Source organism: Xyrauchen texanus, chromosome 35 (genome assembly GCF_025860055.1).
Source record: "Xyrauchen texanus isolate HMW12.3.18 chromosome 35, RBS_HiC_50CHRs, whole genome shotgun sequence".
In the NCBI taxonomy this organism is placed as follows: domain Eukaryota; kingdom Metazoa; phylum Chordata; class Actinopteri; order Cypriniformes; family Catostomidae; genus Xyrauchen; species Xyrauchen texanus.
In genome coordinates this window covers 28,876,045-28,937,490 of record NC_068310.1, presented here as the reverse complement: position 1 = coordinate 28,937,490, position 61,446 = coordinate 28,876,045, and the positions used below count along the sequence as shown (strand labels likewise).

Below are 61,446 nucleotides of genomic sequence, written 5' to 3'. Positions count from 1 at the left end.
TTTTGCTGCATCTACAAATGTTCTCCTGTGTTATAATAACATGAATATAACAACTGCTTCAAGTTACATTGAAGATTAAGAGTTCATGTTTTACAGTACATGAGGTGATATTTATTGAAGTATTTATTGTACTCTTATTTATATCTATTTATTGTACAATACGTGGTTTTGTTTTCATAATGTGTAACATTTTTAATGCAACTTCTAAGAATGCATGTAATTTATAACTAATAAATATGTGAATAAGTATTCCAACATAATACTCAGAAGTTGTTTTCATTCATTATTCCTTGAGGGAACAAAGGAATCAATTGAATAACTAATCTGGAGGCTGAGAGTGCAAATTAATACTATTACAACTAGTACTCTCCTCAACAAGGAAATGACAGTGCTGATGTGGTGAAATTTCCCAGTCTGAACTTTGAAGTCAGCAGCTCTCAATAAAAGGAGAGGGAAGATGTGATTTCCATAAACATTCAGATTACTCTATCAGTATGAAGCTTCCTGCTAAATCTGTCCCAAACACTGAGATGCTGTGACCACTATGGACAAAAGTTTTCTCAGGGACACATGCGTTTAGTCTCATAAATAGTGATGTCATCCATAAAAAAAGGGAACTTGGCTTACCAATAAACACACAAGGCAAGCAAATTTGACAGAGGTCACGTTATTGTTATATTCAATACAGTTTCTTTTTTTCATTAAAAGGAAAGGGGAAAGGCATGGGAGACTTTTGCAAGTGGCAGGAACTTAATTTATATCCAAATAAGTTTTTTTTTTAAACAAATGATAGAGTGCAAGGATATTCATTATGCATTTCTACCATAAAACGTTTTTTTTTTTTTTTTTTTTACCTATTTTTATTATTGTCTTACTGAATATCATGGAGGTGTAAAGTTCTTCTGTGGTAACATACATAGTGAGGAAGTGGGAATATTGCCAATACCAGCGAACCTGGAAAAACTCAGGAGATATTTCCTTTGATAACTCCTCTCACGTGTCTCACACAATAAATAATTTTAAATAAAGCCTACTCATAATGTCAAAAGTTCAAAATAATAGCACTTGGGTGATATTAAAATATGATATCAAACAAGCTCACCATTATAAAGACATAGGATTTATCATATAAAAGAATAATGTGTAAGTCGTATAAAAACAGTGAATTGGAAAAAAAATATTATATTAGCCTTTACATAATAAAAAAGCTTAATTAAACAAGTGCAACAAACGTTTAAATAGTCTAAATATTATAAATAATGATTGATACTAATAAAATAATAAACTATTAAAAATTATATATATATATATATAATTTTAATATTAAAATATTATTATATTATATTAATCTTCGTTCTGTCTAAATGAGACGCAGAGTAGGTCTATGGCTGTGTTTCAACACCTAATGAGCTGCCTACCTAGACAGCCGTTTTGTGCAGATGCAGTATTTTTTAGGCATGGTCGGCTCTTTGTGAGTCAACTTAGTTCAAACTCACACTCTCTTCCTACGATGCCCAAAAACGCTGTATGCGCACTTACAGCGCTGAAAACTGCTGTCTAGGTAGGCAGCCCAATAGGTTTTGAAACGCAGCCATACTCTCTATTTCCTGGTTACTTTGCAAGGTGGGTGGCTGTCATATGACAACATTAGCTCTTTATTTACATGACTTTCTTTCCCTTTAACTTGTATTCTCAGCTGTTTTCACTGCATGCTCCGTTTTTACTCCTAACTCTACTCCTTCCATGTTTTGTTTAGCGTTGCGTTATTTTTACTTTATAGATTGAGCAACTGTCTAGCTAGAAAACTAACAGCATGTCTGTCGTACAGACTACTTATTTATACCATGAAAAGTGCATACTAAACTCGGTCAGTCGTCTTAAATACAAAATAAACAAGTTATCGTCGTGGAAGTTTGTTTGATATGTAATGTCAGCCTGAAACTGCATATTTTCATACCGGATTGTAAAATTGAGTGGGCTAATGACGTGGTCTCTGTTAAAGGGCAACCTTATTTGTTTTTTTAATGGCTACGGGTGTTTGCATGAAGGATATCACGGCCATTGTTTTTGTGCAGGATGAATGTGGGCGTGGCTCACAGCGAGGTGAACCCAAACACGCGGGTGATGAACAGCCGGGGAATCTGGCTGGCCTACCTGCTGCTCACCACTGTCCTGCATGTCGTCTTACTCAGCATCCCTTTCTTCAGTGTTTCTGTGGTGTGGACACTCACCAATGTCATACACAACCTGGTCAGTCTTTGCAAGCAATCATTTGAGGCAGATAAAGAATAGTTGACCCCCAAAATGAAAATTCTCTCATTATTTATTCACCCTCATGATCAAGTGTGTATGACTTACTTTCTTCACCAGAACACATTTGAAGAAAAAGAGAAAAATATCTTAGCTCAGTAGGTCCTTAAAATGCAAGTGGATGACAATTTATCATTTGAAGCTCCAAAAATCACAGACAGTCAGCATAAACGTTATCCATATTACACTAGCTGTTGAATTCATGTCTTCTAAAGCGACACGGTCACTTTTGGTGCGTAAAAGTTAAATATTTAAGTAATTTTTTTAACTCTAAATCATGCTTCAGGTCAGGAGCAGTACACGCATGTGACGTAATCGCATTGGCATTTGATACGCACGAGAACTGACGCATGTGTGTCACAGCCGTAAGAGCAGAGCTGTTTACAAGTGAGAAGGAGGAACGCTGTATTGATCTTTTTCTTTACTCACAATGGTGCGTTTTATCCTGGATGTCTCAACCGAGTGGAGAATGTGAGATTACGTCAGTATCATCGCAATGTGAATACGTCACACAAGAGACTGCTTGGACTCAACCCTCTCGTGAAGCATTGGATTATAGTTAAAAAGTACATAAATATGTATCTATTTTTGCACCAAAAGTGATCATTTTGCTTTAGAAGACATTAATTTAACCGCTGGAGTCATATAGATGATGTTTATGCTGACTGTCTGTAATTTTTGGAGCTTCAAAAGAGAAATCTCCATTCACTTGCATTTTAAGGACATACTGAGCTAAAATATTTTACTTCAAATGTGTTCTGGTGAAGAAAGAAAGTCATACACACCTGGGACATTATGATTTTTGGGTGAACTATCCCTTTAAAGGTCTTTCTTCATGTGAAATAAGGGCTTGTGGGTTTAATTGGAGAGCGTCAAAGTAAAGTGTGAAAGTGAAGAATTATGTACAGAGATATTATATAAATTACTTTATAAAAGGTTTATTAAGCACACATACAAAAGTATGACAATGTGTATGCCTTGATTCAATTAATCATTATCACGAAAGCCCCAAAACAGACAATTAATCATAACAAATAGAAATTATTACTTTGACAATTAATCTTTATCAGCCAAATGCCATAATCAAGACAGCCCTAGTTATGAGATATGCCAGAACCAATTGCGTTTGGCATCGCTGACATCAAACCAGATGTGACATCAAGACTGAGTATGTGCAAATGAGATTTCTAGTGAGTAATAGATTCAGTGAGAGATTTGTGAACTTTTAGCAAAAGGTATTTTGTGTTAAACGGAAGGAAGAATAAGTAATATCAGTTTGGAACAACATTGAGCATATTATGACATTATTGTTCCTTAAGGGAATGTTCAGGGTTCAATACAAGTTCATTGCTTGATTGACAGCATGTGTGTCATAATGTTGACTTATATTAAAAAATTTTTGACAACCCTCATTTAAAAAAGAATATCTCATGGTACATTAAGGCACTTGCAATGGAGGTGAATGGGGGCAGTCAATAAACTTTGAAATACACACTGTTTCAAAAGTCCTAAACAATATATGCTTTAACATGATTTTAGTGTGATTAAACCTTTTATGTGCAAAGTTATATCTAATATTACAATTTAGTTGTCATGATGACGAATCGCCGGTAAGCACTGTTATTCTGGTAAATCCATAATTTCTTTGCACCTAAATCATGTTAACATGTATAATGTTCACGTCTTGTGGTTATACATTTGAAATGGTGTATATTTTAATATTTGTGGAAGTAAACTATTCACTTCATTGTAAGTGCCTTCCTGAAATTGCAAGTGGTGATACATGAACTATATCCATTTAGAGCTTGAGCATGGCACTTTAAATGATAAATCAGAATAGGCAAGTCAAGCTTCAGTAGCTGTAATCTTTTAAAGTAATTAAGGAGAAAACATGCTGGAGCTGAATTCTCGGTTCACTGTTGACTCTTCTCTGCTGTCTAGGCCATGTATTTGTTTTTGCACACGTTGAAAGGCACTCCGTTCGAGACGCCAGACCAGGGCAAGGCACGCTTGCTCACTCACTGGGAACAGATGGACTACGGCATCCAGTTCACAGCATCGAGAAAGTTCCTCACCATCTCACCCATTGTATTGTAAGCCATATATTTATATGAGACATTTCCCAAGGAACTTGCAGACACAGAATGATGACCACAATGTGCTCATTGCTGTAGTAATGGAGGTTATGGCTTGTAATTTGGTTAATTTATAACTTATTTTTTCCTTATTTGTATAATCTTAAATTATAATGACTTGCAGTATAATTTATGTATTAAATCTATATACAACCCCAATTCAGAAAAAGTTGGGACAGTATGGAAAATGCTAAAAAAACAAACAAAAAGGAGTGATTTGTAAATTCTATTCACCCTGTGCTATATTGAAAGCACTACAACAACACATTATTGGATGTATGCCTTGTGGTTTTTTTTGAATAACCACTCATTTCAAATCAGGTGATTGCAACATACTCCAAAAATTTGAAACTTTTAACATCACAATTTCATCTTATAACAATTAAGCATTTAGACACTGAAATCACAAGTTTAAGTTTAGCAAGCCACATTTTCTCCTATTCATCCTTTATGCAGGTCTCCAGCTGCACAATTGTATGGGGTCTTCATTGCTGTATTTTGGGCTTCATAATGCACCACACATTCTCAATTGGAGACAGTCAGGACTGCAGGCAGTCTTGGCTTCATCCTCGACCTTGGAACAGAGAGCAATCTTTTGTCCGCAGATCTAAGAGAGCTAGAGGGATTGTGCAAACATAAAACTTCCGATAGGTATGGGGTAAACGAATAGTACAATTTTAAAATCAACTCTGTAACGAACCGGCAGTCAGTGAAGTGAAGCCAAGACGGGAGTAATGTTTTCATATTTATGTATACCCTTCAAAAGACGTGTGGCAGCATTTTAGACCATTTCTAATAAAAATAAGGATGATTGGCTTATTCCAATAGGAAGAGGAAGTTACAATAATCCAACCATGATGAGATAAAAGCATGAATAACTTTTTCAAAATATCTAAAGGAGAAAAAAGGCTTTAACTAGGAATCACAGGTGGTAGTAGCATGATTTTAACACAGCATTAATATGTTTGTCGAATTCAAGGCTGCTATCCAATAGAAAGCCTAGATTCTTCATGCAGGATGTAGTGAAGGAGGCAAGGTCACCTAACTCCAAATAATGGCTAGGATTGCTGTCATAAGGTCAGAAAATAATCAGTTCTGTTTTGCCTGTTCAAATTCTAAAAATTTAACGAGAGCCACAAGCTTATGTCCTTGAGACAGGCCAGTGGAAGATCAATTTGCATATTATCGTTTTAATAAGAATTTTCCATTCTGTCCCAACATTTTCAGAATTGGGGTTGTAAAAGCCTAATAATTACATTTAATTATAATCTTTAATTGTCTCATTAAAGTCCCTTATCTTTTCTCATAGGTACATTCTGGCCAGCTTCTACACCAAATATGATACCACCCACTTCCTAGTCAACACAGGCTCATTACTAAGTGTACTTCTTCCCAAGTTGCCACAATTTCATGGAGTCCGTCTGTTTGGCATAAACAAATACTGATATTACACTTCAACCCCACAAATGGAGAGGAATATAACATCATTGACAGATGTTCCATCACACTCCACAAGATGCTTCCTTGATCCGTAGCCTTAAGGCCTTAAGGAAACAAAACTGAACTGAACTGGTCTCAAGTAAACTATTTAAAAACAAGGCCTTTCATGCTCAGGATTATTCAATCTGTGGCATCTTCTGTCTGTAATTTCTTTACATCGTCATCATTTCTAAATTCATCACATTCTCTCAGGGATGCATTCTGCGTAACAGACAAATGCCATTCCATCGTCTGCTGAAATTCATTTTATTATGATCATATATACATAAGCCATTTTTCCTATAGTGCCTCATTACAACTTTGGTAATAATAGGAGATATGCAAGATGTTACATGTCTCATCAGACTTATCCCCAAACTACTTACATGAAGGCTTGTATCGAATGCTGTTTTGATTATGAATTGTTTTGTGTCGCAATTTAATTTGCTCGAAAGGTGCAGGATAAGCATCTGCAATAATGTGTGAATGTGATGGTAAACAATCTTCTAATTTCTGTTGAAGTGATCTTTCAAAGTTCACTGTTCAGATGTTTGCTTAGATTAGACTCCTTAGAACTTTATTTATTTTGTTGGTTTTAACATCATGACAAAAATTCCAACTTGAAGTAATTGCCATAATCCTTCTCTAAACTGTGTCAGAACATTCCACATATGTACATGTCAATGTGGATCATGTTTGTTCACATAAAGATGTTGTTGATGCCGTGTATGTTAACATAAAAGCAATTTAATCATAAGTCTAAATTTTCAATTTTTTAGTATGTTTGAAATCTGTTTGATTCAACTTTCAATTTCAAGTTTCATTGCAGAAGATATGATAAATTGTCTAAGTCTCCACAGAAAATGTTTTGCCCATGTGATTTGATATGCAGATGAGTCTGCAAACATACATATAAACTCAGCAAAAAAAGAAACATCCCTTTTTCAGGACACTGTATTTTAAAGATAATTTTGTAAAAATCCAAATAACTTTACAGATCTTTATTGTAAAGGGTTTAAACAATGTTTTCCATGCTTGTTCAATGAACCAGAAACAATTAATGAACCTGCAATTGTAGAATGGTCGTTAAGACACTAACAGCTTACAGATGGTAGGCAATTAAGGTTACAGTTATAAAAACGTAGGACGCTAAAGAAACCTTTCTATGGACTCTGAAAAACACCAAAAGAAAGATGCTCAGGGTCCCTGATCATCTGTGTTAACGAGCCATAGGCATGCTAAATGGAGACATGAGGACTGCAGATGTGGCCAGGGCAATAAATTGCAATGTCCGTACTGTGAGACACCTAAGACAGCGCTACAGGGAGACAGGAAGGACAGCTGATCATGCTTGCAGTGGCAGACCACGTGTAAAAACACCTGCACAGGATCGGTACATCTGAATATCACACCTGTGGGACAGTTACAGGATGGCAAGAACAACAGCCCGAGTTACTTCAGGAACGCACAATCCCTCCATCAGTGCTCAGACTGTCCGTAATAGGCTGAGAGAGGCTGGACTGAGAGATTGTAGGCCTGTTGTAAGGCAGGTCCTTACCAGACATCACCGGCAACAACGTTGCCTATGAGCACAAACCCACCTTCACTGGACCACACACAACTGGTAAAAAGTGCTCTTCACTGACGAGTCGCGGTTTGATCTCACCAGGGGTGATGGTCAGACTCGTTTATCGTTGAATGAATGAGCGTTACACTGAGGCCTGTACTCTGGAGTGGGATCGATTTAGAGGTGGAGGGTCCGTCATGGTCTGGTGAGGTGTGTCACTGCATCATCGGACTGAGCTCGTTGACTGGAGCAGTCCATGAGGAGGAGATGCACTGAAGTACTTAATGCTGACAGTTACCCCCTGTTCAGGGACACATTATTCCATTTTTGTTAGTCACATGTCTGTGAAACTTGTCCAGTTTATGTCTTAGTTGTTGAATCTTTTTGTGTTCATACAAATATATACACGTTAAGTTTGCTGAAAATAAAAGCAGTTGAAAGTGAGAGGACGTTTCTTTTTTTGCTGAGTTTAGATCTATTCTAAAGGAAATTACATTTACAATTTCATGTGTGGTATATAGCCCCCACTGCTTAGTCACCAATGTATTGAAAGTATAATGCTCAGATAACAAATTGAGAGCTTTCTCTGAGTAGAAGTATTGTAAAGTAGTTGCATCATATTACTGTAAATCTTGTGAAGGAGTAGCAGAAGATTAATCTAACCACATGGTGATTGATAGATAACACGGGAATCCTCGCTTTTTACCTATTGAATAACAAGAGAGGAAACAACACAAGCAAACATGGAAGATAAGTGAAAGAGCCAGGAGGAAGCGTAACAAACCTGTACCATACACACAAATCCAAAGGGTAATATGGATGTGCATATGGATAAGTTGTGAAGGTGTCGGGGAAATCCACAAGTTTTACATTCTCCACCTACACACACAGGGGCAAGCCCAGTGACAACGATAAGTTGATAGGTGCACGGGAATACCCACATACTGGCCCAGGTGTCTCCCAAATGTTAACAAGCTTCTGCCTTTCAGGGAAGAGGTGAAGAGTGTCCTCCCACTGATGCCACCAATTTGCCTACCGAATGTAACACGTTCTGTCTGTTTGCCACGGAAGCACATGCAAATGGTCTTCGGGCTCAGCACACTAGAATACTGTAGAATCCTGTGCAAGCGTAAAAGGGGACCACCGCTGATGTCACTGCTGGAATGCAAACAAAATTTGCATAACCTGCAGAGCAGAGGAAGAATAAAAAGGAAGGGAGTAATATCTCTAGCCCGCAGCTGTGGATGCCTTTCAAAATCAGTCAGATCAAGAACCAAAAAGTGAGATGAGATTCCTTTTTGAGATGCTGTGACAGCTCAAGAAAATAGGCAATGTTTCCCCAATAATTTTTTCTTTTTGTTCCTGTTCAGGCCAGTCATCAGAAAGGCCGACACTGAGCAATGAAGGTCAGTCCAACCACAGCATTTGTATAAAGAGCAAGAGGTGATCAGCTGTAAAACAGTGCTTAAAGAGGAACTAAATCTTATTTAGCTAACTGCTGGGGAAGGACTTTGTATCTGACAGGTTCATTTACCCGGAAAAAGTATTGAGTCAGTTTTCGGTTTTACCCAGACACAGGTCTCTAATAGCAATTTGATAAATCAAACAAAAAGGTGAAAATTATTAAATTGACATTTTCTGTAGAGAGACGATTTGCTTCTTTTTAGAGAGCAAATTGTTCAATTCATATATAAATTGTCCAAACCAGATATGGTTCTTTGGTGAAAAAGGGCACTCATTTTCCTCGGACAGTCATGAAAATTAAGCCATTCAGAGGTGGACTTACTCCTATGATTTGAATCACTGTCTTGCTACATAATCCAGTTGCACTTGAGCTTCAACTCATGGACTGATGACCAGGCGTTCTCCTTTAGGATTTTCTGGTAGAGAGCAGAATTCATGTTTCCCTCAATTACTGCAAGTCACCCTGGCTCTGAAGCAGCAAAGCATCCCCACACCAATCACACTACCACCACCATGCTTGACCGTAGGTATGATGTTCTTTTTGTGGAATTCTGTGTTTGATTTATGCCAGATGTAACGGGACCCGTCTTCCAAACATTTCCACTTTCAAATCATCAGTCCACAGAACATTCTCTGTCACGGCAGGCTCATAAGCTGCAACAATAAGGGAGACTACATATTTGATATCTTGCTCAAAGTAAAATTTGTTAAAAAGAAAAAAATAATAACAGAATAACTGGTAACAAAAGATAATTACACAATTCTGCATCAGGAAGAGAGACACTTGCAGACTGGCAGAGAGCCAGTCAATGGAATCCTCAGCACAGGTGAGTCCTGTCAGGACCAATCATTGGGTAAATCAACTTCTCAACTCAGCCACTACCAATCAGCAAAACAAAATACAAACACAAAAGAAAAACCAATGCAGCCCAAAAGGGGCCGTAACACCCTCCCTCATAAAAAGAAGGGATTCAAAGGAGACAAAATAAATATAGCTGCAATCAGCAATGCGATTCCTCCTCAAAATGGCAAATCATTTAAAACTGATCAGTAGAGGGTTGGGGTTAAACCCTCCCAATGGAGGAATCCAAAAAACTTTTGTCTGACTCTTAAATGAAAAAATTTTCAGTGTACAGGAAAATCCATAATGCCGGTCTTTATGGATCCTTGATGCTTTTTTTTTTCCCAGTGAGAAATGAGGTATGTACATTAAGTTTCAGAAGAATTGAATAAATGGGGTGGAAATGACATCACTTTGAAAATAGGACATTTGGGCATGGTCCCCCCTAAGGACAAATGTTGGTCATTATTGGTTTAGGGGTTACCGTTCGCCTGTAGTATCAATAAAGAAAATTAGAACATTTTTGACCCAAAAATTGAACATTTGGGCATGGCCTGTAGCGCCCCCTAAAGGCAAATGTGGGCCATTCTTTGCATAGTACTTCAAAGTGATGTCATCTTGAAGAATGTTAGGTTTGAAAAACCATCTGCCAAAATGATATTTGATTTATTGACACATATATATTGAGGGAATGTGGACATTTACATAAATACACCCCTTTCAGCCATTTTGTGTTTTATTTATTTAGCTAAGTACCATATTGAAAGACATCAGTTATACACATGGGTACCAAATTTCAAGTCAATTGGAGCTACAGTTTAGGAGAAGAAGATTTTGTAGGTTTTTCCAGATTTTCACTGTACAGGAAAATCTATCATGGTGGAAACTATGGGTCCTTGAGGCTTTTTGTTCCCCATGAGAAATGAGGCATGTACACCAAATTTCAGAAGAATTGGACAAATGGGGTGGAAATGACATCACTTTAAAAATGGGACATTTGGGCGTGGTTATGCCCCCTAAGGGTGAATGTGGGCCATTCTTGTTTTGTGGGTTCCTGTTGGCCTGTAGTATCAATGTACCAAATTACCTTTTTTTTTTTTACCAGAAAGAATGTTCGGCATGGCCTGTAGCCATTCTTTGCACAGTACTTCAGAGTGATGTCATCTTGAAGTATGTTAGGTTTTTTTGTATTTTTTGTATTGTTTCATTTTTGCTAAGTAACTTTTTCAAAGGCACCAATTCTACACACGTGTACCAAATTTCAAGTCAATTGGAGCTACGGTTCAGGAGAAGAGTTTTGTAGGTTTCCCAAATAATAATAATAAAACCGTCAATAACAATAGATTTCCTCCTACCGGAGGAAATAATAATAATAATAAATATAGCTTCAATCAGCAATGCGATTCCTCCTCAAAATGCCAAATCATTTAAAATTGATCAGTAGAGGGTTAGAGTTAAACCCTCCCAATGGAGGAACCCAAAAAACATGTCTTTCTGTCTGAATCCTAAACTATACATTTTCAGTGTACAGGAAAATCCATCATGCCGGACCTTATGGATCCTTGAGGCTTTTTTTTCTCAATGAGAATTGAGGTATGTACGTTAAGTTTCAGAAGAATTGAATAAATGGTGTGGAAATGCCATCACTTTGAAAATAGGACATTTGGGCATGGCTTGTAGCACCCCCTAAGAGCAAATGTGGGCCATTCTTGGTGTGGGGTTTCCTGTTGGCCTGTAGTATCAATGTACACAATTAGAACATTTCTTACCTGAAAATGGCTCTTTTCGTTATGGCCTGTAGCGTCCCCTAAGGGCAAATTTTGGCCATTATTGGTTTAGGGGTTACCGTTGGCCTGTAGTATCAATGTACAAAATTAGAAAATTTTTGACCCAAAAATGGGACATTTGGGCATGGCCTGTAGCGCCCCCTAAAGGCAAATGTGGACCATTCTTTGCGCAGTACTTCAGAGTGATGTCATCTTGAAGAATGTTAGGTTTGAAAAACCATCAGTCAAAATTACATTTGATTTATTGACACATACTGTAGCGTTTTCCACTGAGGAAAGGACGGAAACAACGACCGATTTCAGGTAAGGTTTCTTTTTAATTATAAATCAAAGAGGTTACACACAATCTTAACACAGCAGCTTCTTGGCCTTCGTGTCGGGTTCTCTCTCTTCAATGTTCTGTGGCTGCTGTTTTTATCCGCTGTCCTCACATTACTGCAATTAAACACAGGTGTTAGGCTTAATTTAGCTCAGGTGTAAGCGCTCTTACCGCTTTTCTCTCCCGGACGGGCGCTTGACCACGCCCCCGCTGCCACACATACATATGATAAAATGTGGCCATTTACATATATATGCCCCTTTCAGCCATTTTGTATCGTATTTATTTTTGCTAAGTAATATTCTACACATGTGTACCAAATTTCAAGTCAATTGGAGCTATGGTTCAGGAGAAGAAGAGATTTGTAGGTTTTCCCAAATTTTCACTGTACAGGAAAATCCATCATGGTGGAAGTTATGGGTCCTTAAGGCTTTTTTGTGCCCCATGAGAAATGAGCTTTAAAAAAAAACAATTGGGGCGTTGCCTGTAGCGCCACCTATGGGCGAATGTGGGCCATTCTTGGTGTGGGGGTACCCGTTGGCGTGGAGTATCAATGTGCAAATTCAGAAAAATTTTGACCATTGACTTTTTGAGATATTGGGGCTCAAGGAGAATAATAATACAAATAAAACCATCAATAACAATAGATTTCCTCCTACCGGACGAATCTAATAATAAAACCGTCAATAACAATAGATTTCTTCCTACCGGAGGAATCTAACAATCATGTAGGGGCCTGGGTAGCTCAGCGAGTATTGACGTTGACTATCACTGCTGCAGTCGCGAGTTCGAATCCAGGACATGCTGAGTGACTCCAGCCAGGTCTCCTAAGCAGTCAAATTGGCCCGGTTGCTAGAGAGGGTAGAGTCACATGGGATAACCTCCTTGTGGTTGCTATAATGTGAGGTTCTCTCTTGCGTGTGGGGCGCGTGGTGAGTTATGCGTGTATGCCGTGGAGAATAGCATAAAGGCTCCAAACACGCTACGTCTGCGGTAATGCGCTCAACATGCCATGTGATAAGATGCGCGGATTGACGGTCTTAGACACGGAGGCAGCTGAGATTCATCCTCCGCCACCCGGATTGAGGCGAGTCACTACGCCACCGCGAGGACTTAGTACGCATTGGAAATTGGGCATTCCAAATTGGGGAGAAAGGGGGAAGGGAAAATAAAGAATAAAGAAAAAAAAGAAATGCCTTTGGATAGCCTCAACACATACACCATGCCATCTCTGGTCTTCAGCAACTTAAGCAAATTAAGAAGACAAGACAAGCATGGTAGACAGTAGGGCAACCAAAAAAGGGCGATTACAAAGACTTAGGGTGAGGAGGCTCTAGATAAGGCGTCCAGATGAACGCAGCTTTAGCCTTGAGCAAATCAGTAAGAGGGGCCACTACGGTGGACAATTTCTTACAAAAACTACGATAGTAGCATAACAGTCCTACAAAATGCATCAACTCTTTCTTAGTGGTAGGAGACTGGTCAAACACACCCCTGTCCAACTACCTTTCCAAGGTACGTCACTGTTGCCACTTACTGTGGCAGCAGGGGCGTGGTCAAGCGCCCGTCTGGGGGAGAAAGCGGTAAGGGCGCTTGCACCTGAGCTAAATTAAGCCTAACACCTGTGTTTAATTGCAGTGAGCACGGGAAGAGCGGCATTAAAGCAGCCACAGAGCCTCCAGTCGCGAGAGAGAGTTTTGATAAAGCCATCTAAAAGAACTTATAATTGTTGTGTTGTATTTGTAAACTGGTGAGAGAACGATAAATAAAGCCTTACCTGTGAATTTGAAACCCTGTTCCCTGTGTCCTCCTTCCCTCCTTGGAGACGAGTCGTACACTTACACTTGGTCAGGTTGACAGGATACGCGCCTCCTTTAGGCAACAGAACAGGGCTGCGAAGCGACACAAGTGCTGCTCCCAGAAATCACTAACAATTAAAACATCGCCCAAATAAATGGCCATAGTGTAATAAAAGCAGAAATATCTCGAGCATATTGTGTCAAAGGGACTTGCCAATAGCCCTTCAGTAGAAAAAATGTACTCATTTAGCAGCCTTGGGAGGGACATGTCCTCCACCACCCGGAATGAGGTGAGTAACCGCGCCACCACGAGGACCTACCAAGTAGTGGGAATTGGCCATTCCAAATTGGGAGAAATAAATCCTTCAGATCAGAAATCTGCTTCACTACAGTAAAAGGGCCAGCATACTGGGCTTGAAAAGGAGAACTGTCTATTGGAAAAAGTGCCAAAACCTGATCGCCAGGGAAAAACTGATGGTGTTCAGCTCGCAGATCAAAAAGAGACTTAATTTTCTATTTCTTTTGCTAACTTACCTGCTTCATAAAGTCTGAGCCTAAAATCATTCACATAATTTATCAAATTCTGAGGAGGTTCAGTGGTGTCCCAAGCACTAGATAATTCGGACTGAAACATATATTCGCCTGACCAGCCTCTTGGAGTGGTGGTGGCGTAGTGGGCTAAAGCACATAACTGTTCATCAGAAGGTTGCTGGTTCGATCCCCACAGCCACCACCATTGTGTCCTGGAGCAAGGCACTTAACTCCAGGTTGCTCCAGGGGGATTGTCCCTGTAATAAGTGCACTGTAAGTCGCTTTGGGTAAAAGTGTTTGCCAAATGCATAAATGTAAATGTCTTGGGCTGCCAACATCAGCCATGGCAATCCGTCTTCCCAATCCCCATCCATCTCTGCACAGTAAGCATGCAATAAAGACTTAAGTGTCTGATAAAAACTTTACAAAGCACCTTGGCTTGATAGATGCTCGCTTTATTGTGCTTAACCAGCAACTGCTGTAACACCTGTGAAAACAAGTGAGAAGAGAATTTAGATCCCTGATCACTCTGTATGATCTTGGGAATGCCAAAAAATGACAAACTGGGTTAAAGCCTTTACTATGGACTTTACCGTAATAGTATGTAGAGGATACGGTGTAGGGTACCATGTCAAAGCACACATAATGGTGAGCAAATAAATACTGCCAGACTTTGATCTAGGCAGTAGACCTACAGAGTCAATAATCAAGTGTTCAAATGGCTGACAAATCACAGGAATAGGAAAAATAGAAGTTTTTGATTTGGCTTCCCAGTTATTTAATACCAGCCATTTAATAAGTATGACTAGTTCTAATGTATTTTGGCCAAAATAAATTATGTAGAATGCGGTCACGTCTTTTTAACACCAAAAACTCCCTAGAAAAACATTACATTGACAGAATGTTAAAATGAGTCGAGTCTATTTTTGAATGTTCGTGATTTCAAATTTAAGCTGTTAAAATTTACACAAAAGCCCTTTAATCTGCTTAAAGATGCTCTCTTCTTTCTTTCTTTAAAACCTGTAAATATTTCTAACTTGAAGCATTTAAAACTATTTTAAACTTTCAGACAAGGTTTTGTCAGACCAACATTATAAATAATAATAAAGCTTAACCAAATAAATAAATAAATAAATAAATATATTTATTTATTTATCAATCAATCAGTAATTACCAGATTAACAAAAATAAGTGGTATACATTAAGGAGCTATTAATTGAAAAGAAGCCCGAAATAAACATGGGACTCTTATTTTCAAATGTCTGCACTCCCAGATGTGAGGACACTGATGGCTGATTCAATGAGAAAGTGAATCTGATTCAAACTGCTAACCTGAGTTCGAGTTCAAACCCTCAGTTCTTTTTGGGTGATTCATGAAAAAGACCCGGTTCAAAAGAGTCATTTGTTCACGACTCCCTTGAACTGGGTTTGTTGTTGCTCGCGGTTCAGCGAGCTCGGCAGAGACAGAACGGATGAAAAGCGGCGTGGGACTCGCTGGCGCTCTTAAGATGTATTCAAGAAATCACAAGATGATATCTGACGAAACCGCATATAAACACACACAACCCGACTGTCGCCAATGGCTACTAGGTTTTAAATTGTTGTCACAATCAATTATTTTTAGTCGCAGTCTAGAGCCCTTAAAGGAAGCAAATACTTTTCCATACAGGCCTAATTGGAATTGGATAACCTTTTTGCTTCAATAAATAACATTATAATTTAAAAACTGTATTTTGTGTTTACTCAGATTGCCTTTGTTTTATGTTAGATTTAGTTTTATTTTTTTTTAAACTATTTAGTATGATATAACCCAAAACAGAAGAAATCAGGATAGGGACAAATACTTAAAAACAATTTTTTTTTTAGCACAAATAAGACTATAATAATAATTATGTAACAAGTAAATGTTTATACAGGGGGTTTCTGTAATTAAAAAAATTAGATACATACAGGTTATTCACCCATTTAATCATTGCTATAGGATATTCAAACTTACAGCAAATAATTTAGAATTTCACTTTGATGCGTCCAGTGTAGACAGAAGGTCTCAAGCCATTGCTTTAATTTCTCAAAAAAAAAATCGAAGGATGCAAATATTTTGGGCCGTGATTGCAAATCACAGTGCTCACTCTCCTCTCTCTGTCTTAAAGTTACCAAGATGCACAATAAAGAATTCCATGCACCTGCTGCTTGCAGCAATGCAAGACCTAAATAGTTTTATGCTGCCTCCAAGTAGCAACAATTAGTTCTCTGTCAAGTGAGATGACAGCAATTGGGGTATGATCATTTGCTACTAACCACATAATATTTATAAAACTATATTATCTAATGTCTAATATTATCAGAAGAAATACAACCACAAATAAATGCCACTTGATCTATATGTATAAGATATAAGATATATCATTACCCTGCTTAATCATTTAGCCAGAATTATAAATATATAGCTATTATATTATTATAATAAAGCTATTTCAAAGGCTCTTGGACTCCAAAGAACCACAGTGAGAGCCATAATCTCCAAATGGAGAAACCTTGGCACAGTAGTGAACCTTCCCAGAAGTGGTCAACCTTCCAAAATTCCTCCAAGAACACAGCAACGACTCATCCAGGAAGTGAAAGTCACTTTCACGCCAGAATTTGAAAGTGAAAGTGTAGGTCTACAGAAAGAAAATTCTTAAATATTCATCTGTTTATCACTCACCTCTATCATATTGCATCAGAAGATAGATTTAACCACTGGAGCCAAATGATTACTTTTATGCTGCCTTCACGTCCTTTTTGGACCATCTGTTCATCACTCGCTTGCATTTTTAGGACCAACAGAGTGGAGATATTCTTCTAAAAATCTTAATTTCTGTTCAGGAGACAAAGTCGTACACATTTGGGAAGGCATGAGGGTGAGTGAAGGATTAATTTTATTTTTGGGTGAGCTAACCCTTTAATATTAGTTCATACAATATGATTCATTTTATAAATGTTTCATAAATTCTTTATACTTTTAAATTTAGAGTTGCATGCGGTTTCCATATCTACCATTTAATAATAAAAGTCAATCCGTTTTGTTTTCTTAGTTTCAAACTTTTACCCAGTTATTAAGTATCTTAAGTTGCATACTGTTCACATAAACCTTATATTATGAAAAACAATAATGATTGTACATTGATTTATAAATGTATATAAAGTTATTTTGTATGGGCATAATTATATCATAATGGTCATGAAGCAAATAATACAAATGTAAAAAATATATATATATATATATTTATGCAAAAAATTATTTTAGACATATTTTATAGTAAAATAATATATAGTAAAAAAATAAATAAAGCGTCATCAACCGATACAGCTTCTTCCTTCCTAAATTTTATTTTCACAAAATTAGCATCACATGTGCAGTTTGTACTTCAATTATATCATTTTCTTAAGATGAGAATCAAGAGCTAAATATTTACAACAAATCAGGTGGAAACACAGAAAAAAAACTTGACAACACAGAAACAGACAGGAACGTTTCTGATCCCTGAGAGGGAGGAAAGTCTAGTTTTTCTGAACAAATAGAAAAAGTACAACATGAGTTCAACATGAACAGCTTTCATACAGTTGTAATGCAGCTGGGATCTCTTGCATATTTTGCATGACAGGTTATTATCAATTGAACTAAATGACCCCTTCAGTGGCTTGTAAATGCACATATTTGTCAAGTGCATTGAACTTGGAGCTTTAAGCTCTGATAGTGATCAAAGTTCCTCTTTTAGGACAATCTACATTGTTGAACATTGCTTTGAGGACCAGGCAGGAAGGTCCTGCCGCCATCATTTTGAAAAAACCAAGCTTTACCAGTAGAAGGTTTTAGTGAGGAAACTGGCTGCTGTGTTCAGCCAGCTTCCACTGGTGTCCTGTTTTGCACCAGTACGGGACACGGCACGGTCCAGCTCTGTCTCAGGACTCTCTTCCTCTGGCAGGTAATCTGGTAGTTGGGAATTCTCTTCTACCTTTGTACTAGAGGTGCAAAGTGGGATGAGAACCTGTAATGATGGTACAGATAAAACATTTTAATAATGGATGACAACTTGTTTTATTGACCTAAATGGTTTTTTTTTTTAAATAGTCTGATGAACAACTGTGATAATCTCTGATTCTACGTTTATATTCTCACAGTCATATTCACATGCTTAAAACCAAGAGAAACAGCCAAACCCACCTCCTCTCCACTTTCATTTTTCACTACCTGTTGGACTGAAAGCACTTTTGTGGCAGCAATGGCAGTGGCCAGACTCTGTATAAGAGATAGAATTGTTTAGTAATTTTTACTCCATGCGTTAAGAAATACGTTTCTGTCCTTTTATTAAATTGGACTCACTCCTTACAGAAAGAAAAATAATAGGAGGCTGTATGTACCTCAGTGGGCAGGTCTGCACGGATGCGAACAGTGCATCTCTTCATAGCCATCTGAAATGTGAAGCTGATCACACCTTTCACCTTCAAAAGTGCCTCTTCACACACACCTCTCTGATCCTGTCAACATAACAACAAATGTGATTTATCTGCTTATGAGAAAAATGTGCACTTACAGTAAAAAGGTTGATAGAGCCTGGTAGGAACAAAATGTGAAAGTTACAAATGGTACATACTGCCCCATTTAAGCCTTGTATATGCAGAGTAACTGATTTAGCTTTCTTGTTGGTGCTGTTGATGAAGAACTGAGGTTTGTTCTTCCTCTGTTGCTCAGGAGTCTGACAAGCCTGTCTCTGAGTTCGTGCACTCAACACATCATACACCTCTTTTGCAAGGTCTGTAATATCTGTTGTCATACCAGTCCTTCAAGGGATTTAAAAAAATGAAAGTGCAAAGGTTAGATCTAGGATCACCTTAATTTGGTCCAATTAAACGACTTTCAAAAACTCATCTTCATAAATATAAACAAAACTTTCAATGAGAAGTCGGTCAATTTAGCAACATCACAATATAGAAACGCACCTCTCCAAGAGCGTCTCCAGGCTCACAATCATTCCAAGCTCATTTTTCATAGTGTTGATATTTCGGGGCAATTCAGCCAGGTAGCGCAGAGTCTGAAAAAACACTACATTTGAAGGAATAGTTCACCCATAAGGCCCCGGCACACTAATGATGAAGTGCTTCCTAGATCTTTGCTCAGAGCCAAAAAGGAGTTTGAAACAGGCGAGCAACATCATACTGTTTGCAAACATTACCAGCCTACTGCGTTCAGAGGTACATTTAAATATGAGGACCCTCAAGACTACATGTAATATATCAACTAACATGACAGTAGAATTCAGGAAAGATCAGTAGGAGGAACGGTTTTAATTACTTGATGATTTAAGTAGCCACTGGTAAACAGACATGGAAAGGAAGTCCCGCCTTACAATTAAAAGAGCCAATCACCTTTTAGATACAGACATCACCGGTCAATCAACTTTGGAATGCACATGCGCATAAACTATACAAGCCGTGAAAACTGCATTTTTTAAGCATAATGAGGTAAAAAAAAATTATGATTCCAGTATTGTCAGATTTTATTGTTGCTTTTAAATATCTTCTTTGATTGTAATTTGACAAACTGTTGAGATTTTGGTCTCTCCATTCAAGTAGACAGGAGCTTCACTGGCATGACTGGAAATAGCCTTTCGAGAGCGTTCCAAAGATGGCCACCAGTGGACTGACTTGGTAGAATGACTTTGTATATATGCAGTAGATAATGCGTAATTTGTCATGTTTGCATACTACATTCATGGCACTAAATGTGCTAACGTACGCACAAATTATGGTCTGTTATTGTCATTTATGATGACACTGGTACTACTGCAAAAATGGCTGTATAAAAGAGTGTAAATGTGTAGAATACAGACAAAAGCCTGATGATAGGCATATCTTATGAGTATTTAAGTAGATTTGATCCTTTTGTAGACAAATAGACATAACATATACGTTCTTGGAAAATGTCTATTCGTTTTGTGTGGATTTTGTTCTAAATGATGCCACACAAGTTCATTCTTTGATTTCATATGAAGTGTGCAGGGATCTTTATAACTCATCAAAACTTTCCGCACACATAATAATTTTTTTTGATGGAGATACAATATGATATGTTTATATCCATACAATGCAAGTCAGTGTGGTCCAACCATTTCAAGCTCTAAATCTTAGGGCATAAAGGTTTTCTATACACAGGCACTCCATACATGCACATGTGTTCTGCATGAGAAAGTGTAATCAAGCTTCAAATTATGATTGTGCCAAGGAGACGGCAGATGTCAAGATTAATAGCAAAAAAGGAGTTACATTTTGGATTGTTTCTCATCCAAAATCATATTGCTTCAGAAGACATGATTAAACCACTCATCATATGGTTTACCTTTATGGAGATTCAACGTATGGGATCCCACTGAATTGCATTACATGGAAAAAAACATCTTGTATCTCAATCAAAATATCTTTGATCAGCAGAAGAAAGTAATGCGAGTTTGAGACTACATAAATGAAAGTAAATGAGGAGAGAATTATAATTTTTGGGTGAACTATTCCTTTAAGGCTATAAGGGAGTATACTTCTTGAAATGTAGGTTGAACATTTTAGATACACACTGGTGGCCAAAAGTTTGGAATAATGTACAGATTTTGCACTTATGGAAAGAAATTGGTACCTTTCACCATCACAGTGGCATTCAACTGATCACAATGTATAGTCAGGACATTAATGTGAAAAATTACAATTAGAAAAAAATATTCAGAACTTATTACAATACTTCAAAGAATTATCATCAAAAAATCCTCCACTTGCAGCAATAACAGTTTTGCAGATCTTTGGCATTCTAGCGGTCAGTTTGTCCAGACGCTCATGTGACATTTCACCCCACACTTCCTGTAGCAATTGCCATAGATGTGGCTGTCTTGTCGGGCACTTCTGATGCACCTTACAGTCTAGCTGATTCCACAAAAACTCAATGGGGTTAAGATCCATAACACTCTTTTCCAATTATCTGTTGTCCAATGTCTGTAATTCTTTGCCCACTGTAACCTTTGCTTTTTTGTTTTTCTGTTTCAAACGTAGCTTTTTGTGTGTGCAATTCTTCTCACAAGACCTGCACCCAGAGTCTTCTCTTTACTGTTGTACATAAAATTGGTGTTGATTGGGTAGAATTCAATGAAGCTGTCAGCGGAGGACATGCGAGGCATCTATTTAGCAAAAAGAGACTCTGGTGTACTTATCCTCTTGTTTAGTTGTACATCTGGCCTTCCAAATCTCTTTCTGTCCTTCTTAAAGCCAGTCGTCCTTTGTCTTTGAAGACTGTAGTGTACACTTTTGTATGAAATCTTCAGTTTTTTGGCAATTTCAAGCATTGTATAACCTTCATTCCTCAAAACAATGATTGACTGATGAGTTTCTAGAGAAAGCTTGAATGTCAGTATATTGCATACTGTGGCAACTCGAAAACAAACATGAAGACAATGTTAAACTTCTTTTAACGAACCAAATGTTTTGTGTTTGATATAGTGGCAAGTGATTTTCTAGCCCCAAACTAGCAATTTAGCATGATTACTCAAGGATAATGTGTTGAGTAATGGCTGCTGGAAATGGGGTCTGTCTAGATTTGATTTAAAAAAAAAATGTTTGTGGGCCTGTGTATCTCAGCGAGTAAAGATGCTGACTACCACCCCTGGAGTCACAAGTTTGAATCCAGGGCGTGCGGAGTGACTCCAACCAGGTCTCCTAAGCAACCAAATTGGCCCAGCTGCTAGGGAGGCTAGTCACATGAGCTAATCGTGGTCACATGGTCGCTATAATGTGGTTCTCACTCTTGGTGGGGTGTGTGGGGAGTTGTGCGTGGACGCTGCAGAGAACAGTTTGAAGCCTCCAAGCGTGCGGTCATGCGATAGGATGCGCGGATCGACGGTCTCAGATGCGAAGGCAACTGAGATTCGTCCTCTGACACCTTGATTGAGGAGAGTCACTACGCCACCACAAGAACTTAGGGTATTCCAAAAAGTTTTTTTTTTTTAGGGTTTTTTTTTTTTTATATCAGTAATGTCCTGACTATACTTTGTGATCAGATGAATGCCACTTTGGTGAATTATAGTACCAATTTCCTTCTGAAGCAGCAAAATTTGCACATTATTCCAAACTTATGGCCGCCAGTGTATAACTATTTTTTTAAGAGATGTGTGCATTGACGAGGCAGTTGTAGAATCTGGAGTGTACCTGGAGAGTGGCAAAAAGCACTTTTGGGTCTTTGTGGTCTAGAAACAACACTAGTCCTGGAAGGCAGCCCTGGTCTTGAACAATCGCCTCCCGGTTCTGTGGTTCTGATGCCAAGTCCCGCAGCTGTGTGACTACTGATAATGCGTCCATCATTTTTGTGGAGATCTAAAAACCAAGAATAAAAGTACTAAAAACAAATCCGATTACATAAGTCCATATTCAAAAACACGTCCTCCTATTATCGGGTAGCACCTTTTAATGTAGGTCTATAAATAACACACACACATGCTTATAATCATGACTACAAAAAAAAAAAAAACACTTTAAAAAAGACATGAAGCTACATTAATAATACGTACTCTCAACACTACAGGTTCAATTACAATTAAAGGAAAAACAATGAAATGCAGTCTAAAAGCTGTTGACAATAAAACCACCTCGACACAATTAGTTCCTTTTACTGGAGTCTGTTAGCTTGCTAGCTACTTGGTTTGACCTGGCTCTCCAGTATTTGTGCGATTTAAATCCCTATAATAGTCTGATAACCCCCTTTTATTCATTTAAGCCTTCTTTTACATTCCAAAGAATACGTTTGAAGCTCATTTTGTAAAATATGTTGATTAAAATACAAAATGAAACTAGTTACCCTGTACAACGCGTACACAAAATACAAAATTTCCCACTGCTTCTGTTCAAAATGAAACGATTGGTCGACGGCTGCTGAGGACGTTAGTAAATACTTCAAACTGATTGGCTAAATGGGCCTGTGCACTCCTCTCGTCCAATCACAAACAAGCTCACGCAAACGGCTTTATTTAAGTTTACCTGCACGGAAAGCGTGACACAGGGTAAATACGCTTTTATTTTCTTAACAGTTTGTGATTATAAAGTTGTATTGATTGTATAATGTACATGTGTATGAATTGACCACATATATAGTACACAGTAACGCTTAGGATTGAAATACGTGTACTTTGTCATGTGTTCCATGTTAGGACAGAGGCTGCTGTTTGATTATTATGTGATGCTGATACATCCGTAGTCGATCACACACGTCTGAGCTTTTGCCGTTAGATTCTTGAACATATAAATATAAAAAAATAAATAAATGTAACTGTGCATGTTACAATGGAGCTTTTGATGTAATGCAGTTGATTTGATCCCTCAGGTCACGTGGAGAGGACAGTTTGGTGCAGTGTGTGTTGGTTGAATCTGTCAGCAGAATTCCAACTGCACTGTGGAATAACACACTCCTTGGAAAACTGTAAATGTCTCTGTTGGAGGACATTGTTGATCTACTGCGATGTGTCCTGGAATACTTTGGAGTGCCAGCTGACATGGTAAAGTGAATTACGATTTGGGTGATTTGATGTGCATATATCATTTGACTATTCACACACACACACACACACACACACACACACACACACACAAACAAAGTGTTTTAGGATGAAAATTCAGATGGTTTTTAAGTTTAAGTTAGAAAATACATCTTTTTGGACAATATATTTTTGCCAACACTAATGCACTATATGTTGTTGCAGCTTGTTCCAGTATGGGACAGTACCCTGTGTGGGCAGTACCGGAGCGTAGTCCGTATGATTGGCACAAACCTACCTCTCTCTCCGTACCCCCGAGTGCGGTTTCAGGTATCAGATACATTATTATTATTAAGATCCTGATGTGTGCTGGTTTTTATTTTTATTTTTACCTTTCCTGTTGATGAGCAGATTTTTTGCAATTAATAAATCGACAGTTTTGCAAATTAGATGCATTGCTTTTAGGCATGCAATGCTTTTAAGATTAAAAGATGTTCAAACTGAATGTTTGCTTGCATATATAACATGTATGCTTTTATATAGCTTGTACAGTATGTTTAAAATATTAATAAGCATTTGGGAAACACTTTTCTTTTCACAGTTCTTTGTATGTAAAATCTTTTCAAGACTGAACTCGAAAGACTGTCTAAAGTATTCCATCACTAATTAGTTCTGATTCTTTCCAGATTCCTCTGCAAACACTCAGTAGACATTGCCATATTGATGTCTCAGTGGACACACCAGGTATTCCTACATTAGCTGATGTGTTGTGGCTGGTGGAAGATGAAGGAGACAGCCAAACTAAGTTCAGGTAGTCAGACATTAGAAGCTGTCAGAATACATGTTTAAAAATAGCTCACTGAACACCATCATTGTCTGGAAGTCTACTGTTCTAAATATAGTTTAGTAGCTAAATGTCCAATTTATTATTCTCTCTTCATTTACCCACCCATATATGACTTTCTTTCTTCTGCTGAACACCAACAAAGATTTGTAGAAGAATATCTCATCTCTGTTGGTCCACAGGTGAATGGTGGCCAGAAATGTAAAGCTCCAAAAGGACAAAAAAAGGCAGCATAAAAGTAAGACATACGACTCAAGTGGTTTAATCCATGTATTATGAAGTGACATGATAGGAGTGCGTGAGAAACAGATCAATATTTAAGTCCTATTTTACTATATATTCACCACCTCTGCCCAGTAAAAGGCGATATGCGTGAAGAATGCAACCCCCAAAGTGGAGATTTATAGCAAAAAAAGTATAGGTGATATGGCACCGATTTGTCTCACCCACACCTAGATATATTTGACATGGGGTCTGTGTACTACTGTAAATTGAATGAGTGAGTGCCTAGCACATATTGATGAGGATTGGACCTTCTTGAGAACTAAATTTCATGTATCTTCTGAAAGTGGGCAACCAAGATCTTCCTCCTAGACACTCTTTAGAGAGATACGTTATATCTCCGCGGTAACATGCTCAACAAGCAACGTGATAAGATGCGCGGATTTACGTCTCAGACGTGGAGGCAATTGAACCTGCAGAGCTGAGATATTCTACTAAAAATCGTAATTTTGTTCTGCAGAAGAAAGAAAGTCATGCACATCTGGGATTTTTGGGGGAACTAACCCTTTAACTATTCCTTTAATGTAGGAAGTTTTTGGGCGTATACATCATTTTTTAAAAATTTTTTTATTCAGTGTCATCACATCTCATCATGTTCATAACAGGAATGTCATCCCTGTGAGGAAACACTGTGTACAGCAAGGTTTCGAGATTGCCTCAGTAGCGTCTGTACGCCCAAAGTCCGTGTCTGTGCATGCTCATAGAGAAGGCGGGTTGTCAGGGCAGGGCACCCAGCCAAACGCCCTGCAGAAGATATCTGCTCTGGAAGAGGAACTCCAAAGACTACGAGCACAGATTGCTATGATAGTCACAGCTCCAGCAGGTAATGTTTGCAGTCAGTCTGGCAGTGCTGTAACTGGCAGGTTGTTTGTGATGCTGCAGAGATCTCTTATAATAGGCACATACTTTATAGCGATTCCCATTTGCTACAAACCAAATTCCCACAGATCAGATTGTACTTTTAGAGGTATACATGGTTAATACTGTTCTAGTATACTGTAACTACATACTCTTACATACTGTCCAAAATTACCATTTACTGAAACAAAGCTGCAAAAACAACTTGGTTTCTGACATAAGTAGAATAGATACTATTTACGCGTGTCACAGTGCAGGTTGTGTTTCTTAAAGGTATAGCAACAAAAATGGTATGCTTATTTAAAGTTCAGAGAGGGGAGAAATGGTTATGGTGAGTGTTTTTGGCACAAAAGAGGGGGGAAAAACAATTATGACCCCTTTTAATGCTTCGTTTTCTGATTAAGTTTTTTTGCCGTATATGTGTTGCTCATCTGTTGTCTCTCTGGTTTTCCAGGTGATCCCGGCACTCCATGTTCTACTCTACGAACTCCTGTCCTCACTTCCACTCCTATCTGTTTTCCTCCCCCTCCACCACCTCCTCCTCCTGCTGTGGGCAGCTCCATGGATGTGTCACTGACAGAGGTGATTCGACAGAGACAGGCAGCAAAGAGAGAAAAGACTGCACAGTGTGAGCCCTCGGTGGGTTCAGCACCTGCTGCTCTGCCCTCCATGCTAGATGTGCTGAGAGACCTGAGTCAAGTCAAACTGCGTTCTGTGGAGAGGTATGGATATTCTGGATCCATTTACTCTACCAGTGAAAAGTTTGGACACTTTAACCAGTTTTTTACAAGTGCTTTTTCCCATATTTTAAAACGATAGTAAAATCATTTAAATTATGGAATTATGAAGTGACCAAAAATGTTAAACAAGCAAACAAAAACAAAAAACTGGGTGCTTTAAACGATATTGAAGGAGTTCCTAAATATATTGGACACTTGTCGGCTGTTTTACCTTCAGTCTTTGAACCAACTCTTTAATTTAAAAAACGTTTAATTATAGCTACATTTAGAGCTTTATTAATCCCCATGGGGCAAATAATTCAGACTGTCACGGTGCTTCACATATACAGACAACACTGAATACACATACAAACAAAAAATCTAAATACATGAAAAATATAAAGAAAAAATAATATTAATAATAAATAAATAAATACAAATAAATAAATAATAAAATAGTCAATTATGTTTGTTACATAAACTAATTGCTTCATGCACAAAGTAAATTTGTAGCAGTTTGTGCGACACCTGATTGTCCGTAAATGCCACCCAAGGGGCAACCACTCGAAGTAAAGGTTCAAAGGGTGTGTGCTATCTCCCATTATTTTATGTGAAATCCTCAACACTTGCTGTTCATAATAAATGTTAAACTACGTAAAGAAACACCCATAATTTTTGAGCACATATTTACAATACCTTGCAGATGATTTTTGTTCTTCATAGACAATGAAGAAAACCAACATAAGAAAGAAAACAACAGAATTCTTTCAACAAATGAATTCTAAAATTCTGGGATAGAATTTTCATTATTTACTTAACTTCATGCCATCCAAGATGTGACTTTCTTTCTTTTGAAGAACACCAAAGAAGATTTTTGAAGAATATCTCAGCTCTGCCTTCCCATTTTAATTATTAATGTGATGTCATTTATACTATACCAATCTGCCAATACAAATATTAAGTAACATACAGTCTGTTTCTTTAGTTATAAAAAAAATTACTATTGCAAATTAAGATCTAAAAACAATTATAAATGTACAGTTGAAGTCAGAAGTTTATATACACCTAAGCCAAATTAATTTAAACTCAGTTCATCAAATGTGGTGACGGGTGGCAAGACGCCATCAATATTTACAATTACATTGTTTAGCCTTGGTATTATAATTTTTCATTAATATAAAAAATTGCTTATTACAATATTTATAGTTATAAAACATTTTATAACAAAATAAGTAGCATTATATTTAAGTGAAATCACTTGCATGAAACAAATACAATATTATACAACATAGACACAGTAACTGAGCTGAAGCAGTTGGTGGCATTATTGCACTTTTACTGGTGCGTTTTGCACCGCTTCTTGTGTGAATGGAAAAAGCCTGTACAAATGAGAAGTGGCAAGATCGCAAGCAAAGCCTGCCGAACACCACGTCCCTTGTAAAACCGCCTTTAAGCTAAAATCTTTTTCGTTTTGAATAAAATAAAATATTGTCTTATATCTGTATACAAACCTAATTTCAAGCATTTGAGCATAAGCTTTAAATCTATATTTTATATAGTTAAGGACATCTTATCAATATATAAACCCAAAAGTGGGTCCAAACTTTTGAAAGGTAGTGAATATAAAATAAGTGAATAACTTGCAATGCAATAATGCAATACTGAACTGGGCATTTTGAAATGAGCTGCAGAAATCCATTATCGTGTGTGTATTTTTTAGGTCTCCAGGTGGAACTCCGGTAAAGAGACGGAGAAGTAAAGGCATCGCATGTTCTTCTGACCCAGCAGCTCTTATTGCTGAAGCATTGAAACTAAAGTTTGCACACAGACTGAGAGACGATTCGTTTGGTAAAGAGAACCGCTCCTCTGAACCCTCTCCATTCAGCAGCCCAGACACACCCAGAGTAGGTCCTCTCTTTTTCTTTTGACATTACTCCCTGTTGACAGTGGTAAAGGCTAAAGATTTGCTACCAGTAGGGATATGCATTTTAGACATTTTGACTGTTCGAGGACGGTGCAATGGTAAAAACCAGGGGCAGTGTAGTAAGTTCTGTTTGCACTATTTTATTTATTTATTTTTTATAGATTTACAAAAGTCAAATCGCCGTCTATGGCCATTGCATCATGTTGTTGTTTTTTTCAGTGTCTTGAGCGGTGTGTTGATGTCGGTGTGAGCGATGTTTTTAGGATTGTATTTCAAGATAAAGTTTAAAGGAGTATAATTGTTTTACACAAGAAATGAATTGTATTCAGCAGACTGAATACTACTAAATTCACTTTGAGTGCACCCCTGTTATTGGACTGAAATTAACAAGTTACCAAAATAAGTGCAATATTAAACAAACATTGTATTACATATAAAATGTTTTGGCATTTCTCTTTTCCACTATTAGATTAGATCAAGTGTCCAATAACTTAAAGGAATAGTTCACCCAAAAATGAAAATTCTCTTATCCAAACTTTTCACTGGTAGAGTAAATGGATCCAAAATATCCATACCTCTCCACAGAACTCAGTTTGACTTGATTCATGTGCTGAACCCACAGAGGGCTCACACTGCGCAGTCTTTTCTCTCTTTGCTGCCTGTCTCTGTCGAATCACCTCGTATCATCCTTATACCATCTCAGATATGTATGACTTTCTTCTGCAGAACACAAATGAAGAATTTTAGAAACATATCTCTGCTCTGTAGGTCCATACAATGCAAGTCAACAGGGTCAAAAACTTTGAAGCTTAAAAAAACAAAGGCAGGATAAACGTAATCAATACATGGTTTAATCTGTCTTCTGAAGTCATTTGATCGATTTTGGGTGAGAACGGACAAAAATGTAAATCCTTTTTCACTGTACATCTTGCCATTGCAGTCTTTAGGCATTAACATTATTTTCTAGCTGGCGTACACTTCCTAGTGCTTGACGCATGCGCAGAACACTAGATGGCGCGTGGATGTGAAATTGAGTTTTAAATCATTATCACTAATGAGACTGCAGATGTCAAGATTTATAGTGAAAAAGGAATTACATGTTAGTTTTTTCTCACCCAAAATCGATTAGAACGCATCAGAGGACATGGGTTAAAACACTGGAGTCATATGGATTACTTTTATGCTGCCTTTATGTTCTTTTTTGAGCTTTAAAGTTTTGGTCACCTTTCACTTGCATTGTATGGACCTACAGAGCTGAGATATTCTTAAAATCTACATCTGGGATGGCATGAGGGTGAGTAAATGATGAGAGAATTTTTTTTCACTATTCCTTCAACAGTGCAAAATTCGAACCAGCAGAGGGCAATGTTTAATCATGCTTTGCAGTTGCCATTGAGTTTAAAACTCATTTGAATCATCTACAAATGGATTCCCTCAGCAGACTAGATTTAGAATGTTGGTACAATTGAAACAACAGTTTTACTTTATTAAAATGTGTTATTTCAAAATGATAATATCATTGCTTGGGTAATAATAACACTTGTGATAACACTTGTGGTCTTATGTCTTATGGGCTAGATTCTCCGTCACACTTTTCAAATCCTTCCGACACCTTTATTTGTGTCATAGTGTTATTACATATACCTCGGAAAGACCAGAATCCTTGACATTTTCCAATAACTGTGAATGGGTTTTAGTTAAGAATGCAGTTTTACATAGTGTGTTGTGTTTATCTTGAGGGCATTGAGTGGTGTTGTGACTTTAGTGTTGTGTTGGTTTACAGATCTTCCATCACACCAGACGCAGCCAGGGACGTATTCACCTTTGACCTTGACCTTAAAGGCTACAAGGGAAAAGTTGTGTTCATGGACTGATTTCTATGCTGGTTGCACACTCTTTCTCTCTCCCATTTCTCTCTAAATTTATACCATAGGCTTCTCTCAGATTTTTGTGCTGGCATCATCATTTCTGTACATTTTGATTCTTATTTTTTTTTTGTGTGTGTGTGTAAAGATTCTTTGATAAGGACTTGTTAATTGTGAAAGGCTAAAAAGTTATGCAATTATGAGTAGTGATACTTGTGATGGCAGTTTCTTTCAGAATATGCCAGGACTATGTAATGTCTCTTAACTTTTAGTTTTTATACACTGCTGTCTTCATATGAATGTTGAGACCTAGTTGGATTAACAAAGGTTCTCTAAACTTTAACGTTTAAGATCAGAAAAATGGTATTTGTTCTACTCTTAATTTATAAATCCATGTTTTGCTGTACTTTCATCCTCTTCTAAAATGTACTAATGCAGTTTGCTCTCAAAAGCAATAAACAAGCTCTAAGCTTTTGAAATGTGTTGTTTCTATCACCGGTTATAGTGTGTATTGCTACATTAACAATTAACGTCACTGACCCTAAAGCTTCTCTGCTTTGAATGCAAGTAAATGTAAAACTAAAATCATAAGTAACTTTTTTTTTTTGTTTGTTTTGTTTTTTTGGAAATACTGTTGAATTACTATGGAATAGTTCTCCCAAATGTTAAAAACAAATCTGTTATCTTTTACTCACCCTCTTGTTGTTCCAAACCCATTTGAATTTTTCATGCAACCCAAAAGGAGATGTTAGGCAGAATGATAGAGACTGACAGCCTCAGTCACCATTCTCATTTATTGCATCTTTCCATACAATGAAAGTGAATTGTGACCAAGGATGTCAGTCCCTAACATTTTGCCTAATATCTCCTTTTGTGTTTGACAGAAGAAAGAAGGTCATGTGGGGTCCACTGAATGTTATTGGAAAAATCTTTTTTCAATATTTTGTCAGCAATACGTTCCAACACTTCAAATTACAGTACAACGCATTGAAGAGACCGTCTATTCCTCACAGCCTCCATTAAACATTAAAGAAAGTGCTGCTGTAAACAGGGTCTATTCGGATTCAAGAGCTTAAAGGGTTAGTTCACCCAAAAAAAAAAATTCTCTCATCGTTTACTCCCCTCATGCCACACCAAATGTGTATGACTTTCTTTTGCTGAACACAATCGAAGATTTCTAGAAGAATTTTTCTGCTTTGTATGTCTGTACAATGCAAGTGAATGGGTGCCAACATTTTAAAGTTCCAAAACCCACATAAGGGCAAAATGAAAGTACTCCAGATGACTCCATGGTGGTTAAATCCATAGATTCTGAAACAATTTGATAGGTGTAGGTGAGAAACAGATCAATATTGAAGTCTTTTTTTTTTCTATAAATTCTCCTTAGTCAATTCCCACTTCACTTTCACATTCTCATTCTTCTTCTGTTTGGTGAATCACATCTTTCTTGCACAACGCCCCCTAATGGGCAGGAGGAGAATTTATGACAAAAAAAATTACATAAATATTGATCTGTTTCTCACCCACACCTAACATATCATGTTTGAACACAGATAAAACCACTGGAGTCACATTGATTACTTTTATGCTCCCTTTATGTGGATTTTGGTGTTTCAAAATTTTGGCACCCATTCACTTGCATTGTGAGGACTAACAGAGCTGAAATGTTCTTCTAAATATCCTGATTTGTGTTCTGCAGAAGAAAGAAAGTCATACACATCTAGGATGCCATGAGGGAGAGTAAATGATGAGAGAATTAATTTTTTTTGGTGAACTATCCCTTTAAGTTTATATTTTCTGATTTAGGGTTTTTCTGATTTTATTTTCTGATTTATATTTTCTGACTAAAATTATAAAGATGCTTTTAAAGTCTGTTTATCCTTCTCTACAACAAACCATGCTCTGCCATTCACATCAAAAACAATAGTGATGTAAAATTAATATTTTTGAATGTCTACAGAACCAATGTTCTTTGGGTAGATCACCCAAATGTAAGGTATAGATTTGTTTAGGAACTGTGAGATGTTAACAAAGAGTGTTGTTAACAAAATGCAATAATCAGTGTTATTGAAAACTATAAGATGGACAGCACTATAGTAATGTTTTAACACTATTGTTAATATATCTACTGAATATAAAATAAAAGGGAAAATACATTAATGAACGGCAAACGAAATGTCGTAAAATGCATTGTGGGAACTTCAATTGAGTCGATTGTGAATTGTTCTTGAACCGTTTTAATGAAACGAACCGATTCGCTCAAATGAATCAGACTTCCCAACACGATTAAACAAGCGTGACCTTTCTGAACAAAATAAATTAATACACCACAAGAGGGCGCTTAAGGTTTGTCCACATGCCATTAGGAATACTCAACCCCTGATAAACAAAAAGATGAATGATGAACTGTGGCACTTTACAAAGACAGAGAAATAGAGCTACATTGCAAAGATGCGATAACAGTGGAAAAATAGGGCAATGAGAGTTCATGTGTTTGAATTTGCTTAGTTGTATGAGCTCATTTGCAATGCAAAGTGAAGCCAAAGATTTAAAGGAACACTGTAAAGTCATTGGCTTCTCATTTTGGGCACCAGACACAGTCTTTTTTCACGTTTCTGAACATTTACCTTGGAATAGAATTCCTCTTAGGGGGTTCCTACATATCAATTTGGAGTTTGGGTGGTTTACGAGGAATTTTTTTTAGGTTACAAACTTGTAATTACAAGGGTATTATGCTATAAATGTTGTTTATGAGGACATTTCTAGTGTGCCCATAATTCAAATAAATTTAAATATACTAAAAAATGTTTTTTTGAAAATGTAAATATGCAGAAAGTTTTTGTGAGGGTTAGGGTTTGCATCTATAATCTATAACTGAACTAATCTATAGTTCATACAGTATAAAAATCATTATGTCTATGGAATGTCCTCATAAGGATAGCCACACCATTCTTATGTGTGTGTGTGTGTGTGTGTGTGTGTGTGTGTGAGAGAGAGAGAGAGAGAGAGGCTGTGAGTGTGTGTAGACACTCACTAGAGGCATTTTGTGTTATTGAAAAGCAGGGGCAAAACTACGGACAGGAAGCTAAACTGATCTGAAGGTCAGGGGTCAGATTAGGATTTTACAATACAACAAAGCATTTGAACCCGAGACCTTGCTGTAAATCGATTTAATATTTAATTCTCTGTATTAGTAAAGCAATGGTAAATTTCACATTGCCATGATATTTACATCAGTTTCATGTGCACTTTGACTTGTTATAAAGTAAAAGAGCTCAGATAACATGCAAGTTTTAGCAGGAGGTGCAAATGACATGTTTAAGTTGAATTGGATATAATATGTTTTTATGTGTGCATGTTACACAAGAGCTATTTACACCCAACACAAAGCCCCAAGAGGCCATTGTGACTGGGATTATCACATCTGTATTGATGTTTGTCAGCACTACACCTGTATGATTATTGCATTTCTCTAGAATTAAAAATAATCATTTGTTTTTTTTTTTTGTTTTCACAAATTGTGTTCTTTTTCTTGTACAAGTGTTATGTGTGCATATGTAACCTCTGTGCTGTTTCTGAGTTGGTACTTTCCCAGTGAGTGTCACTTGAGTTTTTAAATGAGTAAGCCTGTGATTCTGGGAAGGAAAGGGTTAATGTTTCACTGCCCCATCTCTCTGTCTCTCTTTCTTTCCCTCTGTCTTCCCTCTCTCTTTATTCCTGTCACCATCTCCTCTTTTCTCTTCCAGCTCTCCTTCTCTTTCTGTTTCGTTACTGTTTAAGTGGCTTCATTTGACCAAACTCATTTTAAGTTTGAGGGCCAGACTGAAAATGTCACCTTATGCTGGGTGATTTTTATTTGTTAAACCTTGGTGTACCCATTGAGACAACATATATACTTCTGGAGCAAAGAAAAGTCCAAAAAAGCATCTACACTAAAATAAATGTTGTTCCAAACCTGTATGACCTTCTTTCTTCTGTGAAACACAAAAGGAGAAATTCTGGAAACTGTGCTGGTCGCTCTTTTCCTTGCAATTATGATGAATGGGGACTAAAGCTTTCAAGCTTCAAAAAGGATGCAAAAGCACCATAGAAGTATCATAAAAGTGGTCAAAATGACTTGTGCGCTATATTCCAAGTCTTCTGAAGCTAAAGATAGCTTTTTGTAAGAAAACATATTAGCCTAAATCAGAAAATATTGACATCCACCCTATGTCCACTCTGCACATTTAGATATGCAGCAGTTAACAAAGGATAGATTATCAGTGAATTAGACTTACATTTTGGCCTGTTCTTCACACAAATGTATACGTTTATCTTTTTAATTTTAATTTTATTTTAGATTTGCTTTGTTTTTTACCCTCAAATCATCCCATGGGCTAGATTTGACTCTATGTCATGGGCTGTATTCGGCCTGCAGGCCATGTTTTTGACATCCCTGATGTAGACATTTATACTACTTACACTATGAAATTCATCTTGCATTCTGAATCATCTGACAAATACACACATTTTATTTGTGGATAGCGCTTATGTGTTTGAATACTACTTTTGTACTGTCCACAATCTCTTGTATTTTTATTAGCCCCCATAAACAGAGGGAAAGCACACCTGTCTGTCACCTGCTCTTATTGCAATCATAAACAATACAAGTAGGTGTGTGTGTGAGAGAGAGAGACTTTTTCTATGTTAGCAGGCTGCTTAGTGTCATGAGTCGGCTGCTGTTTGTGTGTACAAGTGTGTGTGTGATTGCCACACAGGCAATGAGACAATAAATAAGAAAAAGGTGTTTCTATAAGCTAAACCTGTAGGTTGAGTTGAGCTAGTTTATCTTCTTATAAGCTGTCTGCTTTAATAATTGTATTTTAGGGTTTAATTAAAGTCAAATATTAAGTCACAAACAATAAGCTGTCATTCAGTGAATGCACTTTGACTCACAGTGACTTTCACTGTGATGAGTGAAAAATTATCAAGATGATAAAAAAACATTGTGATCTCACAATTCATGTTTCAATACATTTGTCACTCGGAAGATTATGACTACATTTCTGTTTTTACAGTGAGTAGTCATATGTTTCTGCTTGTGAACTGGGGCTAAAAGTTTGAGATCACAATGAAAATCATATAAATAGAAGTTTAATAAAGCAATTATGTAAAATGTTATGGAATAGAAATATTTCTGCACTGTTTCTTGGTCACTCCTCAGATAAGCAAATTTGCGACAGTGACCATGTTAATGATTTCTTTGCATGATTCTTAGCTTCCATTGAAGCGCAGAAGATGCCCTTTGGAACATTCTCAGATCATTTGGGAATAATGTGGATCATCAAATTTTACACAAACTTGTGAAGTCCACGCTAGCTCAAGTGAATTGTCATTAAAACAAAAGGGGTACATATTTCAAATGATTTTCAATTAAGCCTTTTCAAATACAAAATAGAAGGATTTCACTTGTGGTCTCAGACTTTTGGGCCTTTCTGTATGTCATTTGTCATGGTCAGACAATTCTTAAGGTATGTTTAAGGTATGAATGTAGAGCTATTATTACGTTCATTTGGGACGTAATAAAGGCACAAGAGATTTGTTGTTTGTGTGTATAGAAATCATGAGCACCAGGAATATTTTGCCTATGTATCAGGACTACAATTTGTGTGAGATTTGAAGTGCATGGACTCTAATGTGTGTGTAATTGTGTGAGTCCACATGTTGGTGAAACATACACTTGGAGATTTTAGTCCTGGATTGACACAGGGAATACAAAGTCATTTGACTTGCAAATCTGTATGCAAATGAGCGACCTGAGTAAGGGTGTGTCAAGGAGATGGTCATGTGTCTGCCAGTTGTGTATATGTGTGGAGGTCACCATGAGACAGAGTAAGGGTAAGCATGCAGGGTTTGTGAAGGCCAAGACAGAGCCTTCATAAATGTGGGAGTTTTGATTGCGTTTTATACATGTAGGATCAAGTTGCATGTCTCTGCCCACACAATAAGTGCAGTCGTCCAAAGTGTTCTTGAGACATTATGTTCCAACTACCTTCTCGAGAATTCCTGAAGAGAGATCATCTGAAACAGTTCTCTCTTTCTTTTCTTTATATCGAACATTCTAACTTTCTTTCAAAACATTCTTTGAACTTTCTTTGGAACTCTCAAAATGCAAACATACTGTACACTCACCTAAAGGATTATTAGGAACACCATTCTAATACTGTGTTTGACCCCCTTTCGCCTTCAGAACTGCCTTAATTCTACATGGCATTGATTCAACAAGGTGCTGAAAGCATTCTTTAGAAATGTCGGCCCATATTGTTAGGAGAGCATCTTGCAGTTGATGGAGATTTGTGGGATGCACATCCAGGGCATGAAGCTCCCATTCCACCACATCCCAAAGATGCTCTATTGGGTTGAGATCTGGTGACTGTGGGAGCCATTTTAGTACAGTGAACTCATTGTCATGTTCAAGAAACCAATTTGAAACGATTCGAGCTTTGTGACATGGTGCATTATCCTGCTGGAAGTAGCCATCAGAGGATGGGTACATGGTGGCCATAAAGGGATGGACATGGTCAGAAACAATGCTCAGGTAGGCCGTGGCATTTAAACGATGCCCAATTGGCACTAAGGGGCCTAAAGTGTGCCAAGAAAACATCCCCACATCATTACACCACCACCACCAGCCTGCACAGTGGTAACAAGGCATGATGGATCCATGTTCTCATTCTGTTTACGCCAAATTCTGACTCTACCATCTGAATGTCTCAACAGAAATCGAGACTCATCAGACAGGCAACATTTTTCCAGTCTTCAACTGTCCAATTTTGGAGAGCTCTTGCAAATTGTAGCCTCTTTTTCCTATTTGTAGTGGAGATGAGTGGTACCGGTGGGGTCTTCTGCTGTTGTAGCCCATCCGCCTCAAGGTTGTGCGTGTTGTGGCTTCATAAATGCTTTGCTGCATACCTCGGTTGTAACGAGTGGTTATTTCAGGCAAAGTTGCTCTTCTATCAGCTTGAATCAGTCGGCCCATTCTCCTCTGACCTCTAGCATCAACCAGGCATTTTAAGCCCACAGGACTGCCGCATACTGGATGTTTTTCCTTTTCACACCATTCTTTGTAAACCCTAGAAATGGTTGTGCGTGAAAATCCCAGTAACTGAGCAGATTGTGAAATACTCAGACCGGCCCGTCTGGCACCAACAACCATGCCGCGCTCAAAATTGCTTAAATCACCTTTCTTTCCCATTCTGACATTCAGTTTGGAGTTCAGGAGATTGTCTTGACCAGGACCACACCCCTAAATGCATTGAAGCAACTGCCATGTGATTGGTTGATTAGATAATTGCATTAATGAAAAATTTAACAGGTGTTCCTAATAATCCTTTAGGTGAGTGTATGTGTTAACACACTGGTGTCTATGTGAAACAACTTCATCACCTGGCGTAGTTAATATTTTATTACATGTGTTTCATTAACTGGTGCGTCATGTTCTCTGGTGTTCTAGAAGTTGACTGTATGTTGCATGTTTTGGTATGTAATTTTAATGTATGTTACTGTGCTAGAGGCTATGTTTTAGGGGCAGTTTAAGATGTGTATGGGTGGTAGATTTTGCAGATAGGGTGTGAGGGAACCAATCTGCTGAGACCCCTGGCCTAATATCCGGCAGACATTTAATTTGACTTGCAAATGTAATGCAAATAAGGAGACCCACTGACAAGGTGTGTCTAGAAGACCATCAAAATATTGCTAGGTGTTTTTCAGAGGGGGGAAGAGAGGGAGAGGTAGTTACATCATAATGGGTACAGAATACTTACATACTCCTATTAAGACAGTTGCTCTTAAAGGAAAAGTTCATCCAAAAATGAAAATTCTCTCATTGTTGAACACGTTCACATTAAGATTAAGATTCAACTTTATTGTCATTGTGCAGAGTACAGGTACAGAGCCAATGAAATGTAGTTGTTTTCACATATCCCAAATAAGCTGGGGTCAGAACGCAGGGTCAGGAACCCCAACCTTTCGGTCAGTAACTCAGAGCCTTAACCGCTGAGCCACCACTGGCCTATTGTATTCACATGCATATTTCTTTGATCGGTGTGAGGTCATTAACACTGAAAGAATCAGCCGATCGACATGGGTGGATTATTGCATTGTTGCATGTAAACACCTCAACCAGTACCAGCTTATCCAATGTTCACACATGTTGTGTGCATGACTCTTTGTCAAAAGTGGTGAATAACACATTTATTTCAAATGTCATGTATACGTGGATTTCTTGCTATGTCTGAATTTTTAAATAAGTTAATTTTTGGAAGTAATCAGCACATTGGTGTGCATGCAAACAAGCTTAATTACTCACCCCGGTGCCTTTCCAGATGTGTATGTCTCTCTTTCTTCTGCAGAACACAATTGTAGATTTTTTTTAGAAGAATGTCTCAGGTCTGTAGTGAAGAATGTCTCCGCATGCGAGAGAGAGAGCGCCTTTTTGAAGATTCCACTCCACTTGCTCAGGCCGTTCAGTGTCGCTCGCTCAACCCAGAATGCGCTTCGTGATATGCTGGTTTGGGAACCTGCGAAATAAGCAAGGTTATGGAGTTCAAACATGTTTTTAGTGAAGTTGCAACCATAATTGCTAAGTATAAATCAAAGCTAAGAACGAGGAAATTGAAAAGGAGTGTGGAGAGACCGCGAGAATGAACAAATATTCCTTTTGGAATCGTACATGTCAAATTGCCAGATGTGCTACGCAAACATGGTAGTGCAGTAAAAGGTGAGCTACTAGGCTACGCTAGGCACGATCATGATTTCAAGCTTGATTACACTTCCTACATGCGCTGAGTGCTAGATGGTGCTAGGAAGTGCAATCGAGCTTGAAATCATGATCGCCAAGGAGTCTGTTGATGTCAAGATTTATTGTGAAAAAGTAGTTATGTTTTGGTCTGTCCTCACCCAAAACCATATTAATTACTTCATAAAACATGGATTAAATCACTTGAGTCCTATGTATTACTTTCTTGCTTCCTTTATATGCTTTTTAGAGCATCAAAGTTTTGGTTACCATCCATTTTTTTGAGAGTGGGGGGTTTATTGCTTTATTACTAGGACTCTTTGGTTTATCGGAGTTCAGAACTCTGTAAAACCTGTCCATGGCACACTGACAACTTCTGGGTAAAATGACTTCATTCTTCTAAGCCGAAACTCACAAGATGGAGCTTTCTGTCAGAGCTTCAGGCGTGTGATTATCCTCCTACGTTATGATGGAGAATCCTTATTTCTGTCTTTTGGCAAAGCTATATATTAGTCAGATCCAGTCTGTCCTGTTTGCCTCCACTTTCCTCTATCTCTGGTATTTAGAGGAAATAAGAATTGGTGGAGGAGGGGGAGTGACAGAACAGAAGACGAGAGGGAGGGGTTGGGCTTATCCGTGTACATCAGGATATTTCCAGGCCTGTTCTGTGCTTTAGGAGAATTTGAACCTCTGTGCATCCTGTGGTTGGTTGGTGCTGCCCTGACAAATGTCCCACACTGAAATATGCTGTATTTTCTGAATACATTTTTAATCAATTTTCAGCTTCTTTAAAAAAGTATTGCAAAGCTATAAGAGGAAAACTTCTTAATTTTAGCCAAATAATGTGAGAAATTATAATCTGTCTAACAATTTGAAAGTCTTATCAGTTTAAATTGATTAGACAATAGAAGCTTGTTTGTCAAGGATAACACAACAAAAAAGTGACTTATTCCATTGTGATCCTAGTTATTTTAACAGCATCGATGGCAACTGGTACCCTGACAGTGGCAACATCTGGCAAGTACATACATTATTAAAGCATGAATATATAAAATGCAGAGAGAAATACAAGATATTAGGGATGTACAGTCAGATGGTCAAAGAGGTCTTGTACTGTATAATTCTGTTGTGTATATTTTGTGCTAAATTGGCTTTGTAGTGATTTCAAAATATTTCTACATTTGTTTGAGGATCTTGACAAGACAGACGAAGCAAGATTTGCCTTAACCAATAGCTTTAGTTTAAAAACTTGTTTAAAAGAGGTCATCATTTTTGCAAATTTCTTTTGGTGACGCTAGTGGTGCAAAAATGACACACTTCACCTTTAATCTTATTTGAGTCAGATGAACGGTGTATTATATATAAGTGAAAACGTTTTCATTAAGGATGGAATTTTGCCCGACCCTTCTGGTGAACTACAATTACGTCAAGATCTCCCAGTCAGATTGGTCACTGACAGCATATAATAAAACATGGCAACATTTTCCCGTTCGGCAAGTCTGCCCCATGACGGGTTTGGACATGCTGGTATCGGAACTCTGAGAATAGGAAGAAAGTGGAAACAGGCTTGACGGGAATCCAGCTCCCGACTGTGGGAGTATCGTTCCAGCACTTTCCCATGAGAACTGTCATAACCTTCCAGGAGACTCTGGGGGTACCACAGGGATTTAAGAGAAGACATTGTAGGTGAACTACATTGTTGTACTTTGCACATGAGGGTGTGTGTTATCATATATCTATGCAGTATGTGTCTCTGTGACATTGTTGAACCCTGTTTGTTTCAGTGCATGAAAATTAGCTTAAGATGTTCAGATTCATTGAAATATCTCTGCAATGTTCTTTTTGCATATTCAAATATTTGAACCTACTTTTGCCATTTAGTTCAAGGAATAGTTTGCCCTGTCATCATTTAATCACCCTCTTGCAATCCCAGATGTGTGGAACTTACTTTTACCTAAAGATTTTTAAAAGAATTTCTCAGCTCTTTTGGACCCTCCTAAGCACTCTTCTCTCATTAGAGTTATTCTTTTGTTTTGGGCAATTCACATTCTTCATGCATATCGACACCTACTGGGCAGTGAGGAGAGGTTATATAAAAAAGGACTTAGTGATTGTTCACCCAAAAATGAATATTCTCTCATCATTTACTCACCCTCATGCCAACCCAGATGTGTATGTCTTTCTTCAGCAGAACACAAACGAAGATTTTTAGAAGAACATCTCAGCTCTGTAGGTCCATACAATGTAAGAGGATCGTGATCAATTTAAAGCTCCAAAAAGCACAGACAGCCATTGTAAAAGTAATTCATACAACTTCAGTGGTTAATTAATGTCTTCAGAAGAGATATGATAGCTTTGGTTGAGAAATAGATCAATATTTAATTGTTTAACTACTGGTCGCTTTCCGATGTGTGTTCGTGAATGGACCCAGTTCACGCCGGCTAATCGCATGATGTAAACGTGTTGGCATGTTCGAATGAAAGCAAGACCACTGAAGCTTGTGAGAGGCAGCATGAACTGATTCCCCTCTTGGACGCACAACAAAGTGTGACTGGAAATAAACAATTATAGTGAAAAGGACTTAAATGTTGATCTGTTTCTCACCCAAAGTGAACGTATCTCTTTAGAAAACATTAATTTAATCACTGGAGTCAGACTGCTTACTTTTACTACAACTGTTTGTGCTTTTTTGAGCATTAAAGTGCTGATCACCATGCACTTGCATTGTATGGACCCACAGTAAAGGATGAGATAATTTTTATTTTTAGGTGAGTGTGGCAGTGGGGGCGTGGTCAAGCGCCCGTCCGGGAGAGAAAAGCGGTAAGGGCGCTCACACCTGAGCTAAATTATGTCTAACACCTGTCTCTAACTGCAATAGCTTGAGGAGAGCGGCATAAAAAGCAGCAGCAACAGAGCCCAGGAGACAGCCCGACACGAAGGCCAAGAAGCTATTGTGTTATATTAGTGTGTGAATTAGTGTGTGAGAATTAAAAACAACCTTACCTGAACCCTGTTGCTGTTTCCGTCCCTTCCTCACTGGAAACTTGTTACAGTGAGCTATTCCTTTTATTTAAATCATGATGTTTTAATAATTTTGTTAATTAATAACCAATGCAAGCAGTTTGTCCTGAAGGAATTAGTTTAACTCAGCTGGATCACATTCAATCTATACTGGTGTAAAACACTTTGAAGCCTAAAGGTTTAAGCAGAATTTTCCCTTGTTGTGCTGGAAATCCTGTTATGGTATTTTGAGAAACTGCATATTTCAGCAGCATTGACAAATAACTAACAATATTAAAAAAGTGCTTGTTGTTTATTGAACCCTGGTTGCATGTTATGTTTCGACGGAAAAGGAGGAATGAGATTCATTCGAAAGGATCCGGTGTCCAGTTGCAGGGGGTGTAAGGGAGATGTCCCTGACCACTGCCCCACCATCAGGAGATGTTCCGGGATTAATGGGCCAAAAAATCTGTGATAGGTGGCTCCCGCTGATGACCCTGTAACTGGACCTGTGCATCTGATTAATATTTTGTGGGACTAGTGACAACTGTGAAGGGCAGTTAGCATCCAGAAGACTGTCAGGAAAGACATCTTGAAGACTGTCAGGAAAGACTTACTGACAGCAGGAAAGTATGCACTAGGGTGGGCAAGCTAGTCACCTAACCCGCAGGTTGTCAAACAGGGATAACCTGACCAAATCACATTACAAGAAAAACAGCCCAGTGGTCCTCCAAGAAGTGGGTTGGAAAATGGACCAATTAGGATGGACTCTACGGACATGATGTGAATGGCTATGATAATGAGCAAAGTGTGGATGAGGATATTGACTTACAAGGGGATATGGGTTCATCAAGGAAGGATAAAATGTGGTGGGAACAGCTAGAAACAAACTTGCACTGCTGCAGCAGGTCAGACAAGAAAGATACAGAGCCCAGTTGAGCACCACAAAGCTTCTGAATCAACTGTTGTGGAGAAGCACCAAGAAGACCAGTACCACCAGCAGGACAAGTCATGCCCACGAGGTGAGCTGCAGGAGGATACAACTTTCAACCCTCAGACAAGACAATGAAAAGGAGCCAGGGTGAAGGAAACTAATTAATTGACCAAGATCTAACGATAATGAAGCATGGAGCAGACTAGACCAGGACCTGTGCTCCACCTTGGAGAATGCCCTCAGTGGAAAGGTGGCATAAGTGCTAGGTTGTCAGTTTTGAGGAAGGCAGAAGTAATTCAATTGCGGAGAGTAAGGATGGCCCATGAGAAGATGAAATTCATCAAGGTTAATTTTTTCAATTTGCCAGAAAGATTCTCTAAGAGAAGAGGAGTGGAAAGCTGGTGATGCAGAAGCAAGATCTAGAAGATGCAGAACATTAAGCTACAAGTTGTTCCCCATAAAGACAGTAAAGGATGAGATAATTTTTATTTTTAGGTGAGCTATTCCTTTTATTTAAATCATGATGTTTTAATAATTTTGTTAATTAATAACCAATGCAAGCAGTTTGTCCTTAAGGAATTAGTTTCACTCAGCTGGATCACATTCAATCTATACAACTTTTAACCCTCAGACAAGACAATGAAAAGGAGCCAGGGTGAAGGAAACTAATTAATTGACCAAGATCTTACGATAATGAAGCATGGAGCAGACTAGACCAGGACATGTGCTCCACCTTGGAGAATGCCCTCAGTGGAAGGGTGGCATAAGTGCTAGGTTGTCAGTTTTGAAGAAGGCAGAAGTAATTCAGTTGCGGAGAATAAGGATGGCCCATGAGAAGATGAAATTCATCAAGGATCCTTTTTTTCAATTTGCCAGAAAGCTTCTCTAAGAGAAGAGGAGTGGAAAGCTGGTGATGCTGAAGCAAGATCTAGAAGATGCAGAACATTAAACAACAAGTTGATCCCCATAAAAACAGCCTGCTAGGCTTACTCGGAAATGTCCCACACTAGTGGAGACAGTAGTGGGATATGATGTAGCTCCACCTAAGTTGAGTGAGATAAGGCAATTGGTAGAAAAAGCCAGGGCAACTTCAGCACCGGGCCCAAACTGGATGCCTCATAGGTTGTATAACAGGTGCTCAACAGTTCTTAAACTGTTGTGGAGAGTGAGTTGCCTAGAAGAAGCATTGCATACCCCTGGAATGGCAAAGGGCAGTGGCCAACTTAATTCCCAAAGAATGTGGAGGGAAAGATTTTCTTTTCAGTGGCAGCAAGGAGGATGTCTGATTACCTCCTGAAGAATGGATACATAGACACAAGCTGCCAGAAGGCAGGCGTACCAAGTTTTACTGGATGTTTGAAGCATGTGTCAATAATATGGGAGCACATCCAGTCTGCCAAGACAGAAAAAAAAGACCTCCATGTAGTCTGGTTGGACCTGGCAAATGCCTATGGATCAGTTCCACATCAGCTCATCATATTTGCACTGGAGTTTTTCCATGTTTCACAGTGAATTAAGATCTTGGTACATAGTTAATATGGGGACATGAAAATATGTCATGCAACACAGGAGTAATCTAGTAAACTGGTTGGCAGCAACTGGATAAAGGATAAAGAAATGGGATGTTCAATCCTGTTCAAAGCTGCATTTGAGATCATCCTCATTGGTGCCAGACAGATGGCCTGAGGAATGCATGCACAGTCTGGGGTGAGATTGCCAGCACTGAGCAGCTATATGGATTGTGTCACAAGCATCCTCCAGACTGCTGCATGTACAAACCAACTATTTAAACACTGGAAGAGCTTTCGGCCTGGGCCAGGATGAAGATCAAGTCATCAAAATTGCATATCCTTTCTATTCTTAAGGGAATTAGAGGTGACCAGATATTGTTTGAGGTAGATGGTGAAAATTTTTTAGTGTTGAATGAGCAGCCCATTTGATTTTAGAGAAGTAGTTACAGTATGTACACTGATGTCATTCATAGAGTGATAGTTATAAGTTGCCTTAATACTTAATACATTTCTCTTTAGTTGCATATGACACAGAAACCGGATCTGTGACGTTGCATTTTCCGTTGAATCTCATAAAGTGTCACATGGATGCTCCTCGAGTTGCTATAAATGTTTAAATATGCTTAAGAGTATAAAATGGTCTTTGTGTTTAGTCTGTATGGATAAGTGTCATGTGTGCAATTTATGAGACATCTGTTTGTTTGTTAAGGATCATGATACGGTTTATTAATTGTCAATGAGAATATCCAATTTGCAATGTAACATTGATAGAACTTTTTATCTATAGTTCAAATAGATTTTATCCCCCTGTCAATGTAATATTTATGGGTACTTTGTATTATGATTTATGTTACTAAAAACATGTTTGCTTAATTCCTGCAATTTGTACATTTGTAACAGTGTGGGTATGTTGCTGGAAACTAAAAGTGGTTGTGAACACAGGGTTAGAAATCTTTAAAGAGTAACCATCAAAGAATTTCAAAAGGAAAAGTGTGTACTATTTGAAGCATAACTATTTTCTCCTATCCCAGGCTAGTATATTAAGTCAACAAGTTATGGAGTGGTGGTGGCGTAGTGGCTAAAGCACAGGGCTGTTAATCAGGAGGTTGCTGGTTCGATCCTCACAGCCACCACCATTGTGTCCTCGAGCAAGGCACTTAACTCCAGGTTGTTCCGGGGGGATTGTCCCTGTAATAAGTGTACTGTAAGTCGCTTTGTATAAAAGCGTCTGCCAAATGCATAAATGTAAATGTAAACCATAAGTAAGCCATAAGTAGGTTTATGTCCCCAAAAAGTGTAAACACTGTGCCACTTTCAAAACATTGTTTATTTGAGCATCCCGACCAACCCAACACAGTATCAATGCCATGAGTTTGTGGTGAGACAAAAGGTACTATCTGTAACAACCAATGGAAAATAGGGGGAACATCATAATTTTGCTCACTGGTTCCCAGACACGGAGTCGCCTAGTCCTCGACCACTCCTCTACCCTCTGGCGTACTACAGCCACTCCTCCCCGGAGCAAACCCTGGTGGATAAAACGCCCCTCCACGTTCTGGCAGCCAGTAGCGAACCCCTCCACCGGCTCCATAGCTCCAGGCGGCCGGCAGTGACTCCTCCATCCACCGGTGGACGACCGCGTCTGCTCCTTTGGGCGGACGGCAGTGGCGAGGACTCCATGACAGCGCATCCCTCCTCCTTCCCAGGCACCAATGTAACAAGGTTTAAATGGGCAAGGAGGAGGCTGGAAAAGGCTGAACAGTCAAAATAATGTTTAATGAAAACTTAAAAAGACACAAACATAAATGCACATGACAGCTGAATGTGGCTCTCTCTCTCCTGAACTGCCACATCCGGCTCGGCTTTATCCCTCTCCTCGGCTGATTAGCCCGATTGGGGGCCGGCCGTGTGCACTCATCCTCCTCATTATCACAGTGTCCAATTTCAAATCTGTTGAAAACCACCAGTACACTATAATTTCTGTTGAGCTGTGGGTTTAATTCACTGGGTACCCACATGCTAATAAAATGTGTACCTTGAAGTTGCTTTGGTTGAATGCATCTGACAAATTAATATACAATGTGTAAATGCAATGCAATTCTGTTCACTATGAGCATTTTGATGTATTTTGATGACATGCACACTTGGCTTTTGGCCACTTACCCATAAGCTTTCAAACAAACAAAGAGCATAAAAGACCCAATTTGCAGAGACTTTTCCCAATAATAACTCCCCCTTAAATACTCAGCACACCCATGACATGCATTTGTCGTTCATTCATTTGAATGAATTCATATTCTCAAGATGGCGCCGAGTATGGCTGCTGCGTTGCGAGCTCCGTTACAACACTGCGGTTTATTGTTTGTTTTGTTTACAGTTCTTTGTTTCTTTGTCTTGGATGTTGTCTGCCTTATTGTTTACGACAGACAAACGCTTTTGGACATTAGTTCTACAATCACACATCGAAAACCGGACTTCAAATTCCTTAATGCCGACCGCTGTTTACAAACACGCCGGTGGAGCCTCTGTCTGTGCTGCTTCGGCCGCTGAAGCGCAGAAGGAAAAGAGGAAAACGAGCCGGCGTTCTCATCAGAGTAAGGCGTCGTGCAAATCGACCCCGCTACCCAGTATACTACTGGCAAATGTTCAGTCTCTGGACAACAAACTCTGCGAGCTGAGAGCGCGGATCTCTTTCCAACGAGAGGCGAGGACTGCTGCGTTATGTGCCTTACAGAAACCTGGCTGTCTACGGAGATTCCAGACTTCGGCCACCGAAATCACGGGCTTTTCCGTGCACCGGCGGACAGAGCGAAAGACCTCTCTGGTAAAAGCAGAGGTGGTGGTGTATGTTTTATGATCAACAAATCATGGTGTGATCAGAGGAACGTACATTTCATCAAGTCTTTTTGCTCTCCTGATCTGGAATATCTCATGCTTCTGTGTCGACCATTCTGGCTACGAGGGAATTCACAGCGGTTATCATCACAGCTGTGTACATCCCCCGCAAGCCGACACAGACCGGGCACTCAGGGAACTGTATGGGTGTATAAGTGAGCAGGAAACCGCGCACCCTGAGGCTGCGTTCATTGTTGCCGGGGACTTTAACAAAGCCAACTTCAAAGCAATACGCCCCAAAATACCACCAACACATAAAGTTCAACACACGAGGGGACCGGGTTTTGGATCATTGTTACTCTCCCTTCGGGAAGGCTACAAATCCCTCCCCGCCCCCATTTGGCAAATCGGACCATTCTTCCGTTCTGCTTCTGCCCGCTTACAGGCAGAAACTGAAACAGGAAGCACCCACCCTCAGAACGATCCAGTGCTGGTCGGACCAATCAGACTCTGCGCTACAAGACTGTTTTGATCACGCGGACTGGGAGATGTTCGGTCCGCCTCTGATGACGACATCGAGGTTTACGCTGACAGCGTAGCGTGTTTCATCAGGAAGTGCGTAGAGGGCGTTGTTCGACCAAAACTATCACGGATATACCCCAACCAGAAACCATGGGTTAACTGGCGATGTTACGCGGCACTCACTGCGCGGACCTCCGCTTTAATTCTCCTAACACGGAGGGCGTAAACAAGCCAGTTATGCCCTCCGTAACACTATCAGTGCAGCTAAGCGCCAGTACAGGCACAAGCTTGAAGGCCAGTTCAACACCACTGACTCTAGAAGTATGTGGCAGGGAATTAACACAATCACGGACTACAAGCGGAATAAAGTCTCCGCCATGAACACCGCTGCATCTCTCCGGACGAACTTAATACATTTTATGCTCGTTTTGAGGACAGTAACACCGCCCTCGCGGAGAGAGCACTTCGCTGCTGGCGCTACAGAGGTTGATTCACTCTCCGTCTCTGTTGTGGATGTAACCCGATCATTCCGACGGGTGAACATCCGTAAAGCCGCGGTCCAGAGCGGCATTCGGGCGGCGTCATCAGAGCGTCTGGCGAATCAACTGGCTGGTGTTTTTCACGGACATTTTCAATCTGTCCCTCTCCCTGTCTGTAGTCCCCACATGCTTCAAAACATCAACCATTGTGCCTGTACCGAAGCAAGCTATAATCACATGCTTAAATGACTGGCGTCCTGTTGCTCTGACCCCCATCATCAGCAAATGCTTCGAGAGGTTAATCAGAGATCACATCTGCTCTGTTCTGCCCCCTCTTTGGACCCATTGCAGTTTGCCTACCGCAACAACCGCTCCACTGATGATGCCATTGCATCTACAATACACACTGCTCTCTCCCACCTGGAAAAAGGAACACATATGTGAGAATGCTGTTTGTAGACTACAGCTCAGCATTCAACACCATAGTGCCCTCCAAGCTTGATGAGAAACTCCGGGCTCTGGGCTTAAACAGCTCGCTGTGCAGCTGGATCCTGGATTTCCTGTCAGGCAGACGTCAGGTGGTTAGAATGGGCAGCAACACCTCCTCATCACTGACCCTCAACACTGGAGCCCGCAGGTGTGTTCTCAGCCCACTCCTGTATTCCCTGTACACACATGACTGTGTGGCAACACATAGCTCCAATGCCATCATTAAGTTTGCTGACGATACTGACGGTGGTAGGTCTGATCACTGACAATGATGAAAGAGCCTACAGAGAGGAGGTGCACACTCTGACACGCTGGTGTCAGGAGCACAACCTCTCCCTCAGCGTCAGTAAAACCAAGGAGCTTGTTGTGGACTTCAGGAAGAAAGGCGGAGAACACAGCCCCATCACCATCAATGGAGCACCGGTGGAGAGAGTCAGCAGCTTCAAGTTCCTCGGTGTCCACATTACTGAGGAACTCACATGGTCCGTCCACACTGAGGCCGTTGTGAAGAAGGCTCACCAGCGCCTCTTCTTCCTGAGGCGGCTGAGGAAGTTTGGAATGAACCACCACATCCTCACGCGGTTCTACACCAGCACTGTAGAGAGCATCCTGACTGGCTGCATCACGCCTGGTACGGCAATAGCACCGCGCACAACTGCAAAGCCCTGCAAAGGGTGGTGCGAACTGCCAGGAACATCATCGGAGGTGAGCTTCCCTCCCTCCAGGACATATACACCAGGCGATTGTGTGAAAAAGCTCGGAGGATCATCAGAGACTCCAGTCACCCAAGTCATGGGCTGTTCTCACTGCTACCATCAGGCAGGCGGTATCGCAGCATCAGGACCCGCACCAGCCGACTACATGATAGCTTTTTCCCCAAGCAATCAGACTGTTGAACTCTTGATCTATCAGGATCAATAATTAGCACTGCACTTTATTAATCTATAATCTCACACTGGACTGTCAACATATTCTCCTCAATACAACTGCTATATATATATATATATACACATATATATTTCATATACTCCCACTTATTGTATTGTATTGTATATTCTGTTCTATATTCTGCATTGTATATAATTACTGTGTTGTGTAAGTATGTGTACATCTGATTTGTAAATTGTTTTGTGTAAGTATGTGTACATTTGATATGTAAATTGTTTTGTGTAAGTATGTTGTTTATTGTAATTGGTATATGTCTCGTCACTGTCATGACTGCTATGTTGCTCGGAACTGCACACAAGAATTTCACCTACTGTTGCACTTGTGTACATGGTAGTGTGACAATAAAGTGATTTGATTTGATTTGATTTGATTGATTTGGCCAACACACTTCTCTTTCTCTGTGATGTTATTGAAGTGAATGAGGAACAGGATGACAGTACAGGTTAGTCGTGCGTGTCCGGGTTGTGCCGTGTGCGTTAGCGTGTCTGGACTGATCCCGGATCCCAGGGGGGAGGTCCAGGGCGTGATGGAAGGGTGAGGGGGAGGGACGAGCCCAGCCTGCTGTGACTCACTGTTATCCCAATCTGGTTCTGCAAGAAGGATCACATAGCTTCACTTTTACATCCTCCTTTTCTACCATGTCCTTTATTTTCTTGTTGTTCTTCCCTTTTCATTTTGTCTACATCTGTGTATGCTTGTGTGTGTGTTTATATGGGTGGGCACCTTTTGAGGAGGAACAGTCGCCCCCAAAAATGAAAATTCATCATTTACTCATCCTCATGTTGTGACTTCCTTTCTACTTTGTAACATAAAAGGAGATTCTAGGCTGAATGTTAGCCTCAGTCACCCTTCACTTTCATTGTATGGAAAATGGATGCAATGTATAAGAGAAAAAAATATTGAGCTCGACATTGAATTTGAAGAAATATAGCACAAAATACAAAATATTAGTAACTGTATTCCGCTACAGTTACCGTTTAAATCATTGATAATCAGGTTACATTCATTACATACAAACATACATACAATGGTTACAGTCAAAAAGTACTGAAGAGATTACTTTGCATTTTATTGTCATTTGTTTCATTTAATATTAAGACTATTCAGTTGGAAAACATTTATCCATATAAACGATGCAATCTGAGGAGGTTTCGAACAGCAGTGAAACACTTTCTGAAGATGTGTTACATTTATTCAAGTTCATACTGTTGTGAGTGAAAAGGTGGATATGACATCATTGAGGAATTTTCCCTTGGGAGCTTAATAGAGGAGCTACATCACGTTTCTACAGCTTAACAAGAAAACAGTTAGAAATGCTTTGACAGATGAAACATAAATCCAGTAAATACACGATTATACACCTTGTCAATGTTTTTTATGAGGTTAGGGTATTTTTACAAGAAATGCTAACCTATGTAGCCTTTAACATCATATAGAAATCTACAACCAATATATCTATGACAAAAATGCACGTTGGAGCATAACTTTTTTCTCTAGAAAGACCTTTGATATTAGAGCTAAGATGTACTGCAAAAATCTTATTCTTAATGAGAATTTAAATATTGTTTTTCTGTAAAAATATAAAATATCCTTAAAGCATGTATTCTGTAATCTGTAGCAGAATTCTTTTTAAAAGTAACCCTCCCAATTCTGAGTATGGTTTACTGTAGTATAGCGCAGTATGGTATACTATCGTGTAGTGTGTTATACAATAGTAATGTATGGTGCAGTATAGTGTAGTCAGGGTTGGGAGGGTTACTTTTGAAATCTATTCAACTACAGAATACATGCTGTAAAATGTAATTTGTAATGTATTACATTAGATTACTCAAGGTCAGTATCATATTCTAAATACTTTGGATTATAGTAAGACAAAATACACGTTAAAAATACATTGTCTGAAAAACTTAAATATCTTAAGCATTGTTGTTTCTAAAACAAGATTCAAATTGATCTTGTTTTAAGGATTTTTTTATTTCATATATTTTTACAGGAAACAACACAAAAATTATTATCAAGAATATGATTTTTGCCCTAATATCAAAGGTCTTACTAGAATAAAGGATTTATGATCTAACGTGAATTTTCTTGATAACAAAATATGATCGTGCCTGGTAACATGTACATGTAAAATGGCTAGAAATAGCATTTTTGCTTAGCATAAAGCTGACAATTTAAACAAGGTTTATATCTATTTCTTCTGCTCTTACTTCAAACTTACTTCTCTGTCTGCTCGTATGAATGTAACACATCATAAGTAAGTGTTTCACCGCTGTTTATATGCACTTTGGATCACATCATTTATATGTATAAAAGTTTTCCATCTGAAAAAACTAAATATTCAATTAAACAAATGACAATAAACTGCAAAGTAATCTCTACAGTAATCAAAATACTGTATTCTAATTACCAGTGATTTAAATTGTAACTGCAGTGAAATACAGTTACTTATATTTTGTATTTTAAAATACATAATCCCGTTACATGTATTCAATTACTCCCCAACACTGAGTGTAGTATAGCACAATAAAGTATAGTAGTACCATATAGCATAGAATAGAATAGTGCAGTATGGTATAGTACAGTTTAGTACACAGTAGTATAGTAGAGTGCAGAATAGTGCCTTAAAGTACAGTACACTATATTATATTATAGAACCATATGGAATAGTATAGTTCATTATGGCCTAGTGAAGTGTAGTATAATATTGTCATGAACACGGGTGAAGGCGCCTCCTCCTCGAGCCTCCGGAGATCGCATTCACCCGAATACTGATTACTCACCCCATCTGTTGCTTATTACCTCACTCTATTTAATCACGTCTGTTTGTTCCCTCCTTGCGAAGTCTTGTTTAGCCCCGGCGACATTTCCAAGCATCATTAGTTACCTCTCTAGTTTATCCGTGTACCGACCTAGCTATTCCCCATTCCAGTTTGTTAGCCACCTGCCCAGTTACTCTAGCCTGCCTTGTACCACGACTGTTTGCTGCCCGCCCTGATCATTAGCCTGTCCCTGTTTACACCTCTGCCTCTCTGCCTCACTCTGTTTGCCTGTCCCAGACCATTGCCTGTACGACCTGAGTTTACTGTTCTAATAAAGCCGCATATGGATCCAAACCATCCTGAGTCTTCATTACAGAAGACTTCGCCGCCCCTCGATCCAGCGGTGATCACCCGCCTGTCGGAAGAACTCTCGGCGCAGGCTGAACCAGCTCTCCAGCGCAACAGCTCCAGCTCGGCGCCTCGCTTCAGCCATCGAGGAGATAATGCGCACCGTGCAGGCAGCACTCCAACCAGCGCCGGCTTCCGCGACCGCACCCGCGGTTCCTCAAGCTAGCCAAGCGTCAGCCGGCGATTCACTTCCCCAAGCAGCTGCCAGCCCATGACTCGCCTTACCGGAAAAATTCGACGGTACACCCTCGAACTGCAGAGGCTTCGTAATGCAGTGCTCTATTTTTCTCGCGCAACAACCAACAATATACCCGACTGATCAGAGCAAGATTCTCTTCGTCAGCTCCGTTCTGACGGGTCGCGCTCTCGACTGGGCGACCGCGGTTTGGCACAATCAGGGCTTCACACAATTTTCCTTTGACTCGTTCATGCAGAACCTGATCGACGTCTTTGATCACCCTGAATGTGGCAAGAGCGCTGGTGAGCAACTCCTGGCTCTCCGCCAGGGAAATCGCACAGCGGCGGATTACGCGCTCACCTTCCGCACCCTTGCAACACAAACCGGCTGGCTTGAGTGCACCCTAAAACTCCTCTTCCGTCAGGGGCTGAGCGCGGATCTGCAGTCTGAGCTGGCGTGTCGCGATGAGGGGACCACTTTGGAGCAGTTCATCTCGTTGGCTATCCGTGTCGACAACCTCATCCGCTCCCGATGACCAGCTAGGTGGCTCCCGCAGCCTGCTCCGGCACCCCAGCTCCAAGCGGCTCCGGAACCCATGCAGTTAGACCGCGCCCACCTCACTCCGGAGGAGAAAGAACGCCGCCTCTCCAACCGCCTCTGCCTCTACTGTGGCCAGGCCGGGCATATCCGCTCCAACTGCCCGACGCGTCCGCCTGAGCGACAACAACCAGGGGTGAGTTTGTTCCTTTCTTCCACCCTAACCAGTTCCAGCCTTAAAGTTCCCATTTCACTCTGCTACCGATCATATAGCTTAAATGTCCACGCTATGATCGATTCTGGTGCGGCTGGTAATTTCATTGATGAGAACTTTTGTAAGCAACATGGTATTCCCCTGACTGTGTGTGAACCTCCCTTGGCAGTGGCGGCCCTAGACAGACGGCCCCTGGGTACCGGTCAAGTGTGCAACACCACTACCGACATCCGCCTGCAGGTAGGAGTGCTGCACACCGAGACCATCCGTCTGCACCTCGTCACCTCCCCTCACCACCCGGTAATCCTCGGCCTCCCCTGGCTCAATCTTCACAACCCACGAATCTCCTGGCGGCACAGTCAAATCACACAGTGGGGCACTGACTGCTCGGCGAGGTGTCTGAAAACAGTCCACCCCTTAACCGTGGGAACCACCAACGTCCAGAAGGCTCCTGACGACTCCGCTCAGATACCCCCCATGTACGCTGACCTGAGCGAGGCCTTCAGCAAGGCCAAGGCCTCCCTACTTCCGCCCCACCGACCTAGTGATTGTGCCATCGAACTCAAGCCGGGAGCCACACCACCCCTAGGCCGAGTCTTTCCCCTGTCAGAACCCGAGTCCTTAGCCATGAAGTCTTACATCGAGGAGGAGCTGGCCAAGGGGTTCATCCGGCCCTCCACGTCCCTGGCAGCTGCCGGATTCTTCTTCGTGGGCAAGAAGGACGGCTCCCTTCACCCGTGCATCGACTACCGCGGCCTCAATGACGTCACCATAAAATTCAGATACCCCCTGCCACTCGTGCCCACTGCTCTGGAGCAATTAAGGAGCACAAAGATTTACACCAAGCTGGACCTGCGCTCCGCCTATAACCTGGTGCGTATTCGGGAGGGAGACGAGTGGAAGACCACCTTTTCCACCACCTGCGGCCATTATGAATATCTGGTGATGCCATTTGGTTTGTCTAACAGTCCCTCGGTGTTCCAGTCCTTCGTCAATGATGTGTTCAGAGACCTGCTCAACCGTTATCTAATCGTTTACATCGACGACATTCTGATCTACTCTGACTCCCTTGAGGAACACATCACACATGTCCGAACCGTCCTCAAACGCCTGATCCAGCACCAGTTGTACGCCAAGGCCGAGAAGTGTGAGTTCCACCTGAAGTCGGTAGCCTTCCTGGGGTACGTCATCAGCCCAGACGGAGTGGCCATGGATGACCGCAAGGTACGAGCCATCCTGGAATGGCCTCAGCCCGCCACGGTGAAGGAGCTCCAACGCTTCCTGGGGTTCGCGAATTTCTACCGCGGTTCATCCAGCAACTTCAGCACAGTTGCTTCCCTCTTACCGCCATGCTGAAGAAAGGTGGAAACAAACTCCACTGGCTGGCTGAAGCCCTCCAGGCCTTAGCCCAACTCAAAGCACGCTTCACCACTGCGCCCATCCTGCACCACCCCAATCCAGACCTCCCCTTCATGGTAGAGGTGGACGCCTCGAACACTGGAATTGGAGCCATCCTCTCCCAGCGCCAAGGAAACCCACCTAAGCTGTTTCCCTGTGCCTACTACTCCCGCAAACTCACTCCCGCCGAGCAAAATTATGACATCTGTAACCGGGAGCTTCTGGCCATAAAAGCAGCCCTGGAGGAATGGCGTCACTGGCTGGAGGGGGCCAGGCAACCATTCCAGGTCTTGACGGACCACCGAAATCTTGAGTACCTCCGCTCCGCCAAGAGGCTCAACCCCAGACAGGCCCGATGGGCCCTGTTCTTCACCCGCTTTGACTTCAACATCTCCTACCTCCCGGGTTCCAAGAACACTAAGGCCGACTCCCTCTCATGTCAACACGAGACCACAGTCCAAAACCTCACAGCCGAACCCATCGTCTCGCCCGTGCTCTTCCTAGCCCCCGTCCAGTGGGACCTCATGTCAGACATCTCCCAGGCTCAAGTCTCAGTCCCACCTCCTCCTGAGTGCCCTGCGGGTCGGACCTTTGTACCCCCCAGCCTCCGGGAGAGGGTACTCAGCTGGGTGCATGACTCCTCAAGTTCCGCCACCCCGAATCACAGCTACCACCCGCCTCCTGAGTAACCGCTTCTGGTGGGGGACCCTACCCGAGGATACTGCTGACTTCGGCCAAGAGGTGCTCAGCCTGCAACCTAGCGAAGTCCCCTAAACAACCACCGGCCGGCCTGCTCCAACCTCTCCCCATTCCACATCGTCCTTGGTCACATATCGCCGTGGACTTCGTAACCGACCTACCCAACTCCCATGGGCACACCACCATCCTCACGGTCGTAGATCGGTTCTCCAAGGCTTGCCGCTTGATACCTCTACGCAAGCTACCCACCGCCCTCGAAACTGCCGAACACCTGTTCCAGTACGTGTTCCGCTTCTACGGTCTGCCCGAAGAGATTGTCTCAGACCGGGGGACCCAGTTCACCTCCAGGGTCTGGAAGGCTTTCTGCCATCTCCTGAACATCAACCACTGCCTCACCTCCGGTTACCACCCCCAGTCCAATGGACAAACGGAGAGACTAAACCAAGAAATTGTCAGGTTCTTGCGCACGTACTGTCACCACAACCAGTCGGACTGGAGTAGATTCCTTCCATGGGACGAGTACGCCCAGAACTCCTTACTCAAACCATCCACCAAACTGACCCCCTTCCAATGCATCCTGGGGTACCAGCCCCCTCTCTTCCCTTGGTCCGGAGAACCCTCGGAAGTCCCCGCCGTTAACGACTGGCTGCAGCGCAGCGAGGCAGTATGGGACCAGGCCCACATCCACTTACAGCGGGCCGTGGACCGCACTAAGTCACAAGCAGACCGTCACCGCCGTCCCGGACCCGACTACGCCCCAGGCCAGTGGGTTTGGCTCTCCACCCGAGACCTCCGCCTCCGCCAGCCTTGCAGAAAGCTCAGCCCTAGGTATGTTGGCCCCTTTAAAATCCTTAGAAAGATTAACCCTGTTACTTTCCGTCTCAAGCTCCCCACTAATTACCGAATCTCTCCCTCTTTTCATGTCTCCCTACTGAAACCGGCCGACGACCCGGGGGCCGAAGAGGAGGCCACTCTCAGACCCCCTCCCCTGATCGTGGGCGGCGAGGAGGCCTTCCTGGTGCGATGGCTGCTCGACTCCAGGCGCCACTGAGGTCAGATGCAGTACCTGGTTGACTGGGAGGGGTGCGGCCCGAAGAAAGGTCCTGGGTCAGCACCAACGACATCCTCGACCCTAACCTCATTACAGAGTACCATCGGACCAACCCGAGAGACCGCCCCTCGACCTCGGGAGACCTCGACGCTGGTCGCATCTTCGCGTCAGGAGCCGCTCACAGGAGGGGGCTCTGTCACGTAACACGGGTGAAGGCCTCCTCCTCGAGCCTCTGGAGATCGCATTCACCCGAATACTGATTACTCACCCCAGCTGTTGCTTATTACCTCACTCTATTTAATCACGCCTGTTTGTTCCTCCTTGCGAAGTCTTGTTTAGCCCCGCGACATTTCCAAGCATCATTAGTTACCTCTCTAGTTTATCCGTGTACCGACCTAGCTATTCCCCATTCCAGTTTGTTAGCCACCTGCCCAGTTACTCTAGCCTGCCTTGTACCACGACTGTTTGCTGCCCGCCCTGATCATTAGCCTGTCCCTGTTTACACCTCTGCCTCTCTGCCTCACTCTGTTTGCCTGTCCCAGACCATTGCCTGTACGACCTGAGTTTGCTGTTCTAATAAAGCCGCATATGGATCCAAACCAACCTGAGTCTTCATTACAAATATACAGAAGTATAGTATAGTGCAATTATACTATAATGTGTAACTACAATACACTACCATATGGCCGAGTTCGGTCTAGTGCAGTGTATTATAATACACTAAAATAAAGTACACAACAGTATATAGCATAATATAGTGCTGTATAGTATAGTACAGTATGGCATTGTATAGTATACAGTAGTATAGTATAATACAGTACAGTATAGTACTGTATAGTACAGTATAGTTTAGTATAGTACAGTGCAGTATAGTATAGTAGAATTTTATTTATTCATTTCACAATATAAGATTGTTAGGTTTTAAATTACAAAGCAATACATACATTGTTGAAAATGAAGACCAAAAGTCACTTTCTGGTTACCAAACGTTAGTTGAACATGTCCAAAGATAATGTGGTAAACTACTGTGGTTACTCTGTAAGGACACCTGTGTGAACCAGAGAGGAACTGACTTCATAGATACAGTGAAAATGACCTTTAGACTAGTTGGTTAAACGTCAGTGTAAAAGTGGCTCAGAAAAGTTAGTTCTAAGAAAAGTTCCAGCATCATTTGTTTACAGATGATGCCACTTGTTTTGAAATTTTGTTTATTTAATTAAATAAAATTAACTTTTTGTAAGTATCCACAAGTGCCTAAATATTTTTTGTGTCATTGTTGATAAAAACCACATTGGCCCCTGTTTATGGGACGCATGACCCTTTCTACAACCTGCCTCTCTCTTTTTTTATCACGGTCTTCCTTCCTGTTGTGTAGGCACCCCAAGCTTTCAGGCATCCAATGATTGTATCACCACAACTGCACCTTTGAACGTGTGAGTTAGAAAGTGTGTGTATTCACGAAAGAGGGGGTGAGGTAGACAAGGTCTTATCAGGTCTCAAGGCTTTGCACCTGTTCTTTATGACTCACCTGTCAGACAACCTCAAAGCCACTTTACATACCTGTATGCTCATGTAGGTGTAGTGATATTATATAATGACATCTAATAAGACTGCATCATAGCCTGAATTTTCCCCCTCTTCCCACGTTAAATATTTTCTCTGATAAACATCCATTCTTTGGAAAAGTTTTTTTGTAATTTTATGAGACAAGGTCTTAGAGATCTCAATCATGATATTAGAAACTTGGATGGAAGAGAAATCAAATATAGTAAATATTAGTTTTTGGTGTTTTTCATGCAGTTGTATGGCTTTAATTTGTGGTACAAAAGTTTGTTTGTGCGTATGTGTGCAAGGTGTGTCTGTGTTTGAGGGAGGGTTTTGGTTTGTCAGAAAATATGTTTGTTCAGGGTCACCTGGGTGTGTAGTTTGGTACTGTGTTCTAACAGAACTATTGTGTCAGTTATTGTCCATGAGGAATTTGGGAACTCTGGCTAATAGATTTAAAGATGCACCTAATATTTGAAATAAGGTGAAATAAAAGTTAATTTCTGACAATGGTGTAGAGCAGTGGTTCCCAATCCTGTTCCTGGAGACCCCCCAACACCATACATTTTGGATATATCCAAAAATCAAACATACCTGATTCAACCCATCAGCTCATTATTGTAGAAAAGAGAGAAATACAAAATGTGCAGTGCTGGGGGACCTCCAGGAACAGGGTTGGGAACCACTGATGTAGAGTATACTCTGTGGTCCTTAATTGGTGGGTTGCAACCTAAAAATATCTATTCTGATCAGATCTGTTCTGATTCTTTTCAGAAAAAACATTGTTAAATGCAAATATTAAAAGTCAAGTCATCATATAATTGTGCATTTTTAATATGATTATCTCATCAACAAAGGATTCTTATTAATGCTTCACATGTCCGGTATTCAATCAAACTCTACAGTATTTTGGTGTAAATGGCAGGGGGACACTTGCAGTCCTGGATAGTGAACTATCATACCAATGGGCAAGTGGTCAAAGACTAATGGCAGAGGTGTCTGAAATAGAAGTAAGCAGCTTTGGGACACCACAGGGAACTCTTTTATCTTCTGTTCTTTTTACGCTGAGATTTCCCCTGCAAATGTATTCAGATCAAATAAAATCAAATAAAATCACTTTATTGTCACACTACCATGTACACAAGTGCAACAGTAGGTGAAATGCTTATGTGCAGTTCCGAGCAACATAGCAGTCATGACAGTGACGAAACATATACCAATTACAATAAACAACATACTTACACAACACAATTTACATATCAAATGTACACATACTTCCACAACACAATAATGATATACAATGTACAGTAGACAATACACACAATGTAGAATACACAATATACAATAAGTAAAGAGTATATGAAATATATATATATATATATATATATATATATATATATATATATATATATATATATATATATATATATATATATATATATATAAGTAGTTGTATTGAGGAGAATATGTTGACAGTCCAGTGTGAGATTATAGATGAATAAAGTGCAGTGCTAATTATTGATCCTGATAGATCAAGTGTTCAACAGTCTGACTGCTTGGGGGAAGAAGCTGTCATGTAGTCGGCTGGTGCGGGTCCTGATGCTGCGATACCGCCTGCCTGATGGTAGCAGTGAGAACAGACCATGACCCGGGTGGCTGGAGTCTCTGATGATCCTCCGAGCTTTTTTCACACCGCTTTGTATATATGTCCTGGAGGGAGGGAAGCTCACCTCCGATGATGTTTCTGGCAGTTCGCACCACCCTTTGCAGGGCTTTGCAGTTGTGGGCGGTGCTATTGCCATACCAGGCGGTGATGCAGCCAGTCAGGATGCTCTCTAGTGTATAACCGTGTGAGGATGTGCTGGTTCATTCCAAAGTTCCTCAGCCATCTCAGGAAGAAGAGGCGCTGGTGAGCCTTCTTCACAACGGCCTCAGTGTGGACAGACCATGTGAGTTCCTCAGTAATGTGGACACCGAGGAACTTGAAACTGCTGACTCTCTCTACCGGTGCTCCGTTAATGGTGATGGGGCTGTGTTCTCCGTCTTTCTTCCTGAAGTCCACTACAAGCTCCTTGGTTTTACTGACGTTGAGGGAGAGGTTGTGCTCCTGACACCAGCGTGTCAGAGTGTGCACCTCCTCTCTGTAGGCTCTTTCAACATTGTCAGTGATCAGACCTACCACCGTCGTATCGTCAGCAAACTTAATGATGGTATTGGAGCTATGTGTTGCCACACAGTCATGTGTGTATAGGGAATACAGGAGTGGGCTGAGAACACAGCCCTGCAGGGCTCCAGTGTTGAGGGTCAGTGATGAGGAGATGTTGGCTGCATCAGCATTGGAGATGATTTAAAGTACAGGAATCTGGTGGAGGACTTTGTATTGTGTTGCAAGGAAAACTATATTCAGTTTAATCAGCCAGACAAAGCAGTTTGTGGTGGAATTACACCATAAAATACAGTGTCAAAATTAGCATAATGTAAAATAGCATAGATTCCCAGCATTTGCATAAGTAGCAATTAGCACAGTGCTGTAGCTGTACTACAGGACTACTGTTAGTTAAAGTCACACTTTTTAGTGTTTTCATTTGACCTTGTCCTCGTATTTGGAACACTTTTGACTATCAATCAAATTATATATCAATCAAATTATCATCCCTTGGGCCTGCCACCCATTGAAGAATCCGCAGGAGTCCGGTGCGCTGCCATATGGATGGCAGTGAAGACTGAGGTTCTCAACGGACCAGACCTGGGCAGCAAAGGCTAGCTCTGGGGACGTGGAACGTCAACTCGCTGGGTGGGAAGGAGCCGGAACTGGTGAGGAAGGTGGAATGCTACCAGTTGGATCTGGTGGGCCTTACTCCTGGATCCGTACTCCTGGATAGGGGATGGACTCTATT

General features: G+C 40.2%; 3 protein-coding genes across 3 annotated transcripts; 2 read left to right on the top strand and 1 right to left on the bottom strand.

Moving 5' to 3' along the window:
• Positions 1-1,605: 1,605 nt before the first annotated feature.
• LOC127628955 (ORM1-like protein 2) lies at positions 1,606-6,703 on the top strand. Its single transcript, XM_052105949.1, has 4 exons — positions 1,606-1,623; positions 2,076-2,250; positions 4,252-4,403; positions 5,755-6,703. Exons 2-4 carry the CDS (start codon positions 2,077-2,079, stop codon positions 5,888-5,890), a joined length of 462 nt encoding a protein of 153 aa, XP_051961909.1. The 5' UTR covers positions 1,606-1,623; position 2,076; the 3' UTR covers positions 5,891-6,703.
• A 10,887-nt stretch (positions 6,704-17,590) lies between these two features.
• Positions 17,591-23,137, bottom strand: LOC127629090 (armadillo repeat-containing protein 1-like). The gene is made up of 7 exons (XM_052106138.1): positions 23,099-23,137; positions 22,453-22,617; positions 19,213-19,304; positions 18,867-19,053; positions 18,634-18,750; positions 18,437-18,511; positions 17,591-18,260 (listed from the first exon to the last, which is right to left on the bottom strand). The coding sequence occupies exons 2-7, from the start codon at positions 22,603-22,605 to the stop codon at positions 18,069-18,071; spliced, it is 816 nt and encodes a 271-aa protein (XP_051962098.1). The 5' UTR covers positions 22,606-22,617; positions 23,099-23,137; the 3' UTR covers positions 17,591-18,068.
• A 91-nt stretch (positions 23,138-23,228) lies between these two features.
• On the top strand, positions 23,229-30,750 carry LOC127628992 (mitochondrial fission regulator 2-like). The gene is made up of 8 exons (XM_052105999.1): positions 23,229-23,300; positions 23,621-23,792; positions 23,997-24,101; positions 24,458-24,582; positions 25,503-25,720; positions 26,210-26,477; positions 28,195-28,378; positions 30,182-30,750. The coding sequence occupies exons 2-8, from the start codon at positions 23,721-23,723 to the stop codon at positions 30,224-30,226; spliced, it is 1,017 nt and encodes a 338-aa protein (XP_051961959.1). The 5' UTR covers positions 23,229-23,300; positions 23,621-23,720; the 3' UTR covers positions 30,227-30,750.
• The last annotated feature ends 30,696 nt before the right edge of the window (positions 30,751-61,446 follow it).

Excerpts from the sequence above, each read along its gene's own strand:
- LOC127628992 (XM_052105999.1), top strand. The coding sequence starts at position 23,721 with ATGTCTCTGTTGGAGGACATTGTTGATCTACTGCGATGTGTCCTGGAA. Across the intron at positions 23,793-23,996 it reads TTGGAGTGCCAGCTGACATG|CTTGTTCCAGTATGGGACAG; the intron begins GTAAAGTGAATT and ends ATGTTGTTGCAG. Across the intron at positions 28,379-30,181 it reads GCAGCCCAGACACACCCAGA|ATCTTCCATCACACCAGACG; the intron begins GTAGGTCCTCTC and ends GTTGGTTTACAG.
- LOC127629090 (XM_052106138.1), bottom strand. The coding sequence starts at position 22,605 with ATGATGGACGCATTATCAGTAGTCACACAGCTGCGGGACTTGGCATCA. Across the intron at positions 18,512-18,633 it reads GTGCAGACCTGCCCACTGAG|AGTCTGGCCACTGCCATTGC; the intron begins GTACATACAGCC and ends TCTCTTATACAG. Across the intron at positions 18,261-18,436 it reads AAAATGAAAGTGGAGAGGAG|GTTCTCATCCCACTTTGCAC; the intron begins GTGGGTTTGGCT and ends CCATCATTACAG.
- LOC127628955 (XM_052105949.1), top strand. The coding sequence starts at position 2,077 with ATGAATGTGGGCGTGGCTCACAGCGAGGTGAACCCAAACACGCGGGTG. Across the intron at positions 2,251-4,251 it reads CCAATGTCATACACAACCTG|GCCATGTATTTGTTTTTGCA; the intron begins GTCAGTCTTTGC and ends TCTGCTGTCTAG. Across the intron at positions 4,404-5,754 it reads ACCATCTCACCCATTGTATT|GTACATTCTGGCCAGCTTCT; the intron begins GTAAGCCATATA and ends CTTTTCTCATAG.